General features: G+C 46.5%; 3 protein-coding genes, 1 long non-coding RNA gene and 1 pseudogene across 17 annotated transcripts in view; 4 read left to right on the forward strand and 1 right to left on the reverse strand.

Annotated features, from left to right (window-relative positions):
- The first annotated feature begins 434 nt into the window (after positions 1–434).
- On the forward strand, positions 435–16,409 carry LOC148143847 (uncharacterized). Of its 5 annotated transcripts, none has more exons than XM_087974487.1 (2): positions 435–783; positions 14,529–16,409. In XM_087974487.1, exon 2 carries the CDS (start codon positions 14,937–14,939, stop codon positions 15,960–15,962), a length of 1,026 nt encoding a protein of 341 aa, XP_087830613.1. In that variant the 5' UTR covers positions 435–783; positions 14,529–14,936; the 3' UTR covers positions 15,963–16,409. The 5 variants fall into 5 exon arrangements, with proteins under 5 accessions (XP_087830613.1, XP_087830614.1, XP_087830615.1 ...); XM_087974488.1 differs by lacking the exon at positions 435–783 and adding an exon at positions 6,890–7,020; XM_087974489.1 differs by lacking the exon at positions 435–783 and adding an exon at positions 10,181–10,500.
- Positions 8,559–12,416, forward strand: LOC148143848 (uncharacterized). The gene is made up of 2 exons (XM_087974490.1): positions 8,559–10,079; positions 12,225–12,416. The coding sequence occupies exon 1, from the start codon at positions 8,595–8,597 to the stop codon at positions 9,492–9,494; it is 900 nt and encodes a 299-aa protein (XP_087830616.1). The 5' UTR covers positions 8,559–8,594; the 3' UTR covers positions 9,495–10,079; positions 12,225–12,416.
- Positions 16,410–18,253: 1,844 nt separating the features above from the next.
- Positions 18,254–42,214, reverse strand: LOC148143849 (uncharacterized). 6 transcript variants are annotated; one of them, XR_015751332.1, is made up of 4 exons: positions 41,976–42,214; positions 41,076–41,203; positions 31,959–32,163; positions 18,254–18,869 (listed from the first exon to the last, which is right to left on the reverse strand). It is a non-coding gene; the product is annotated as an uncharacterized LOC148143849 (long non-coding RNA). The 6 variants fall into 6 exon arrangements; XR_015751335.1 differs by lacking the exons at positions 41,076–41,203; positions 41,976–42,214 and adding exons at positions 35,915–36,039; positions 39,110–40,049; XR_015751337.1 differs by lacking the exons at positions 41,076–41,203; positions 41,976–42,214 and adding exons at positions 35,614–35,707; positions 39,110–40,048.
- Positions 42,215–42,410: 196 nt separating this feature from the next.
- On the forward strand, positions 42,411–44,595 carry LOC148143850 (uncharacterized; annotated as a pseudogene). The gene is made up of 2 exons (XR_015751339.1): positions 42,411–42,515; positions 43,127–44,595. The product of XR_015751339.1 is annotated as an uncharacterized LOC148143850 (transcript).
- Positions 44,596–64,121: 19,526 nt separating this feature from the next.
- Positions 64,122–71,314, forward strand: part of LOC148143851 (uncharacterized) — a 25,044-nt gene continuing 17,851 nt past the window's right edge. For 2 of the 4 annotated variants that reach the window (XM_087974491.1, XM_087974496.1), the window contains exons 1-2: positions 64,244–64,378; positions 69,058–69,241. The gene's annotated coding sequence lies outside the window, so the exon portion shown is untranslated. The other 2 variants (XM_087974492.1, XM_087974494.1) reach the window with 2 other exon arrangements.

Below are 71,314 nucleotides of genomic sequence, written 5' to 3' on the forward strand. Positions count from 1 at the left end.
CTGGAAAAGCGCAGCAGGTCAGGCAGCATCCAGGGAACAGGAGAATCGACGTTTCGGGCATAAGCCCTTCTTCATTCCTGAAGAAGGGCTTATGCCCGAAACGTCGATTCTCCTGTTCCCTGGATGCTGCCTGACCTGCTGCGCTTTTCCAGCAACACATTTTCAGCTCAGTATTAATATACCCATCCAGATTCCTATTAAACATTGTAAATGCACCACCCTCCACCACTTCGTCTGGCAGTTCATTCCGTACACACACCACCCTCTGCGAAAAAGTTGCCTCTTCGGACCATTTTAAATCTTTCTCCCCTCATCTTAAACCGATGCCCTCCAGTTTACAACTTCATCTGCCCTGGTGAAAAGGCTTACAAAAGTTGAGCAGCCAGACAAAATGCAAAAAGAATACAACGTCGAGCTACAGGGAAAAATAAAATTGTGGCTCCAGCCGTTTTTTCTCCTTTTGGCCTTTCGATCCTTTACATCTGTCAGTAACAGTAGTCACCAAAGCGCACACTGCGCATGCTCCGAGGTGTCAGCGAGGAAGGCGCATGCTCACCGGTGTCAGCAAAGTAGTACGCATGCTCCTCGAAGTCCGAAGAACGGCACGCGACTTCCTTTTGATGGACCAATGGTAAAGCCTGGAGGACCGGATGGAGATTGGTCCTCCTGCCAGTTAGAGCACCCCTATTGTCTGAATGCAGAAGGAGGACCATAAGCTTCTGTAGCTGCTGTGAAGATTGAGCTTCAGCCCAGACTGTAACTTGCTTCTTCTGTCCAACATCTGTGAGTACAGCACTTTCTTTTCTCACCCCCTTTTCCATTTAGTTTTCATTTTGGTGTTCAATTATAGTCATAGAGATGGACAGTACGGAAACAGACCCTTCGGTCCAACTCGTTCATGTCGGCCAGATATTGCAACCTAATCTAGTCCCGCTTGCCAGCACCCAGCCGATATCCCTGTTCATATAGTGTTGATTTGCAGCAGCTGAAAGGAAAGGGAGTGATTCTCTGGGGTGGAGACAGACTCAGGAAATGTTGGACCAGGTCTGTGTCTCAGTTGGCAAACACATGGCAAATGCAGTACCTCAATGTGAAGCTATAGCCTTTGCCGTGGCAAGAAAAACAGAAAGGTGGTGCGTTTTTAAATGTGATACATTGGGATGTGGAGAAAGTGAGGATTGCAGATGCTGAGGATCAGAGTTGCATCCATATTCCCAATTTCTTCATCTCCACTGCATCTGCTCCCAGGAGGACCAGTTCCAATACCGTACAACCCAGATGGCCTCCTTCTTCAAAGACAGCAATTTCCCCCCAGACATGATCGACAATGCTCTCCACCGCATCTCCTCCACTTCCCGCTCCTCTGCCCTTGAGCCCCGTCCCTCCAATCGCCACCAGGCCAGAACCCCACTGGTCCTCACCTACCACCCCACCAACCTCCATATACATCGTATCATCCGTCGTCATTTCTGCCACCTCCAAACGGACCCCATCACCAGGAATATGTTTCCCTCCCCTCCCCTATCAGCGTTCCGAAAAGACCACTCCCTCCGTGACTCCCTCGTCAGGTCCACAGCCCCCACCAACCCAACCTCCACTCCCGGCACCTTCCCCTGCAACCGCAAGAAATGCAAAACTTGCGCCCACACCTTCAGATTCCTGAAGAAAAGCTCATGCCCGAAACGACGATTCTCCTGCTCCTTGGATGCTGCCTGACCTGCTGTGCTTTTCCAGCAACACATTTTCAGCCCACACCTTCCCCCCCCTTAGTTCCCTCCAAGGCCCCAAGGGATCCTTCCATATCCACCACAAATTCACCAGCACCTCCACACACATCATTTACTGCATCCGCTGCACCCGATGTGGCCTCCTCTACATTGGGGAGACAGGCCGCCGACTTGCAGAACGTTTCAGAGAACACCTCTAGGACACCCGGACCAACCAACCCAACCACCCCGTGGCTCAACACTTCAACTCCCCCTCCCACTCCACCAAGGACATGCAGGTCCTTGGACTCCTCCATCGCCAGACCATGGCAACATGACAGCTGGAGGAAGAGCGCCTCATCTTCCGCCTAGGAACCCTCCAACCACAAGGGATGACCTCCGATTTCTCCAGTTTCCTCATTTCCCCTCCCCCCACCTTGACTCAGTCCCAACCCTCAAACCCAGCATCACCTTCCTAACCTGCAATCTTCTTCCTGACCTCTCCGCCCCCACCCCCACTCCAGCCTATCACCCTCACCTTAACCTCCTTCTACCTATCGCATTTCCAACGCCCCTCCTCCAAGTCCCTCCTCCCCACCTTTTATCTTAGCCTGCTTGCCACACTTTCCTCATTCCTGAAGAAGGGCTCATGTCCGAAACGTCGATTCTCATGCTCCTTGGATGCTGCCTGACTTGCTGCACTTTTCCACCAACATATTTTCTGCTCTGATCTCCAGCATCTGCGGTCCTCACTTTCTCCTAAAAGTACAGCTAATCAGGCAGCATGAGAGTTGATGTTTTGGGCACAAGCCCTTCGTCAACAATGATGTGTAGATGTACAATGGGACCTCAGTGTCCTTCTGCACCAGTCACTGCCAGTTGTCGGACAGGTGCAGCAAGCTATCAGCAAGGCAAGTGGTATATTAGCAAGAGGAATTGAGTTCAGAAGTGGGGATGTCTTCCTTCTGTTAGGGGGGTCATTGAACGTATTCACTGCTGAGTTCATCTGATATTTTGAACAACAATGAAATGGATGTTTATGGGGGATATTAAGAAAATGGTTTCAAGACCAGCATAGAACAGTTACAGTGTCAGACAGCACAGAAACAGCCCCTTCAGTCCAACTAGTCCATGCTGACTATGTTCTCTAACTAAACTAGTCCCACCTACCAGTATTTGGTCCATATCCTCTGAATCTTTCCTATTCAGATACTTATCCAAATGTCCTTTAAATGCTATAACTGCACCACTTCCTCTGGACATTCATTCCACACGCGAACCACTCTGTGTAAAATGAAAAATAATGTCCCTCATGTTTTTCAAATCTTTCTCCTCTCTCCTTCAAAATTTGCTCCCTAATCTTGAAACCCCCACCCAAGGGAAAGGACATCTGCCATTCACGTTAGCTAGATCTGTCATGATTTAATCACCCTCAGTAAGGTCACCTCTCAACCTCCTATGCTCCAATGAAAAATGTCCCAGCCTGTCCACCAAAATGTAGGTATATTCATATCCAGTTATGATCTGTGCAATACTGGTCCAGGCACGAAAGACCAAATGTCCTAGTCCTGCTCCCAATTCTCACCCTCTGTGTCCAGGACAGCAAGAGACCATAACACATTGGAGCTGAGATTAAGCCATTCAGCCCATCAGGTCTGCTGATAGCACACAATCGCAGCTGATAAGTTTCTCAGGCCCATTCTCTTGCTTTCTCCCCGTAACCCTTGATCCCCTTGATACTCAAGAACCTGTCTACCTCGGTCTTAAATATTCTCAATGACCTGTCCTTTACAGCCTTCTGTGGCAATGAATTCCAAAGATTCACCACTCTCTGGTTGAAGGAGTTTCTCCTTATCACAGTTCCAAAAGGCCTTCCCTTTACTCAAAGGCTGTGCCTTCAGGTTCTTGTCTCTCCTACCAATGGAAACATCTTCCCAACATCCAGTCTGTCCATGCCATTCAGTATTCTGTATGTTTCAATTAGAGTGTGGGCCTGTGTATCAGCATGAACCAGACCCTTCAGGATGAGATGCAGCAGGAATTAGGTGGGATTAAGATTTTCAGCTTCTAGGGAATAAGAGAGTTTGCTATAAATGGGAATTGAGCAGATGGGTCATTGGGCCGAGGAGTGGGAGATGGAGTTTAATTTAGACAAATGTGAGGAGTTGTATTTTGGTCAAGCAATCCAGGCAGAACTGACACAGTTAAGGGGAGTGTTGCTGAACAAAGACCTTGGAGTGCAGGTTCATAATTCCTTGAAAGTGGAGTCTCAGGTAGCTACGATAGTAAAGAAGGCATTCAGTATGCTTTCCTTTCTTGGTCAGAGCATTGAGTATGGGAGTTGGGAGGTCATGTGGCCGTTGTCCACGAAATTGGTTGGGCCACTTTTGGAACACTGCATTCAATTCTAGTCTCCTTGATATAGAAAAGATGTTGTGAAACTTTGAAAGAGGTTGGAAAAGATTTACAAGGTTGTTGCCAGACGTGGAGGGTTTAAACTACTGGGAGAGGGAGAATAGGCCAGGGATATTTTCCCTGGAGCATCAGAGACTGAGGGCATTGACGTTGTAACGGGCATGGATAGGGTGAATACCCAAGATCTTTTCCCCGGGATGGTGCAGTCCAAAACTAGACGGTGCATATTTGAGGTGAGAGGAGAATGATTCATAAGTGTGGTTGTGAAGATTGGACTTTCAGAGCAGCTGTCAAAGATGTTTTGCCCTGACTGGGAGCAGAAGTTGTAACAGTGAAATCTTTCATTTATGAGCAAACAACTGAGTGAGTGAGTCCGTCCGGGATTTTGGGGGTAAGTGGGAATTCATTGCACTTTGGGGATGCAGCCCTTCCCTATCCAGTCATTTCTGCTGTTGGGTGAGACTAGACCTCAAGATTAGGGGGAGTAGCTTTCAAACACCCATTAGGAGAGAATCTATGGAATTCTCTGCCCAATGAAGCAGTAAAGGCCACTTCAGTATATTGAAGACACAGTTGGATGGGTTTTTGCATGGTTGGTGAATTAAGGGTAGCTTTGACAATGCAGGGAGGAGGAGCTGCGATGATCTTAATGAATGGCAGAGTAGGCCTGACAGGACAAATGGCCTACTCCTGCTTTTCCCATGGCTAACCCAGCTTCAGGATGACAAGGATTGGATCCTGAATATTGAGGGGGTAGTCAAATGGGAAGCGAGGTCAAGGTAGAGGGTTGGCACTGCTAATCAAAGCATTGATCACAGGGTAGTCTGGTGTCAGCTCAGATTTCAAGTCCTGATTTCTCTCTCCTCTGTTGATCTCCCTGTTCGCTTAGAGTAAGATGTTGGCCTGTCAGCTCTGCTGGATTTCTGCTGAAGCTTTGACACCCATTTTTACACCATTTGGAACAATAAAACATTGGGTCAATTGAGACCCAACCCACCATCTCTCAGCCTGTTAACCATTCAGATACAGTGTTGTCATAGCAGGGAATCAAACAAGAAAAACGAATCAAAATTAAAAATAAATAGATCCTCGTGCTTAATGTTTGTTCACTAGTAAGTAAACTAGAATAGGGTTCTCCCAGGATTCTTATAGTGCCCTATTTTGAGGAATTCTGTCCCTTACATCTAACTATTAGTCCCCAGCTATAATTTACAACAACATTTACAACCACAGAAATAAAGCATGTTATCTCAATGTCTGTGTGATATGCAGCACAGAAATAGACTTTTTATTTCTCTCATGCGTGTGTGTGTGTACACACAAGTCCATTGCAGTGAATTTATATTTGCAGCATTATATTTGCCGATACATTCTATTTTGCTCCTAAAATGAACAATCTCCAGGCAGTCAATACATGTAGTATTATGTAAATTCAACTTTTGAAAATAGAACCAGCCTGACTCAAGGTTAGGATACAGACAGACTCTGATCTCACACCTTTCATGCATTGTCTGAGCTGAAATAGTCGTAGAGATGTACAGCACAGAAATAGACCCTGCGATCCAACTTGTCCATGCTGACTAGATATCCCAACCCATCTAGTCCTACCTTCTCACACCCACCCCATATCCCTCCAAACCCTTGCTATTCATATATTCCATCCAGATCCCTTTCAAATGTTGCAATTGTACTAGCCTCCACCTCTTCCTCTTGCAGCTCATTCCGTACATGTACCACCCTCTTTGTGTAAAGGTTGCCCCTTAGGTCTCTTTTATATCTTTCCCCTCTCACCCTAAACATATGCCCTCTAGTTCTGCCATTCCCCCCTCCCTCCCCAACCCCCCACTCTCCTCCCCCCCAACCCCCCACTCTCCTCCCCCCCAACCCCCCACTCTCCTCCCCCCCAACCCCCCACTCTCTCCCCCCCCAACCCCCCACTCTCCTCCCCCCCAACCCCCCACTCTCCTCCCCCCCAACCCCCCACTCTCCTCCCCCCATCCCCCCAGACTGAAAGATGTCATCTTTTGTTATAAAACCATTGTTATCTCGAAGGTGCCTTGCAGGAAATTGTGGGATTTACATATTTGTGATACCTGCAACACATTCTAAAAGATGAAAGATTACACAATCCAGCTTTGTTCAATAGATCATTTCAGTGGCAGGGCACTGTCATGTTTTTTCATAAATTCTATGCGTTATGATCTTATTCTCCACAACCACATGAAGGAGCAGCGCTCCAAATGCTGCTACTTTCAAATAAACCTGTTGGATGATAACCTGGCGTTGTGTGATTTTTAACTTTGCCAATCCACCTTTACCTGGACAATGCTAAATTACCCATAGTGCCAGGGTTGTGCAGGCTCGGGTGGATTAGTCAGGGGGTGAATGTAGAGGAATGGGTGTGGGTGGGTTACCCTTTGGAGGGTCGGTGTGGACTCGTTGGGCCGAATTGCCTGCTTCCACACTATGGGGATTTGTTGAAGGGAAGGGATTTTCCCAACTGTGCAGGGCAGCGCCGGCCGTCCGGAGCGGACGTAATGCGGGTCAGTCTGACACCGACCGCAGCAGGCGCAGTGAGGGTCAGCTGGACGCCGGCCATCCGCAGCAGGCGCAGTGAGGGCCAGCCGGACGCCGTCCGTCCGGAGCAGGAGCAGTGAGGGTCAGCCGGACGCCGTCCGTCCGGAGCAGGCGCAGTGAGGGCCAGCCGGACGCCGTCCGTCCGGAGCAGGCGCAGTGAGGGCCAGCCAGACGCCGTCCGTCCGGAGCAGGCGCAGTGAGGGCCAGCCGGACGCCATCCAATCCGAGCAGGCGCAGTAAGGGTCAGCCGGACGCTTTCCGTCCGGAGCGGGCGCAGCGAGGGCCAGCCGGATCCAGGCCCTCCGGAGCACGTGTAATGCAGGTCAGTGGGACGCCGGCCATCTGGAGCAGGCGTAATGCGGGTCAATCGCACGCCGGAGTCCGGAGCCGGCGCAGTGCGGGGGCTGGGTGTTGGCCTCGGTCCGCCCTTGTGAATCATTATTGATGTCACAACGCGGAAGTGGCCCTGTCAGTTTCAGAGTGAAACTCTTTCCGTCTGGGCAACTCTTCATCCTGGGGGCGAGAGAGAGAAGGGAGGGACATTTGTTCACTTTAGCAACTGGAGTGAACAAACTCCGCTATGAATCTTAATTACCCGTGTGAGTGAAGATGGTATTATAGATTGTTTTCCCTAGCGCGGCAGTGTCTGAGGGGTGACCTTATAGACTTGTATAAAATCATCAGTGGTGTGGATCGCGTAAATAGACAAGGTCTTTTACCTGGGATAGGGGAGTCCAGGACGAGGTAGTAACAAGGTTTAGGGTGAGAGTGGGTGGGGTGGACATTTAAAAGCATCAGAAGGGGCAAATTTTTCATGCAGAGCCTGGTGCATGTTTGGAATGAGCTGCCAGAGGAAGTGATGGAGGTTGGTACAATTACAGTATGTAAAAGACATTTGGATTGGTGTATGAATAGAAAGGGTTAAGAAGCATATGGGCCAAGTGCTGGCAAATGCAACTAGATTAATTTAGGATATCTGGAAGACTTTGGCTGAAGGGTCATTTTCTGTGCTGTATATCTCTATGACTCTGGCTTTCCACTAATGTTTGCCACATCTGTGTGTTCAGTTTCTCTCTGGTGTCAGTGTTAACGCCTTGATGTCTCATTTTGTTCCCCTCTTCCTGGGGGCGTTAACCATTTTGTATCTGGTTGTTCCTCAAGAAGCTGCATGGCAGGTTCACCCTGAATTAACATTTTTGTTTGCTTCCCAAAATTAGACCTGTTCACTCTCAGCAGCATCCCAATGTCGTGGAAGATATTAACTTTCAGGTGGAGTTATCCAAACTTCAGAGAGATGTCAGTCTTGATATTTTTGCTTTTCTGCCCCAGTAAGATCCTGAATCAGAACCTTCAGGAGAATTAGTTAAAAGGGAGTGAGAACAGAGAGAGAGAGAGTGGGATGGTGCTTTCAATTTTGTGGAAAATTCTGCAGAAAGTAGAATTGCTTATTCTGAGTTTCTATTCTGGACTGACAGTGATGACATTTGTAATCTCTTTTTACAGAGTATTTGAAGATAGAAGTTTCAAATCAACAGATGAAGGGCTTATGCCCAAAACATCAACTCTCCTGCTCCTCAGGTGCTGCCTGACCTGATGTGCTTTTCCAGCACACTTCTCGACTCGCAGTACGGCATCTGCAATCCTCGCTTTGACATCAATATCTGACAGTCACTCAATCCATTAGGACCTCAGCAATTTTCAACTTAGATTCTGTGAGAAGGAGCAAAGCTTTTTGGTTCCTGTTTCAGTACATTTTCAGCATCAGTGGGACTGGATGAGAGACCCACTGTTGAACCGCACTGAATGTGGAGCCTGGAAGAGTGATACGGCCTGGAACGAGGAATTCACGGTGGGGAGAGGCTATACAAGTGTTTGTGTGCAGCTGAAGCTTTGGCCATGGAGAATCCTGAGGAATCTCACCCTGTGGAGAAACCGTGGAAGTGTGGCGACTGTGGAAAAGGCTTCCGTGTCCCGTCTGCCCTAGAGATTCATCAGCGCAGTCACACCAGGGAAAGGCCATTCTCCTGCACCGAGTGCAGGAAGGGTTTTACCCAGGCCTCCACCCTGCTGAGGCACCAGCTGGTCCACACGGGGGAGAGGCCATTCTCCTGCCCTGAGTGCAGGAAGGGCTTTACCCAGGCCGCCTCCATGCTGAGGCACCAGCGGCGCCACACAGGGGAGAGGCCCTTCAGGTGTCCCGAGTGTGGGAAGGGCTTTACCCGGGCCTCCATCCTGCTGACCCACCAGCGGGTCCACACAGGAGAGAGGCCATTCCCCTGCCCCGAATGCGGGAAGGCCTTCAGCAATTCCTCCCACCTTCTGACCCACCGGCGTGTCCACACGCGGGAAAGGCCCTTCAGCTGTCCCGAGTGTGGGAAGGGATTCAGTCAAGTGGGCACCTTGAGGAAGCACCAGCTGCTCCACACCGGGGAGAGGCCGTTCAGCTGCCCCAAGTGCTGGAAAGCTTTCAGTGATTCCTCTGCCCTGCTGAGACATCAGCTGGTCCACACGGGGGAGTGGCCTTTCGGGTGCCCCGACTGCGGGAAGGGCTTTAGCGATTCCTCCAATCTCCAGACCCACCGGCGGGTCCACACGGGGGAGCGCCCCTTCAGTTGTCCTGAGTGCGGGAAGGCCTTCAGCGATTCCTCTAATCTCCAGACCCACCGGCGGGTCCACACAGGGGAGAGGCCCTTCAGTTGCCTCGAGTGCGGGAAGGCCTTCACCTGCTCCTCCCTCCTGCGGAGGCACCAGCGAGTTCATTTGCCATCGCAGGGGGTTGAAGGAATGACAGCCTAGTGCCATTATCAACTGGACTAACAACCCAGTTCCGGCGAATCCTGCCGCGGGAGATGACGGAATTGGAATTCGGTCAGAAACCTGGAGTTCAGTATTTAACGATGAAACCATTTTTCGGGGCAAAGAAAACCCCCATCTGACTGACTCATGTCCTTTTTAGGGAAGGAAACTGTTGTTAGGGGAAAGGATTCACTCAGCCGTCCCAGCTGCATTGTTTCCCTGGTCTGGCTTACGCATGACTGACTCCAGACCTACAGCAGTGTGGCTCTATCTTTTTTTTCTCCCATTGGCCTTTGGATAGTTAGAAACTGTCAGTAACTCCATCTCCACAGAGTCTACTACGCATGCTCCTCAGTGTCAGCAAAAACACCGCGCATGCTTGTAGCTGTCCGCAAAAACGGCGCTATGTTGTTTTGATGGACCAATGAGGAGTACTGGAGGACCGGTAGGAGTCTAGTGTTCTTGTTAAACACAGCCTCTCTATTGTCTGAAGGTGGACCATTAGCTTCTCAAGCTGCTGCTGCTTCTCTCTATGAATGAAGATTGAGATTCACCACAGACTGGAACTTCCTCTGTCCAACATCTGTGAGCACAGCGATCTCTCTTCTCTCCCCCTCTTCTACTCTTTTTTTTCATGTTGGGGTTCAATTTGTGACTTGAAGCAACTAAAAGCAAAGGGAGGGAATCCAGGGAGGGGACAGACTGGAAAAGTTGGTCCAAGTCTGTGTCTCAATTGGCAAACACATGGCAAATGTATTACCTCAGTGTGAAGTTATAGCCGGTGTTGTGGAAAAAGAAAACAGCACAAAACATTGTTTAAATGATCATATATTGGGATGGCAGAAGCTGGAGATCAGAGTCAAAAAATGTGGCACTGGAAGCACAGCAGGTCAGACAGCATCCGAGGAGCAGGAGAGTTGATGTTTCAGGCACAAGCCCTTCATCAGGAATGTTGTGTGGATGGACAAAGAGGTCTCAGCGTTTTTTCACACCAGGAGAAATTGAGGTCTGCAGATGCTGGAGATCAGAGTTGAGAGTGTTGCTGGAAAAGCACAGCTGTTCAGGCAGCATCAGAGGAGCAGGAGAATCGACGTTTTGGGCTGATTCTCCTGCTTCTTGGATGCTGCCTGACCTGCTGTGCTTTTCCAGCAACATGTTCTTCTACACCAATCAATGCCAGTTGTCAGACAGGTGCAGCAAGCAATGCGCAAGGCAAGTGGTATATTAGCAAGAGGAACTGAGTTCAGAAGTGGGGATGTCTTCCTGCAGGTATGGGGTCACTGAATACATTCAAGGCTGAGTTCATCTGATATTTTAAACAACAATGAATTGGATGGGCATTGGGGAAGGCAAGAAAATGGTTGTGATGACCAGTAAAAGAAGAGTTAAAGTCAGACAACACAGAAACAGACCCTTATCCGAGGATGGATGTGGTGTTCCCTACATTGGACAAACAGGCAGAAAACTAGCCACTAGGATATATGAACATCAACTAGCCACAAAAAGACATCACCCACTATCCCTAGTATCCTTACAGATGCATGAGGAAGGACACCACTTCGACTGGCACAACACATCCACCCCAGGATAAGCCAAACAGAGACACGCATGAGAATTCCTAGAAGCATAGCATTCCAACCAGAATTCTATCAACAAATACATTGACTTGGATCCCATTTACACCCACCCCCCCCCCCCCCCGAAAAAGAACAGGAAATGACATTGCCATACGAAATGATGCCACCACAGGAAATGACATCACCAACCCAAACATCTAAATAGAAAGTGGGCTACACCACTGGTGCTTCATCTGGAGGCTCACTGCAGATGTTACCGAGTATAGTGATGGAAAATGAACCTTTCAGCTCAGTGAGCAAACCTACATCCAGAACCTCACCCTGAGCTACAAACCTTCTCAAAACTCACCAGTTTCATGTTCCAATCTGGTTGCTGAAATTCTTCATATTGATGGATCCACTCCAATTAAACACTGGGAAGAATGAAGCCACTGGTTTCCAGTTTTTGCATCCATCTTCATTCCTCAGCCTCCATTCTCTCCCTTATAACTCTCAGATTCAGCCAGGCTGTTCATAACTTGCTGCATTGGATTCTGAGAGGAGCTTCTGACCTGTGCCAGCACAAAGCCTCCTGTATCCACCTCTGTCATCTCATTCGAGCCTGTCCCATTCCCAAAGTAGCTGCTGCTGCCGGAATCATCTTTGGTCCCTTCCTTACATCCAGGCTTGACTACTTCACTGCTGCAATCAATAATTTTACGCATTTGCCCTTCTGTAAACTTGAAATCATCTAAGACTTTGCTCTTGTATCATGGCAACAATTCTCATTCCTCTGTGGCTCATGTGTCCACTGACCTGTGCTGGTGCCCATTCAAGCAACAACCAAATTTTAAAATTCTCATTTTAGTCTTCAAATCTCTCCAATGGTTTCTCCCATCTTTATCTTTGTAATCTCTGTATGTTGAGATGAGTGTGCTGCTCCAATAGTGAGTGTCTTTGAACAGAACTTGCAGGTAATGGTCTCCCATGTAACTGCTGCTCTTGACCTTCTTAACGGTAGTAGTTTGAAAGGAGCTATCTAAAGAGTTTTGACTTTCCAAACATCCTGATATTGCTTCCTTGATAATTGATTCTAACAACTTCCCATTAACAGCTGTTGAACTAACTGGTCTGCAATTTCTCACGTATTGCTTCTCTCCCTTTTTGAATACAGGTGTTACATTAGTATTTTTCCACTCCAGTGGATTCATAAGATATCAGAGGCCATTCAGCCCAGCAAGTCTGCTCCGTCACCCAATCATGGCTGAAGTCAACTCCTTTCTGGCGCTTTCTCTTCGTAACCTTTGATCACCTTGACAATCAAGAATCTACCTATCTCAGTCTTAAATAAACTCAATAAATCTTTCTTGTGTCCAAGGAATTTTGGAATATTGTAACTAATGTATCCACTGCCTTTAGTACATTAGAATGTGGGCCATTAGGCCCAGGGGACCTGTCCGCCCTCAATCCCGATAGTGTACCTATCGACGTTGATTGTTTAAGTTCTACCCTTTCTACAGCCTCTGACTTGCCTGTTCCAATAGGGATAGTATTGCTGTCCTCCAATGTGAAAGCTGAGGAAAGTTTTGATTTAGCAGCTTTGCTATTTCAGTGTTCCCCCATTAACTCAGCGGTTTCACCTTCCAAGGGACCAACATTTACTTCAGCGATTCTGTTCCCTTCAGCATTCCAATACAAGCTCTTGCTATTCTTTTTGATATTTTGTGTTGGGTTTATTTCGCAATTTACCTTACCTATTTTTATGAAATTTATTCATATCCGTTTGTTTATGTCTGAAAGTTTCTCAATGCTTCAGCCTTCCAGAGGTCTGGAATAACATTTCTGAAAATTGAAAGAAAATACGTTCAAACTTAAAAGAAACTCACCTTGCAAGTGGCTGTGGGCGGGGAAAGCGATCGCCCCGCCCCCATTGTCACCGAATTCTTGGAGGACTCCTCCGACCGCGCCACTTCGGCGGTGATGACGTCACCAGGAGGGACCCGCCCCCTGAGCTGGCGCATGTGCAATGGGACAAAGACAGTGTGACTGAGTGTGGGAGAGGAATGGCGCCGGCGGCTGAAGGAACAAGAACAGGAGCCGCTGGAAAAGCTGAGCAGGTCCGGCAGCACGTGTCGGGAGGAATGTGAGGAGGTGTTTCGGGTCCGGGGATCCTCCTTCAGAACAGGACCAGGTTTCAGGAACATCCCGGGGAAGTCGCCAGGCCCGAGCGCCAAGACCTGGCTCCTGCTCCCGGGGAGAGGAGACAGTGAGACAGGGTAGGATTGGGAACCGCGGGAGGAGGGAGACTGGGGAGTTTATAAACTCCTAGGGGGAGGCTCAGGCCTCCAATAGAAGCCCCGCAGGCCCAGTGTTTACTTCACCGGCGAAGAAGCTCTCGGGTTGCCCGGGCAACCGGCCGCCAGCTTTGTGAGGGTCAGGCGCATGTTGTCTTGGGACGGGGTTGTTGGATTGTTGTATAATATTGATCTCCTCTGTACTTTTAATCTTGAATATTTTTAAAATGTACACTGGCTTCAATTTCTGAATTCTAAGTACAGAAGCAAAATATAAACATCTCCTTACATGTATCCCAACACGTGCATAGGAGCTAAGACTGCCTCAAGATTTACTGAGGTGCTGAATCAATAGCTCTTTCCCTTTTGATTAATGAAGATGGTGCCCAGCAGACTCCTGCACACAGCCTGTTCTGTCAGCGTTTATGGGAGAGATATGATAGCAAAACCCGTGAAGCCAAGTAATTTGAAGTCACACTTTAGTGCTTTAATCCCCTCAAATTCAGCATTACGTCAAGGCTGTAGGTGTACCAGACTCCCGAGGACAGCCAGGATGGATAACAAAGAGGAGAGCTGAGGTGTTATCCTCGTCAAGCCTGTAACTTCTGCAAAAAACACCATCAAGTTAATTAAATGCAATGTCCCCTTCAGCAATCCCACGCTGGCTCTTCTTAATCCACCTTTCTCCATGTGACTACAAATTTTGACCAGAATAACTATTTCTGCTTTTCCACCAAATTTAAACTGGCTGCCCTCTAATTGCTGAGTATATCTTTACAACCTTTCTTAAACAAGGCTAAAGTGTTTGCAGTTTTCCAGTCACTTCCTCCAATTCCATGGAAGACTGTTGAATTATGTTGAATGCTCCCACAATTTCTGTCGTCCCTTTCTTCAAGATCCTTGGATATATTTCATCAAGTCCCAGTGCCTTGTCAACTTCTAAGTGCCAACAGCTTATCGAAGACTTCTTTCATATTAATTTTGAACTTATACAGTGACAAAGTCACCTTGTTGGTTGCCCCGTAAGAATTGATTAGAGCAGAGTGAGAACAGAGGGGGAGAGAGTGGGATGGTGTTTTCAATTTTGTGAAATAAGAAAAGAATATTCTGCAGAAAGTAGAATTGCTTGTTCTGAATTTCTACCCTGCACTGACAGTGATGAATTTTATAATTTCTTTTTGCAGCGTATTTGAAGATCTGAAGACAGAAGTTTCAAAATGAACAGGTACAGGCGTTATGCCGGAAACATTGACTCTCCTGCACCTCGGATGCTGCCTGACCTGCTGTGCTTTTCCAGTGCTGCGCTTTTTGTCTCTGACTCTCCAGCGACTGCAGTCCTCACTTTGACATCAATGTCTGACAGTCACCCAATTCATCAGGACCGCAACAATTTTCAACCATGATTCTGTGAGAAGGAAACAAACTTTTTGGTTCTTGTTTGAGTACTTTTTCAGCATCAATGGGACTAGATGAGAGACCCTACTGTTGCAGCGCACTGAGCGTGGAGCGTGTAACAGCTATACGGCCTGAAAACATGAATTCACAGTGGGGAGGGGCTGTACAAGTGTTTGCGTACAGCTGAAGCTTCAGCCATGGAGAAACTGGAGGAATCCCGCCCTGTGGAGAAACCATGGAAGTGTGGTAACTGTGGGAAAGGCTTTCATGCCCCGTCTGCCCCAGAGACTTATCAGCGCAGCCACACCGGGGAAAGGCCATTCTCCTGCCCAGTCTGTAGGAAGGCCTTCAGCAAATCCTCTGACCTGCTAAAGCACCACCAGATCCACAGAGGGGAGAGGCCATTCAGCTGCCCTGAGTGCGGCAAGGCATTCAGCAGTTCCACCACCCTGCTGACCCACAAGCGGGTCCAGGCGGGGGAAAGGCCCTTCAGCAATTCCTCCGACCTCCTGAAGCACCAGCGGGTCCACACAGGGGAGAGGCCATTCTCCTGCCCTGACTGCGGACAGGCCTTCGGTGATTCCTCTGCCCTGCTGACCCACCGGCGGGTCCACACAGGGGAAAGGCCCTTCAGCTGTCCCAACTGCGGGAAGGCCTTCAGCAATTCCTCTGACCTGCTGAAGCACCAGCGGGTCCACACGGGGGAGAGGCCGTTCTCCTGTCCCGAGTGTGGGAAGGCCTTCAGCTATTCCTCTGCCTTGCTGGCCCACCGGCGGGTCCACACCGGGGAAAGGCCCTTCAGCTGCCCCGAGTGTGGGAAGGCCTTCAGCAGTTCCTCCTACAGGCTGAACCACCAACGGGTCCACACGGGTGAAAGGCCTTTCAGCTGCTTAGAGTGCGGGAAAGCCTTCAGCAATTCCTCCAACCTACTGACCCACCGGCGTGTCCACACAGGGGAGAGACCCTTCAGCTGTCCAGAGTGCGGGAAGGCCTTCAACAGTTCCTCCCACCTGCTGACCCATCAGCGGGTCCACACGGGGGAGAGGCCGTTCCCCTGCACCGTGTGCGGGAAGGCTTTTAGCAATTCCTCCAACCTGCTGAACCACCAGCGGGTCCACACGGGCGAGAAGCCCTTCACCTGCTCTCAGTGTGGGAAGGGTTTCACACGCTTCTTCAACCTGCGGAGCCACCAGCGAGTTCACGCGCCATTGCAGGAGGATTGAAGGAGCAACGGGTTGGTGGTGGTGTTGGGTGTGGAGAGTGTGTGCGCTTTGACCTTGAGCTGTTTTTTTAAAAAGAACTACTTTTTCTATGCCTTTTTGCTGGGGGGAATCTGAAGCTGTAACAAAGTTGGTCACAGTAAAGTTTACCTGAACTTAACGTCGGGTTCAGGCTCTCATTGAAAGCTTTGAGCTCCAAATGGTTTTTGTTTTAAAGCTGCTCATTTCTTTCAGCCTCCTGCACTAAGTTTCCAATGTCGTGTATCAGATGGAGTAGTGAATGAGTAGCTACTATCGTTAGAAATTGTAAATTTTTCAGGAGTGCAGGTACTGCACCATTTCATCAGCATTGTAAAGTTTACTGGCAGCAGTAAAGGGTGTGGGCCGAGTTCACTAGAAACGATGTGGAGGGGCCGGTGTTGAACTGGGGTGGGTAAAGTTAAAAAGCACCAGGTTATAGTCCAACAGGTGTATTTGGATGCACTAGCTTTCAGAGTACTGCTCCTTCATTAGGTAGCTGTGGAGCAGGATCATAAGACACAGAATTTAAAGCAAAAGATCACAGTGTCATGCAACAGAAATGATATATTGAAAAAAACCTGGATTGCTGTTAAGTCTTTCATCTTTTAGAATAGGTTGCAGGTTTTGCTTCATTAATGTATAAATCCCAGAATATTTTTTAAGTCAGTCTCGAGATGACTTAAGGTTTTATAAAAATAGGTGACATCTCAGCTCTCACAATGTATGAAAGGTGTGAAGTTTGAGTGTGTCTGTATCCAAATCTTGAATCAGAATGGTTCTATTATCAAAGTAGGAATTTATAAAATAATACATGGATTGACTACCTGCCGATTTCTGCTCAAAGCGCACATCGAATGTATCTGCAAATGCAAATTCACCACATAGACCCATGTGTATGTGTTTGCAAGTGTGCATGCTTGGTAACGTTTGTGTGATGGAGTATAAGCCTCTGAGAAGGCGTGTGTGGGGTGTGTTTGTATGTGTGTGTCTGAGAGACCATGTGTATGTAAGAGAGCGTGTGAGTGTATAATGTAGTGGAGTGACCCAAGGTCCCTGTTGAGACCATCCTCATGGGTTCCGAACTTGGCTATCAGCCTCTGCTTGGCCACTAAAAACAATTGAGCAGTTATACAACATGCATTGGAGCGTACTGGGTGGAACTTATCTTTTGCTTTGCAGAAGGTGGGAGGCTCTGGATGAGAGCAAACACATGCTGGAAGACCTTCAGCTCAGAGTTGGAGCTGGAAGCCAGGCTGCATACACATCAGGGGAAAACTTAACCAGTTTTTTATTCCGGGTAATGGTCATTCATCTCCAGACAGAGCCTTCTCATTGGGTCAGTGGACAGGATCAGGTGGGTATGAGTGTGAATCACGCAGGTAAAGAGGATCTGAGAGAGGGCTGCAGGGGGGAGGAGCTAACTGGCTGGGTGGTGGGAGGAAGAACAAAGTTTGGGGGGGGGGGGGGGGGGGGAGGAGGTGGTGGTGGTAAGGGACAATAGTGACAGAGATCGTCTCTGTTCTCTGCAGTTGGCAGCAGGATTCAGGAACCAATGTGCTCAGGGCTGGAGAAGTGGGAAAGGGAGGCTGCAGGGGGTGTGGTCCAACAATGTCAGGAGACGACAGCCAGTCAGAAACTACAAAGACAAAGCAGAACCCCAAAGCTATGGGCAGCACAGTGACTCTGTGGCTAGTGCTGCTGCCTCACATTGCCAGGGATCTGGGTTTGATTCCAGCCTCTGAGGACTGTCTGTGTGGACTTTGTGCATGGTTTACCTCTGGGTGCTGCGGTTTCTACCCACAGTCCAACAATCTGCAGTTTAGGGTAATAAGCCAGGGGAAGCTGCAGAGCTATATGGTAGGTGAGTTGGTCTGGTGGGAAGCTGTTTGGAAGTTTGGTGTGAATTAAATGGGCCAAATAGCCTGCAGGGATTATATGATTCTGCTGCCATGACCACATGTATATTGAGAAGTGACTGCTGTAGTCCTGGGAAAGGTGGGATTTGTGGTGTCGCTGCCCGCTGTCCATTCTCTCCCTGTCCCCCCAACCCCTGTCCATTTTCTCTCTCTCGACCCCCAGCCATTCTCTTTCCCTTTTTCCCCCCAGCACCTGATATTTCTTGTGCCTCAAGACTTCTTTAATTGCTGTATCAAGACTTTCTCAGAAAAGAGAGAGAATGGATGTGGATGAGTCTATATGAGAGATGGGGGTGTATGAGAAATGGCTGATCTTTAAAATGAAGAATAGCTAAAATTATATATTCAGAAACATCATTAAAGCATCTTCAATTTTATTAAAAAGCTGCAGACACCTTTCTGAACCTGCATTGAAATATGCGCAGTTAGGCCACAGTTGAATACAGGCTGTAATGGGTGAATGGCATATTCCTAGTCTTGTGATATAGGTTCCAACTATGTAGAACAAGAGTCACAGAGTCAGCAAAGGACTGCTTATGCTCTTCGGTGTCAGCAAAAATCTGCGCATTCTCCTAGATTTACGCACAAACGGTTTGTGACCTTCTTTTGATGGTCCAATAGAGAGCCCTGGAGAATCGGAAAGAGACTGGACCTCCTGCCATTCAGAGCTCCCCATTCTCTGAATGCGGAAGTTGGACAATGAGCTTTGGAAGCTGCTAATCTCTCCCTGAATGATGGTTGAGCTTCACCCCAGACTGCAACTTCATTCCTCTGTCCAACATCTGTGAGGTACAGCACTCTTTTTTCCGTTTCTGGTTTTGCATTCTGGGCTTCAATTGTTGACTTACAGCAAGTGAAAGGAAAGGGAGTGAATCCAGGGAGGGGACGGACTACGGAAATGTTGGTCCAGATCTGTTCTCAGTTGGCAAACACATGGCAATTGCATTACCACAATGTGGTAATATAGCCTTTACTGTGGAATAAAAAGCAGAAAGGAGTTGCATTGTTAAAAGTGACACATTGGGATGTGAAGGAAGTGAGGACTGCAGATGCTAGAGGTTAAGAGTCAAAGTGTGGCGCTGGAAAAGCACAGCAGGTCAGACAGTATCCGAGGAACAGGAGAGTCAACATTTCCAACATGAGCCCTTCATCAGGAATGATGTGTGGATGTACAAAGGGCCTTCTACAGGCCGCCAACTTACGGAACGTTTCAGAGAACACCTCTGGGACACCCGGACCAACCAACCCAACCACCCTGTGACTCAACACTTCAACTCCCCCTCCCACTCCACCAGGGACATGCAGGTCCTTGGACTCCTCCATCGCCAAACCATTGCAACACGACAGCTGGAGGAAGAGCGCCTCATCTTCCACCTAGGAACCCTCCAACCACAAGGGATGAATTCAGATTTCTCCAGTTTCCTCATTTCCCCTCCCTCCACCTTGTCTCAGTCCCAACCCTCGAACTCCGCACCACCTTCCTAACCTGCAATCTTCTTCCTGACCTCTCCACCCCCACCCCGGCCTATCACCCTCACCTTAACCTCCTTCCACCTATCGCATTTCCAATGCCCCTCCTCCAAGTCCCTCCTCCCTACCTTTTATCTTAGCCTGCTTGGCACACTCTCCTCATTCCTGAAGAAGGGCTCATGCCCGAAACAGCGATACTCCTGTTCCTAGGATGCTACCTGACCTGCTGCGCTTTTCCAGCAACACATTTTCAGCTCAGCGTCCTTCTACACTAGTCAATGCCAATTGTCAGACAGGTGAAACAAGCAATCAGCAAGGCAAGTGATATATTAGCAAGAGGAATTGAGTTCAGAAGTGAGGATGTCTTCCTGCAGTTGTGAAGGGTCATTGAATATATTCAAGGCTGAATTCATCTGATTTTTGAACAAAGTGGATGGTGATGGGGAAATTTAAAAAAATGTTTTTAAGACCAGTACAGAATAGTTACAAAGTAATACAGCACAGAAACAGACCCTTCAGTCCAACTAGTCCATGCTGACTATATTCACAAACTAAACTAGTCCCATCTAGTTTGACCTATATCCCTCCAAACCTTTCCTATTAATGTACTTATCCAAATGTCTTAAATGTTGACAGTTCCTGCATCCACCATTTCCTCAGGACATTGAAAGTGATTCCACACTTAAACCAAAAGAAAAAGGTGCTCTTCATGTCTTTTTTTTTTAATCTTTCTCCTCTCACCTTAAAAATGTACTCCCTAATCTTGAAACCCCCACCCGAAGGAAACAGCATCTGCCATGCACATCAATATCCCTTCTTGACTTTATAAACTAAGGTCACCTCTCAACCTCTTGTGCTGCAGTGAAAAGTGTCCCAGCATATCCACCTCGATGTAGGTATATTCATATCCAGTTATGATCTGTTCAATGCTGGTGCAGGCCGGAAAGACCAAATGGCCTACTCCTGCTCCCAATTCTCACCCTCACGAGTCTAAGGACAGCAAGAGACCATAAAACATTGGAGCACAAAATTAGGCTATTCAGCCCATCAGGTATCTTCATACCATTCAATCGTGGCGGATAAGTTTCTCAATCCCATTCTCCCGCTTTCTCCCCGTAACTCTCGATCCCCTTGATACTCAAGAGCCTATCTATCTCAGTCTTAAATATCCTCAGCGACCTGGCCTGCACAGCCTTCTGTGGCAATGAATTCAATAGATTCGCCACTCTCTGGTTGAAAGGTTCCTCCTTATCTCGGTTCTAAAAGGTCTTCCCTTTACTCAAAGGCTGTGGCCTCGGTTTCTAGCCTCTTCTGTCAGTGGAAACATCTTCCCAACATCCACTCTGCCCAGGCCGTTCAGTGTTCGGTATGTTTCAATTAGATCTCCCCTGTGTGGGGGCCTGTGTTATGGACTAAACCAGACCATGCAAAACATTCTTAAGCAGGCAGCCCCACACTATAACTTTGCAATTTGTTTCAGTAAGTGTACAGTAAAAATTACCTGGAGTAAGTTAGCTTGGTTGATTACTAGATTTTAAAACAGACAACAATTATTCACAAAATTACACAATTAAAACACAAAGATCAGAATAAAGAACCCCTACAGAACTTAGCCTATCCAACTAGACTTAATTATGCTGTTCGAATATATACAACAGTCCCAATAAGCAAACTCAATTTGAAAACCAGTATAAATAGAACACATACTTACAGATTGAAGTTGAGAGGCAGAAAAGAGAGACAGAGTTTCCACACAGCTCCCTGAACTTCCAACCAGTTCGAGAGCTGACTACGTCCCTTTTTTTATACAGGTCACTTCTAAAATGACCACGTTGGCCTGAAATCTCATCAGTTTACATAAACAAAAGGCCTCTTAAAATCCTTTTCATCTCTGTACCAAACCAGACTGCTCGGAGATTGACCCAGTTTATTACCCCTCTGGGAAAAAAAGTCAAAGACACAGTCTCCTTGAGCCAAGGAACATCTTTTAGGAAAAAAAGGTACTAGCTTTGTGACACCTGTTAATCAGTAAGAACCAGACACTTCAGGATGAGGTACAGCAGGGATTAGGTTCAACAAAGTGAGAATGGAGGGAGTGAGAGAGGATATGGGGCCTCTGGAAGGTAGGATAAAATGGCTGAAGGAGCTGCACAAGATGGCTTCTGCATTGCTACGTGATGAGCTGCTGCTTGTGTCTATAGCTGTATAAACAACTAACTACTAAAACCACTAGAATGCAGAAGTAGACCAATGAGAAAGTACTAACCACACTCTGCAAGCTGCAAGTCCTTTGTATCTCAAGATAAAGATGACCTAACCTTTATGACTTAACTCGTTGACCAATTATCATAAGAGTCATAGAGATGTACAGCATGGAAACAGACCCTTCAGTCCAACCCGTCCAGATATCTCAACACAATAGAGTCCCACCTACCAGCACCCAGCCCATATCCCTCCAAACCCTTCCTATTCATCCAAATGCCTTTTAAATGTTACAATTATATCAGCCTCCACCGCATTCTCTGGCAGTTCATTTCATACACGTACCACCCTCTGTGTGAAAAAGTTGCCCCTTAGGTCTCTTTTATATCTTTCCCCTCTCACCCTAAACATATGCCCTCTAGTTCTGGACTCCCCGACCCCAGGGAAAAGACTTAGTCTATTTACCCTATCCATGCCCCTCATAATTTTGTAAACCTCTGTAAGGTCACCCCTCAATCTCTGACGCTGCAGGGAAAACAGCCCCAACCTGTTCAGCCTCTCCCATAGCTCAAATCCTCCAACTTTGGCAACATGCTTGTAAATCTTTTCTGAACCCTTTCAAGTTTCACAACATCTTCCCGATAGGAAGGAGACCAGAATTGCACGCAATATACCAACAATGGCCTAACCAATGTCCTATACAGCCGCAACATGACCTTGGAGTTTGGAACCTGAAACAGCCTGGAAAGAGGAATTCACGGCATGAAGTTGCTATACAGTCACTCACTTGTAGCTGAAGCTTTGGCCATGGAGAAACCTGAGGAATCCTGCCCCATGAAGAAACCATGGAAGTGTGGCAACTGCGGGAAAGGCTGTTCCTCTGCACAGAGTGCAGGAAGGCCTATACAAGTTATTCATTCTGCTGAGGCACCAGTGGGTCCATGCCAGGGAGAGGCCTTCAGCTGCCCAGAGTGCAGTAAGAGCTTTACCCATGCCTGTGCCCTGCCGACCCACAGCAATATGGTTGACTCAACACTGCCCCAGCCGGGCAAATGTGTGGGGAGAAACTGACTTGGATGCAGTGTATGGGATGAAATTGCTGGGTGAGGCAATACCTCCTCCGGGTTACGGCTGTACCAAGGATGCAATTACAAAGGGACAACTCGGTGGTGACCAATAGGAAAGAAAGTGGAGTGGGGAGTGTGTGAGCTTTGACCTTGAGCTATCTTTTATGTGTCTTTTTGTTGAGGAGATCTGAAGCTGTAACAAAGTTGGGTCGCATTGAAGGTGACCTGAACTTATCGCCGGGCTCAGACTCTCATTGAAAGCTTTGAACTCCAAGAGGTTTTGTTTTAAAGCTGATCCTTTCTTTCAGCCTCCTGCACTGAATTTCCAATGTCATGTATCAGCAGGAGCAGTGAATGAGTATCTAGTTTTGTTTGAAATTGTAAGTTTTTCAGGAGTGCAGAGTGCTTCGCTTCATCAGCATTGTAATGTTTCCTGGCAGCACCAGGAGGTGTGGGCTGTGTTCACTAGAATTGTGGTGGAGGTGCCGGTATTGGACTGCGGTGGGTAAAGTTAAAAATCACACAACACCAGGTTACAGTCCAACAGGTTTATTTGGAAGCACTAGCTTTTGGAGCGCTGCTCCTTCATCGGGGAGTTGTGGTGCATGATCATAAGACTGAGATTTTATAGAAAAAAAATCAGTGTCATGCAACTGATAGGATATATTGAACAACCCTAGGTTGCTATTCAGTCTTTCCTCTTTTAGAACGGGTTGCAGGTTTCAGTTCATTAATATGTAAATCCCAGAACACAGAGTCACAGAGATGTACAGCATGAAAACAGACCCTTCGGTCCAACTTGTCCATGCCAACCAGATATCCTAACCCAATCTGGTCCCACTTGCCAGCACCTGGCCCATATCCCACCAAACCCTTCCTATTCATATACCCATCCAAATGCCTCTTAAATGCCCTACCAATGTCCTGTACAGCCACAACATGACCCCCCAACTCCTGTACTGAATACTCTGACCAATAAAAGAAAGCATACCAAACACCCTCTTCACTATCCTATCTACCTGCAACTCCACTTTCAAGGAGCTATGAACCTGCACTCCGAGGTCTCTTTGTTTAACAACACTCCCTAGGACCTTACCATTAAGTGTTTAAATCAGAGTGGCACTGGAAAAGCACAGCAGGTCAGGTAGCATCCGAGGAACAGGTAAATCAACATTTCGGGCAAAATCCCTTCATCAGGAATAGAGCTTTATTCCTGACGAAGGGCTTTTGTCTGAAACATCAATTTTCCTGCACCTCGGATGCAGCCTGACTTGCTGTGCTTTTCCAGCACCACTCTGATCGAAACTCTGGTTTCCAGCATCTGCAGTCCTCATTTTGCCTCATTGATCCTTACCATGAAGTGAAAAAATCCTGCTAAGATTTGCTTTCCCAAAATGCAGCACCTCACTTTTATCTGAATTAAACTACATCTGCCACTTCTCAGCCCATTGGCCCATGTGGTCAAGATCCTGTTGTAATCTGAGGTAACTCTCTTCGCTGTTCACTACCCCTCCAACTTTGGTGTCATCTGCAAACTTACTAACTGTTCCTCTTATGCTTACATCCAAAATCATTTAGGTAAATGACAAAAAGTAGAGGACCCAGCACTGATCCTTGTGACACTCCACTGGTCACAGGCCTCCAGCCTGAAAAACAATCCTCCACCACCACCCTCCGTCTTCTACCTTTGGAGCCAGTTCTGTATCCAAATGGCTAGTTCTACCTGTATTCCGTGAGATCTAACCTTGCTAATCAGTCTCCCATGGGCAACCTTGTCGAACGCCTTACTGAAGTCCATATACATCACATCTACCACTCTTCCCTCATCAATCCTCTTTGTTACTTCCTCAAAAAACTCAATCTGACTATCCCTAATCAGTCGATGCCTTTCCAAATACATGTACATACTGTCCCTCAGGATTCCCTCCAACAACTTCGGCTCACTGGTCTCTAGTTTGCTGGCTTGTCCTTACCACCCTTCTTAAACAGTGGCAACACGTTACCCAACCTCCAGTCTTCCGGCACCTCACCTGTTGACGATCAATGATACAAATATCTCAGCAAGAGGCCCAACAATCACTTCTCTAGCTTCTCAGAGTTCTAGGGTACACCTGATCAGGTCCTGGGAATTTATCCACTTTTAGGTGGTTTCAAGACATGCAGCATTTCCTCCTCTAATATGGACATTTTGCAAGATGTCACCATCTATTTCCCTACAATCTATATCTTCCATATCCTTTTCCACAGTAAATACTGATGCAAAATACTAATTTAGTATCTCCCCCATTTTCTGCGGCTCCACACAAAGACCGCCATGCTGATCTTTGAGGGGCCCTATTCTCTCCCTAGTTACCCTTTTGTCCTTAATATATATATATGTAAAAACTCTTTGGATTCTCCTTAATTTTACTTGCCAAAGCTATCTCATGTCCACTTTTTGCCCTCCTGATTTCCCTCTTAAGTATACTTCTACTTCTTTTATACTCTAAGGATTCACTATACATAACATATGCTTCCTTTTTCTTAACCAAACCCTCAATTTCTTTCGTCATCCAGCATTCCTTATACCTACCAGCCTTTCCTTTTACCCTAACAGGAATATACTCTCTCTGGATTCTCATTATCTCATTTCTGAAGGCTTCCCATTTTCCAGCCGTCCCTTTACCTGCGAACATCTGTCCCCAATCAGCTTTCAAAAGTTCTTGCCGAATACCGTCACAATTGGCCTTTCTCCAATTTACAATCTGGTCAATCCTTTTCCATCATTATTTTAAATCTAATAGAATTATGGTCGCTGGCTCCAAAGTGCTCCCCCACTGACACCCCAGTCACCTGCCATGCCTTATTTCCCAAGAGTAAGTTAAGGTTTGCACCTTCTCTAGTTGGTACATCCGCATACCGAATCAGAAAATTGTCTTGTACACACTTGACAAATTCCTCTCCATCTAAACATTTAACACTATGGCAGTCCCAGTCTATGTTTGGAAAGTTAAAATCCCCTATCATTACCACCCTATTTTTCTTCCAGATAGCAGAAATCTCCTTACAAGTTTGTTTCTCAATTTCCCTCTGACTATTAGGGGGTCTATGATACAATCCCAATAAGGTTATCATCCCTTTCTTATTTCTCAGTTCCACCCAAATAACTTCCCTAGATGTATTTCCGGTAATATCCTCCCTCAGCACAGCTGTAATGCTATCCCTTATCAAAAATGCCACCCCACCCCCTCCTCTCTTGCCTCCCTTTCTATTCTTCCTGTAGCACTTGTACCCTGGAACATGAAGCTGCTGGTCCTGCCCATCCCTGAGCCACGTTTCTGTAATTGCTATGATATTCCAGTCCCATGTTCCTAACCATGCCCTGAGTTCATCTGCGTTCCCTGTTAGGCCCCTTGAATTGAAATAAATGCAGTTTAACTTATTAGTCCTACCTTGTCCCTGCCTGCCGACTGTTTGACTCGCTTCTCTTTTAAGTCACGTTCTCGAGATGACTTAAGGTTTTATTTTAAAAAAAAGGGTGGCATCTCAGCTCAAACAATGCATGAAAAGTGTGATGTTCGAGTCTGTCAGTATCCCAATCTTGAATCAGACTGGTTCTTTTTCCAAAATAGGAATTTATAAAATGTTACATGGATTGACTGCCTGCAAATTGTGTGCTGTTTGAGCCAAATTGAATGAATCTGCAAATATAACTCTGCCAATACAAAGTAATCTCATAGAGTTAAGTGTGTGTGTCCATGCATGCATGAGAGAGTCTGATTGTGTGCATGTGGGTTTGTGTGGAGAGTGCATGTAAGCATGTGCGCATGCTTGGTAAAGTGTGTGTGGTGGAGTGTTAGGGTGTGTGTGTGTGTGTGTGTGTGCTATGAATAAAAGCGAGGGATTGTGTTTTGCTAAAACAAGGGCAGGCAGGACTTGTACAGTTAATGGTAGGGTTTTGGGTCATGTTGTAAAACAGAGAGACATGGGGGAGTAGGAGTTCAGGTACACAATTCTTTGAAAGTTGCATCACTGGTAGGTAGGGTGGTTAAGAAGGCATTTAGCACAAATGCCTTCATTGTTCATGCTGTTGAGTTTCTGAGTTGAGACATCATGTTGAGGTTATACAGAATGTTGGTGAGGCCATTTTAGAGTACTGAGTACAGTTCTGGTGACCCTGTAATAGGAAGAACTCTATTAGAGGGGGTTTGGTAAAGATTTACCAGAACGTCACCAGGACTGGAGGGTTTGAGTTATAAGGAGAGGGTGGAGCACAGGAGGTTGAGGGGTGACCTCATTGAGATTTATAAAATCTGAGGAGTGGAGGTAAGGATTATAGCAAAGGGCTGTTCCTTAGCATCGGGGTGCTCAAAACGGTGGGGTGGGGGCTCATATTGTTCTAATGAGAGAGGGAGAGAGATTTAAAAGGAACCTGAAGGGCAACGTTTTGACTGAGTGTTGTTTGCATGTGGAATGAACTTGCTGAGGATGTGGTAGATGCAGGTACAGCTACAACATTTAAACAACATTTAGATGGGTACATGAAGAGAAAGGTTGAGAGGGATATGGGCAAATGCAGGCAAATGGGACTAGTTTAATTTGGGAATCCTGGTCGGTATGAAGGGGTTGGACCGTGCTGTATACCTCTATGAACCAGAAGTGATCTTATTCAAACCAGTAGAATTCTGAAAGGGGCTTGACAGGATAGATGCAGATAAAATTCTCCTTTGTTGGGGGCGTCATAGAATCCTGACAACGTGGAAGCAGGTCATTCGGCCCATCTATTCCATTCTGGCCCTCTATATTGCATCCCACCCATACCTACCCCCTTACTCCGTATTTCCCATGGCTAATCCATCCTAACTTGCACATCCCTGGCAATACGACTCAGCTGGAGAGGTTCTCACACAATGTCGAAGGCATTGAAACCCATCATTCAGGGAACCCCTAGCTTTTGTCACGACACTACAGATTTCTTACAGAAACTCAGCACCCATGGACCAGTACTCTCATAATGTCGGCATCACGGCAACAGCCTCATTACTCAATGCCAATCTCTGACCACCGTCCTACAACTCATCCACTTTATCCTCGATCACAACATCTTCACCTTTGACAACCAGTTCTTCAGACACATGGAACAGCCATGGGACCAAATTTGCACCCCAATATGCCAACATTTTTACGCACAGGTTCGAACAAGACGACTTCTCTACGCAGGACCTCCAACCAACACTATACACCAGGTACATTGACGACACTTTCTTCTTCTGGACGCATGGAGAGGAGTCACGGAAAAAGCTATACAGTGATATCAACATGTTCCATCCCACCATCAAACTCATTTTGGACTATTCTCTACTATCTGTCTCATTCTTGGACACCTGCATCTCCATCAAGGATGGGCAGCAACACAGCACCACACACACCTCAAACCCACACATAACCTCACGATGCTACACTTCTCCAGCTTCCACCCAAAACAGCCATCCCCTTATGGACAAGCCCTACGCATACACAGGATCTGTTCAGATGAGGAGGAACGTGACGGGCACTTAGAAGTATTCAGGGATGCTCAACTCATTGACCGCCGGTTCCAACATGCCATGGTGAACCATGGGAAATGCAGGGTTATAGTTTCATAGTAATAGAAGCAAGAGTAGGCCATTTGGCTCGCCCAGTCCGCTCCGCCATTTATTAAGATCATGGCTGATTTATCCATCATCTCAGCTCCTCCTCCCTGCATTGTACCAACTACCCTTAAGTCCCTGACCATGCAAAACCCATCCAACCGTGTCTTCAATATACTTAATGAAGCTGCCTCTACTGCTTCCACAGGCAAAGAATTCCATAGATTCATGACTCTCTGGGAATAGTGGTTCCTCTTAATGTCTGTCCTAAATCTACTCCCCCTAATCTTGAGACCTGGTCTCATCCACCAGCAGAAATGTGTGGATAGGGTAGGGCTGCATTCCACAGTGCAATGAATTCCCATCTCCCACCAAAATCCCGGGTGTACTCAGTTGCAGTCTCACAATTGAAAGATTTTACTGTAACTTCTTCTGCTCCCACTAAGGGCAAAAAAGTCCATTCTTCATAACCACATTTCTGCTTTCACCGAAGACGATTAGAATCATATAGCATGGAAACAGACCCTTCCGTCCAACCCGTCCGTACCGACCAGATATCCTAATTAATCTCGTCTCATTTGCTAGCATTTAGGCCACATCCCTCTAAACCCTTCCTATTCATGTACTCAGCCAGATGCCTTTTAAAATGTTGTAATTGTACCAGCCTCCTCCACTTCCTCTGTTAGTTTGTTCCATACATACACCACCCTCTGCATGAAAAAAATGCCTCTCAGGTCCCTTTCCTCACCCACCTTAAACCTATGCCACTCTTGTTCTGGACTCCCCTACCCTGGGAACAAACCCTATTCACCCTATCCATGCCCCTTAGAAACTTCTAAGGTCACCTCAGCCTTGAATACTCCAGGGAAAACATTGCTGGCCTACTCAGCCTCTCCCTGTAGCTCAAACTCACCAACTCTGGCAACAGCCTTGTAACTCTTTTCAAAACCCTTTCAAAGTTTCACAACATCTTTCCTATAGTGGAGAGACCAGAACTGTATACAGTATTCCAGATCTCCTGTACTGCCTCAACATAACCTCCCAACTCCTATACTCAATCCAATGACCAATAAAGGAAAGCATACCAAACACTTTCTTCACTACCATCCCTACTTGTGACTCCACTTTCAAGGAAAGGAACCTACACTCCCTGTCTCTTGGTTCAGGAACACTCCCCAGGACCTGACCATTTAGTGTATAAGTCCTGTCCCAATTTGCCTTTCCAAAATGCAACACCTCACATTTCTCTAAATTAAACTCCATCTACCATTCCTCGGCCCATTGGCCTATCTGATAAATTATAATTCATAATGAACTCTCTTTCCTCTCTTATTCCTGAGAAGCTGAAAATCTCCATCCCACACACTCTCCCTCCATTTTTACTTTGCTGAACCTCATCCTGAAGGGTCTGGATCATTCCGATGAACAGGTCCACACTCAGGGGGATCTAACTGAAACATACAGAATACTGAACAGCCTGGCCAAAGTGGACATTGGGAAGATGTTTCCCCTGTTAGGAGAGACTAGGACTCGATGGCACAGCCTTCGAGTAAAGGGAAAACCTTTCAGAATAGAGGCAAGGAGAAACTTCATCAGCCAGGGAGCAGTGAATCTATGGAATTCATTGCCACAGAAGGCTGTGGAGGACAAGTCACTGAGAAAATTTAAGACGGAGACAGATCGGTTCTTGAGTATCAAGGGGATTGAGCGTTACAGGGAGAAAGTGGAAGAATGGGTTTGACAAAACTCATCAGCCATGATAAAATGATGGAGCAGAGCTGATGGGCAGAATAGCATTATTTCTGCTCCTATGTCTTGTGGTCTGTTGATGTCCTGGACACAGTGTCAGAATTGGGAGCAGGAGTAGGCCATTTGGTCTTTCGAGCTTGGACCAGCATTGAACATATCATAACTGGATATGAATCTACTTCCATTTCGGTGGATAGGCTGAGACGTTTTCACTGGAAGTAAGTGAGGGCTGCAGATGCTGGAGATCAGAGTCCAGAGTGCGGTGCTAGAAAGTTACAGGTCAGGCAGCATCTGAAAAGCAGGAAAATCGACGGTTCAGGCATATGTCCTTCATCAGAGCTTATGCCCAAAACGTAGATTTTCCTGCTGCTCGGATGTTGCCTGACCAGCTGTATTTTTCCAGCACCACACTCGTTTTCACTGGACCACAGGAGATTGAGAAGTGACCTTATAGAGGTTTACAAAATCATGAAGGGGATAGATGAGATGAAAGGCAGGGGCCCTTTCCCTGGGTGGGGGTTTCAAGATTAGAGAGCAATTTTGAAGGAGAGAGGACAAAGGTTTAAAAAGTCATGAGGGGCATGATTTTTTTTTTTTTTAAACAGAGTGGTTTGTGTGGAATGAATGTCCAGAGGAAGTGGTGGATGCAGGTACAGTTACAATGTTTAAAAGGCATTTGGATAAGTACATGAATAGGAAAGGTTCTGAGGGATATGGGCCAATCTAGGTGAGACTAGTTTAGTTTCAGTACATAGTCAGCATGGAGTAGTTGGACTGAAGGGTCTGTTTCTGTGTTGTATGACTAACTGTTCTGTACTGATCTTAAAACCATTTTCTGCTTTCCCCCCATAAACATCCACTTCTTTGTTGTTCAAAGATCAAGTGAACCTAGCCTTGAATATATTCAATGAGCCCCTCACTGCAGGAAGACATCCCCAATTCTGAACTCAGTTCCTCTTGCTAATGTACCACTTGCTTTGCTCATTGCTTGCTGCACCTGTCTGACAACTGGCGTTCGCTTGACACTGAACCCCCTTTGTACATCCATACATCATTCCTGATGAAGGGCTCATGCCCAAAACGTGGATTGTCCTACTCCTCGGATTCTGCCTAACCTGCTGTGCTTTTCCAGCACCACACTTTTCAACTCTGATCTCCAGTATCTGCAGACCTCATCTTCTCCACATCCCAATATATCACCATTTAAACAATGCACCTCCTTTCTGTTTTTTTTTCACAGCAAAGGCAATAACTTCAAATTGCGGTACTGTATTTGCCATGTGTTTGCCAAATGTGGTCTTCTCGACATCGGGGAGACCAAACGTAAACTTGGGGAATGGTCCACAGCTGAAGCCGCAGAGTCCGAATGGACCTCCCAGTCACCACCCATTTTAATTCCCCTTCCCGACATAATCACTTTAGGCCTCCTGCATTTCCACAACGAACCAAACTGTAAATTAAAGGAACACCTCATCTTCCGCCTGGGCAGCCAACAGCCCGGAGGCCTCAACACCACGTTTTCCAATTTCAAATAACCTCCCTTTCCATCACCGACTCCCTTCCCAGTCCTTCCCATTCCACTCTTCCTTACCACCAACCAGATTCCTTCCACCCACTTATCAACCAGGTTGTACCCTCTACCTCTCTCCAGCTATCTCCACTTCACCACCCTGTCCCCAGCACACCCTTGTTCTGCATCCTCCCCTACACCCATCCCCAGTCTGGAACAAGGGTTACACCCGAAACGTCAACTTCTCCACTTCCTGATGCTACCTGGCTTGCTGCATTCTCCCAGCCTCCTGCCGGTCTATTTTGCCAATTGAGACACAGACCTGGACCAACATTTCCCGAGTCTGCCCCCTCCCTGGATTTGTTCCCTCTCCTTTCAGTTGCTGCATCTCAACAATTAAACCCCAGAATGAAAAATAAATAGAAAAAGGGGTGAGACAAGAGTGTTGTACTCACAGATGTTAGACAGAGGAAGGAAGGTGCAGTCTGGGCTGAAGCTCAATCTTCATTCTGAGAGAGTGGAGCAGCAGCAGCTTCAGAAGGTCATGGTCCAGCTTCTGCTTTCAGACAGTAGGGGAGCTCTAATTGGCAAGAGGACAAGTCACCTTCAGGTTCTCCAGTGTTCCTTATCGGTCCATCAAAAGAAGATCTTGCGCCTTTTCTGCCGACAGCAAGGAACATGCCAAATATTTTGGTGACACCACTGAACACGCGCCCTGCAATATGCTCTTGTGGTGATACTAGTGTTCCTGACAGATATTAAGTGTCCAAATACCAAGAGGAGAAAAAAGGGTAGAGCCACAATTTTTCTTTCCCACATGGCTTGACATTTTATTGTTTTGGCATTTTGTCTGGCTGCTCAATCTCTTTGTGTTTTCCCCAGTGTAGCGGTAAAGTTCAGAACTAGAGGGCATAGGTTTAGGTTGAGAGCGGAAAGATATAAAAGGTACCTAAGGGGCAACGTTTCCATGCAGAGTGTGGTGCGTGTATGGAAGGAGCTGCCGGAGGAAGTTGTAGAGGCTGGTTCAATTACAACATTTAAAAAGGTATCTGGATGGGTATATGAATAGGAAGAGTTTAGAGGGATATGAGCCAAGTGCTGGCAAATGGGACTAGATTAATTTAGGATATCTCGGAGAAAGTGAGGACTGCAGATGCTGGAGATCAGAGTTGAGAGTGTTGGAAAAGCACAGCAGGTCAGGCAGCATCAGAGGAGCAGGAGAATTGACATTTTGGGCATAAGCCCTTCAACAGGAATCTTTTCTGAGGATGTAGAATCTGGGTTGCAGTTCTGGGAAAAGTGAGGCTCTGAGCTTGGGCAGGACTGACTGCAGGTAAAGTAGATGGCTGATAGTGTGCAGTGGAGGATCCAAAAAGAGAATCGTTGGTGAAGGTTTTGGATTTGTAGTGTGTACTGGGGTATCCTGTTCAGGTCCAAATTGGGTTGGTCTGAAGTCCATGTGGGATCAGATGGTTCCATAGCTAAGCAATGAGAAAGGAGATATGGCTGTGGTAGTCAAATTGTTTGAGGACATGGCTGAAGAAATTCTGGGCAGAGGAGAGGACTTGGGGGGGGGGGGGGGGGTTACAGTGAGAGAGGGACTCTCAGATCTTTATAGACAGAGGAGTAGAACCTCTTCCAGGGAGGCATCCATGGAAGAGACTTCGCAGTAATGTTGAAATCAACTAGGAGAAAGTGAGGACTGCAGATGCTGGAGATCAGAGGAGAGAGAGTGTAGTGCTGTAAAAGCACAGCAGGTCAGGCAGCACCTGAGGAGCAGGAGAATTGACGTTTCGGGCATAAGCACTTCATTATGATGAAGGGCTTATGCCCGAAACATCGATTCTCCTGCTCCTTGGATGCTGCCTGAGCTGCTGTGTTTATCCAGCACTATACTGTCAACACTAATTTTGGATATCTGGTCAGCATGGACAGGTTGGACCAAAGGGTCTGTACAACTCTATGAGAAGCATACCTTGACAAATTACAAACTAGCGTATGTCCTTGTTAACAAGGCTTAGTACACCACATGCTTTACTAACCATTCTCAACAGGATCCTACCCCTTCAATGACTGAGGAACATATACATGCTGGGGAATTGCACAGGTAATAGCAAGGAGTAAACAGCGCAGGGATTTTGAAAAAGAGAGGATAAACAGCACAAGGATTAAAAGAGTGAGGGTAAAAATCACAAGCCCCAGTAAAAGCAGATGGAACGAGAGTGTCGGGACGGGACGGGACGGACATTCCTTCCCCTCCCACAAACAGTGAGGGTAAACAGCACAAGCCCCAGTAAAAGCTGATGGAAAGTGAGTGTAAAATGTCACTATGACGGACAGGCCCCACATTCCTTCCCCTCCGTCCCCCCCCCAACCTGCCTCACCTTTCACCTCCCGGGCCCAGTACCTTCCAGGTGGCCCCATAGTTGACACAGGGGCCGCCCCACGACCAGTAGAACTCCACCACCCAGGCGGCCGACGAGTTCCCAAGGAGGCCCTTAACCCCATCCGCCTCCAGAATGCTCACCGGCTCCTGTCTGCTGGACAGCCGGCCGGTGTGGCCGTGACACAGCAGCTGCGCCAGGAAGGCGGCGGTGCCCAGTGACGGGTGTCTGCCCCGGGCCGCACGGCGCCATTTTCCTAACGGCCGCCCTCCCGCCGCTTACCCGCTCGAGCGACTTCTCCTCCCAACCGCCTCCGCGTGACGTCTGCACGGGGGGATGGGCGGGGCCGGGGGAGCCTCTCCGTCACCAAGCAACAGCCACCTCGCGCTACAACTGCTCATTCACAAAAACAAACTCTCCTGTCTCGCTCTGCAGCTGCAGGGGCGACACTGCCACGTTTCCAGGAGCCCTGTCTACATTGGGAAAGCTCACGGCTCAATTTAGACAGATATTCCGACATCTAACGGAACGGCGTCATATCTAAAGGGGGCAATCTGCATTTTAAAGGGACGTGAACATTTTCAAGGGCTATTTCTGCAAATAAAGAGATTTAATGGACAAGAGCTCGTGGGTCCACAGTTAAAATGCTTTAAACAACCGTTTTTTATTTCACTGCCTTCCCAGGATACAGAATTTCTCTCATCTGAAATTGTTTGCCCAGAAAAAAAATCCAGCAGGAATATGATTGTGGAGCTATCACTAAAAATGTCTAATTTGGGTCACCCAACGTTATTAATGGAAGAACATTATCTCTTCAAGGTTCGATTTGCCCATCAAAATTCCTTGAATTTAAGGTGTTCCATTGTTGTTTCAATTATGATCCATTAAAAAGCAATATCCAGTCTCATCTGAGTGCAGAACCAACTCAACTGGCTGAACAACCGAAACAACTATTCTGTATGAACTTTAGATGTGACATCCTCTCCCTCTCTCTCTCTGTTGACCCAATGGGATTAACCAGGGCTGGAAGTACCACTCTCAGAATACGATTGTTGATCTACAGTTTGCTTCTGCTGCTGAACATAAGGATTTAAAAGCTGCTAGCCTGATCCCGCACAATGCACAAAAACAGACTGTTCACCCATGTCTGCGCAGAGGATAATTTTCACTTGGAATGGATCACAAAATAACAACTGTTACCACGCAAACTGCAGGCAGTCAATCCATGTAATATTTTATAAATTCCTACTTTGGAAATAGGACCAGTCTGATTCAAGATTGGGATACTGATAGACTCGAACCTCACACCTTTAAAGCATTGTCTGAACTGAGATGTCACCTATTTTTTATAAAACCTTAAGTCATCTCGAGAATGTGATTTAAAAGATTTATATTAATGAACCAAAACCTGCAACCCATTCTAAAAGATGAAAGAGGTAACAGCAATCTAGGCTTGTTCAATATATCCTATCAGTTGCATGACACTGTGATCTTTTGCTATAAAATCTCTGTCTTATTACCCTGCTCCACAGCTACCCGATGAAGGAGCAGCACTCCAAAAGCGAGTGCTTCCAAATAAACCTGTTGGACTATAACCTGGTGTTGTGAGATATTTAACTCTATCCACCCCACTCCAATACCAGCCCCTCCATATCGTATCTCATGAACACAGCCCACACCTCCCGGTGCTGCTATTATACTTTACAATGCCAATGAAATGACTTACTCTGCACGTCTGAAAAATTCCCAATTTCTCAAGATACTAGCTTCTCATTCACTGCTCCATTTGATATGCGACATTGGAAACTTAGTGCAGCAGGCTGAAAGAAATGAGCAGCTTTAAAAATTAAAACTCTTGGAGCTCAAAGCTTTCAATGAGAATCTGAGCCCGGCAGTAAGTTCGGGTAACCTTTATTGTGACCCAGCTTTGTTACAGCTTCAGAAGCCCCCTGGCAAAAAAACATAGAAAAATGAACTGCTTTTTAAACAGTTCAAAGCACACACACTCTCCACCCATCCCACCTCACCTTCTTTACTGTTTGTCACCACCAAGCTGTCCCTTTGTAACTGGATCCTTGGTACAGCGTAACTCGAAGGAAGTATTGCCTCACTCAGCAAAAAAAAATTGTCAATTCAGGGTGCAATGCAGCTTCTTGATGAACAACCAGATACGAAATGGTTAACGTCCCCAGGAAGGTGGGAGCAAAATGGAACATCAAGACATTAACACCAACACACTTCAGTCAAACATCTCTGCTCCCAGTAAGGGCAAAACATCCTGAAACTCCAGTCTTCACCATCAGATTTCTGCTTTCACAGAAGACGATTAAAGTCATACAGCACGGAAACAGACCCTTCGGTCCAACTTGTCTGTGCCAAACAGGTATCCTAAATTAATCTAGTCCAATTTGCCTGCATGTGGTCCATATCCCTCTAAATCCTTTCTATTCATGTACGCAATCAGAAGAATTTTAAAATTCCCCTCTCACCTCAAACATATGTCCCTCTAGTTTTGGACTCCCCTACCCTGGGGTAAAGACTTGGGTATTCACCCTAGCCATGCCGCGTATGAATGTCAACATGGTCACCCCTCAGCCTCCGATGCTCCAGGGAAAATATCCCCAGTGTATTCAGGCTCTCCCTGTAGTTTAAACCCTCCAACTCTGGCAACAGCCTTGTCAATATTTTCTCACCCCTTTCAAAGTTACACAATATCTTTCCAATAACAGGGAGACCAGAAACAAATGCAGTCTTCCAAACATGGCCTGTACAGCTGCAACGTGACCTCCCAACTCCTATACTCAATGCTCTGACCAATAAAGGAAAGCATACCAAATGCTTTCTTCACTATCCTGTCTACAGCGACTCCACCTTCAACGAACTATGAACCTGCACTCCAAGGTCTCTTTGTTCTACAACACCCCTCTGAAGTGTGTCAGTCCTGCCTGCATTGCTTGACCAAAATGCAAACCACGCATTTTCATCTGCCACTCCTTGGCTCTTCAGCCCATCCAATCAATTCTAATTTATAGTGAACTCTTTTTTCCTCTCTCATTCCCTAGAATTTGAAAATCTCCATCCCACATAATCTCCCTCCATTCTCAGTTTGCTCAACCTAATCCCTGCTGTACCACAACCTGCAGGGTCTGGTTCATGCTGGTTAACAGGCCCACACTTGGGGGGAGGGGGGTTCTAATTGAAACATAAACAATACTGAATCCTGAACGGCCTGAATAGAGTGGACATTGGGAAGATGTTTCCATTGGTTGGAGAGACTAGAACCAGTGGGTACAGCCTTCAAGTGGTATGGTGGTGAGTGGTGAATCTATGGAATTCACTACCACAGAAGGCTGTGGAGGCCTGTCATTGTGGATATTTAGGACTGAGATGGAGACTTTGAATATTCAGGGGATAGAGGGTTACGGGGACAAAGTGAGAGAATGGGGTTGAGAAACCCATCAGCCATTATTAAATGGCGGAGCAGACCCGATGGGCTGAATGGCCTAATTTCTGCTCCTATGTCCTATGGTCTCTTGCTGTCCTGGACACAGTGTGAGAACTGGAATCAGGAGTAAGCTATTTGGTCTTTCAAGCCTGCACCAGCATTCAACAGATCATAACTGGATATGAATCTGCCAACATCTACGTGGATAGGCTGGGACATTTTCACTGGAGCATAGGAGGCTAAGAGGTGACCTTACCGAAGTTTATAAAATCATGAGGGACATAGATGAGGTGACCGCCGTGTATCCTTTCCCTCGGGTGGGGGTTTCAAGATTAGGCAGCAAATTTGAAGGGGTGAGGAGAAAGACTTTAAAAAGGCATGATGGGTAACTTTTTTTGGCATACAGTGGTTTGTGTGTGTAATGAATGTCCAGAAGAAGTGGTGGGTGCAGGTACAGTAATAACATTGAAAAGACATTTGAATAAATACATGAATAGGAAAGGTTGGGAGGGGCATGGGCCAAACGCAGGCAGGTGGGACTAGTTTCGTTTGTGAATATAGTCAGCACGGACTAGTTGGACTGAAGGGTCTGTTTCTGTGATGTATGACTCTAAATGTAACTCTGTAAAATCATTTTCTTGCGTTCACTTATTTGATGTTCAAAAATCAGATGAATGCAGCCTTGGATATATTCAACGACCACCTAACTGGAGGAAAGCATCTGCACTTTACAACAGAATTCCTCTTGGCAAAATACCAATTGCCATGCTGATTGCTTGCTGCGCCTGTCTGACAACTGGCATTGACTGGTGTCGAAGGACGCTGAGGCCCCTTTGTACATCCATACAGCATTCACGATGAAGGGGTCGGGTCCGAAACATCGACTCCCCTGCTCCTTGGATGCTGCCTGACCTACTGTGTTTTCCCAGTGCCACATTTTGACTCGAATCTCCGGCATCTGCAGTTCTCCTTTTCTCCACAACCCAATACATTAACGTTTAAACAATACACCTCCTCTCTGCTTTTTTTTCACAACAAAGGCTATAACTTCACATTACGGTATCCATTTGCAAATTGTGGTATTCTCTACATCGGGGAGACCGAGCGTAAACTTGGGAATGGTTCACCGAGCATTGCAGCCGGGTCCGCAGAGGCTGACCAGACCTCCCCGTCACCACCCATTTTAATTCCCCTTCCCACTCCCTTTCTGACATGAACATCTTTGGCCTCCTCCATTGCCACAACAAACTAAACCACAACTTGGAGGAACAACACCCCATCTTCCACCTGGGCAGCCTACAGCCCAGAGGACTCAACACAGAGTTCCCCAATTTCAAATAACTTCACTTCCCATCTCCCGATTACTTTCTCAGCCTCGACCCCTCCTTTGCACTCCTCTCTGCCACCAACCAGATTCCTTCCTCCCATTGACCAATCAGGTCGCACCCTCCACCTGTCTTCACCTATCCCCACTTCACCATCGTGTCCCAAGCACCCCTTTTCTCTGTATCACTCCCTGTACCCAATTCCAGTCCTGAACAAAGGTTACACCAAGATATCGACTCCTCCACCTCCTGATGTTGCCTGGCTTGCTGTGGTCTTGCAGCCTGCTGCCTGTCTATTTTGCCCATTACGACACAGACCTGGACCAACGTTTCCAGAGTCTGTCCCCTCCCGGATTCACTCCCTTTCCTTTCAGTTGTTGCAAGTCAACAATTGAACCCCAGAACGAAAAAGAAATGGAAAAGCGGGTGCAAAAAGAGAGTACCGCACTCACAGATATTGGACAGAGGAAAGAATTTGCAGTCTGGTTAAAGCTCAATCTTCATGCAGAGAGAGAGAGGAAGAACAGCAGCTTCAGCACCTCATGGTCCAATTTCCGCATTCAGTCAATGGGATGGCTCTGATTGGCAGGAAGACCAGTCTCTTTCTGGTCCTCCTGGGCGTCCTATTGGTCCATCAAGAGAAGGTCGCGCGCCGTTTTTTCCAGACAGCGATGACAATGCCCAGTGTTTTGCTGACACTGGCAGGCATGCGTAATACGTTTTTTGGAGATGGTGTTATTTATACATTTAAATGTCCAAGTGCCAAAAGGGAAAAAAAGGGTACAGCCACAATTGTTTTATTGCTTTTGCATTTTGTCTCGCTGCTCAACTTTTGTACATCTTTTCCCCTTGTTGAGAGAGAGAGAGAGAAAGACAGACAGACAGACAGTGTCCCCCAGTGAGCTGACTGTGGGAAGGAGCTTTAACCAGTTACACAGACTGAAGAACTATTACACTATTCGCAGGAGGGAGTGACTGTACACGTTTCCTGAGTGTGATCACAGTTTCACTTGTTCATCAGAAACAGAGAGCCAAAAGGACACCAGAACTGCGGAGAAGTCGTGGGAATGTGGGGATTGGGGGAAGGGATACCATTCCCTGTCAGCACTGGAGATTCATCAGCTCAGTCGCATTGGGAAGAGGCAGTTCTTCAAAACATTACTACAACATTATTTCCCATTGACAAAAATACATTCACGCTGCCTGATTACCTTGAACTTATACAAGTGCCTTGTCATAACATCTTTAATTATACCTTTCGACATTTTCCCTATGACATATGTTAAGGTAAATGGTCTGCAGTTTCCCATTCTCTGTCTCCCTCCTCGAAGAAAAAAAGAGTTTACCAATTTAAAGAAACCTTCCCTGAAACTAATGGCGTTTGGAAAATTAAAACCAATGTTTTAACTATTTCACTGGTTAGTGTTTCTTTAAGAGTCTTGGATGAAATCCTTCAGGTACCCGGAACTTGTCAACTTATAGTTCCAACAGTTTAGTCAGTTTCCCTGGTAATTGTAATTTTCTTCAGTTCCTCCCTCCTTTTCAATTCCTGATTTACAGCTAGTTCCAGGGTGTTACTTGTATCCTCTCTAGTGAAGACAGATTCAAGCTCTTTTCAATTCATCTACCATCTCTTTATACTCCGTTATTGAATCTCCAGACTCATTTTCTATAGAACCAACACTTATTTTGTTAACTTTTTTTAAAGAAAGCTGAAGAAACTTTCCAACCTGTTTTTATATTTTTGGCTAACTTTCGAACCCTAATTGCTGTGCTACTGCCTGCATTATTTCAGCTGTTTTGCCCGAGCTGTCAACTCGAGCATCAACCTGTCTGCTTCTTCTATTGAACTGACCTTGATTAAGTGTTGCAAAACACACAAGGACAAGTCTTTCCTCTCCAGAACGTCTTGGTACTTAACATGATAAAATTCACTTTGAAATATTGTTCATTCAAACGTTACCAAGCACATCCTACAGATTCAAAATTCAACAATGAGATGCAGTTTTGTTACAATCATTCAGTTTGAAGAGAAAAATTATTCATTTTGAAGAGAAGTTTGAAAACCCAGTCATTAACTGGAAGAACAACTTTTTTTTTGTTTAAAAATGTGAAAACCTAATCAACAGGAGTAACTTTGCAGAATAGTATGTATGGCATTAAATTGTAAATCTAGTTTTCTTTCCTTCCCTGCCATAGTTCCCACAAATCTTTATATGAATCTTGATAGTTCATTCACTTACTGGGAATAGTCCAAGACAATCCTTTCTAGGATTCACTTGAATTCTTCTCAGGATTCCAAGTATATCTGGTAATTTTATGAGGATGCCTCCATTAGCTTTTGGCGAAGTGAACTTTTAGATTTCGTTTGAGACTTCAAGGTTTAGATTGATCAGTTTGAATGTTGGTTGGAAATACCTCTGGTTCCTCATGGCTGTCCGTACTTTTAATCTCACAGCACCTAGTGCGTGAATGACTAAGCTGCTGCTGAACACAAACTGCTTTCTGTCAGCAATGCAAACTGCACGGTGGGTTGTTCTCACCATCTGGAAAAATGAAGGGGCAATCTCAGTCAGGATAGCACAACAACACTTCTTCCTCAGGAGGCTTATGCAATTCAGTGTGTCAATAATGACCCTCACTAACTTTTACAGATGCACTATAGAAAGTGTTCTATCTGGATGCGTAACAACCTAGTCCGGCTACTGCTTTGTCCAGAATGATAAGATACCCAGAAGGTTTTATGCGCATCGCAGACCATCATGGAAGTCAACCTACCATCCATGGTCTCCACCTACACTTCTCTTTGCCGCAGAAATGCTGCCAACCCCCTAATGCTCTCTCACAACTTCAGAAGATACAGAATCTGGAAACACATGCACCAACAGATTCAGAAAGAGCTTCTTCCCTGCCATTGTTAGACTGATGAATGGACTCTCTTTGTACAAATGGAATGATCTGCAGAGAAAGTGGTGGAGGCTTGCACAATTACAATATTTAAAAGGCATCTGGATGGGTGGGTGAATGAATTAAGAAAGGCTCACAGGGATATGGGCCAAGTGTTGGTAAATGGGACTAGATTTATCCAGATTAACTGGTCAGCATGAACGAGTTAGACTGAGGGGTCTGTTCCCACGCTGGACATCTCTATGACTCTGTCCAATGCTCACTTACCGTCCCCTTCATAACAGCATAATTGGAAGTATATGACATAGCTACAACACATAATTACAACAATTAATTATAATCGAATGTGAGAAAACCACGAAGAGCACGTTGAATGTTTAACAACTCAATAACACTAGACAAATCTCTGACCCTTTTCACGTTCCAGTTCTGATAAATGCCATGAGGATCAGAAAGCCTTAAGAGAGGGCGAATCTGAAACCTCTTCGCTTGCATTCACACTATCCGCCGCCAGTTGGTACAAGTGTACAGTGCCTTCCCTCTTCTCTCTCCCTCCCAGAATGAGGAATAGAAAGGGGGAGATATTGCTTTGCTCCCAGATATTGCCCAGAGTTGGGGAGGTCTCAGTCTGAAACTGATCGCACTACTTCCGCGTTGTGACGTCCTCATACGGGGCGGGACGTCCGGAGGGAGCCGGCCGATGACGATCCCGTGTTCCAAGATGGTTCTCTTGTATTGACCACGCGTTATGACATCACACAGGTAAACCGTGAGCCAATTGGAATCCCTGGATGACCGGAAGGAGACTGGTCCGCAGGCCAATCAGAACCGCCGTATTGACTGAATGCGGAAGTTTGACAATGAGCTTCTGAAGCTGATGCTGCTCCTCTCTCCCTGAATGAAGATTGAGCTTCACCTCAGACTGCAACTTCCTTTCTCTGTTCACTATCTGTGAGTACGGCACTTTCTTTTCTCACCCACCTTTCTATTCTGGGGTTAAACTGCTCAGTTTCTGACTCTTTATTCCATCCAGTCCATGCTGAACATGATTCTAAACTAGCTAGTTTCCACCTGCCTGGAAGTGGTCTCCCATTTCAGGGAGAAATGAGGAATTTATTCTTTTCTTGTTAGTTTATGGAATGTTCCCCCACAGAAGGTAATGGAGACTGGCTCATGGAATGTATTCAAGACTTAATTGAAGAGAATTTTAAATGACAGGGATATGAAAGGTTATGGAGAACAGCAGGAAATGGAGTGACGGCCAAAGCAGCACAGATATGATTTTATGGAACAGCAGAGCAAACCCCAGAAGCTGAATGGCTCACTCCTGGTTCAATCTGTGACAACCTATGTCCAGGGCAGGAAGAGGTGAGCATAGATCCATCAGTCAACATTTTTCAGCATTTTTAGGAGAATGTGGAGCATGGGGCAATAATACCAAGTGAGAATGGAGGGACACTGTGGCATTGAGAAGAAAGAATGTTCCACAGGAACCAGAATTGTCTGTTTGGAATTTCTATCCTTTGTAAATAGTGATGTCTTCTGTATTCTCTATTTTACAGGATATGAGAATGGATGGAATTGCAGCCATAAATCTCAAAACAAGATCTGATCGAGACAATTGATTCACTGGCATAGGAATGTTATCAGTCTTTTGAATCTCACTGGAAATTTTATTTCTCTTCTGTCCTGTCTGCTTTGAAATGTTTCAAACTTCAGTGAGGCTGAAGTACACAGGCCTCAGTGAGCGTGTACCAGTGAACTGACTGTGGGAAGAGCTTTAAGCGGGTACAAAGTCTGCAATAGCAACATCCCGTTCGCAGCAGCAAGACATAGAACACCTTACATTTGTGAATGGTCCTTCAACTGATTGTCAACACTAGAAGGCGGTGGGGATTCCCACGTGATGGAGAAACCGTGGAAATGTGGAGACTGCGGGAAGGAATTCAAATTCCCATGCTTGCTTGAAAGCCATCGCCGCCGTCACACTGGGGAGAGGCCGTTCACCTGCTCTGTGTGTGGGAAGGGGTTTACCCATTCATCCGCCCTAGTGACCCACCAGCGGGTCCATACGGGGGAGAGGCCTTTCACATGCAATTTGTGTGGGAAGGCGTTCGTTCAGTTATGCACCCTGCATAGTCACCAGCGGGTCCACTCTAGGGAGAAGCCTGCTCTGTGTGTGGGAAGGCGTTCAACCAGTCTTCCAACCTCCAGAGTCACCAGCGGGTCCACACCGGGGAGAGGCCGTACACCTGCTCTGTCTGCGGGAAGGCGTTTGTTCAGTTATCCACCCTGGTGACCCACCGGCGGATTCACACTGGGGAGAGGCTGTTCACCTGCTCCATGCGCGGGAAGGCGTTCACCCAGTCTTCTGCCTTGCTGACCCACCAGCGAGTCCACACCGGGGAGAGGCCTTTCTCCTGCTCAGTGTGCGGGCAGGTATTCACACGGTCCTCTGCCTTGATGAACCACCAGCGGGTCCACACCGGGGAGAGGCCGTTCACCTGCTCTGTGTGCGGTAAGCACTTCAGCGATTCATCCACCCTGCGGCGACACCGGTGGGTCCACACCAGGGAGTGACCATTCACCTGCTCCATATGCGGGGGAGGGCTTCATTGATTCGTCTTCTCTGCGGAGACACCAGCGGGTCCACACTGGGGAGAGACCGTTCACGTGTTCCATCTGTGAGAAGGCATTCATTCAGTCCTCTAACCTGCAGAGTCACCAATGGGTCCACACCGGGGAGGGGCCGTTCACCTGCTCAGTGTGTGGGAAGGGGTTCATTGATTGGTCTTCCCTGCGGAGACACCAGCCTATCCACACTGGGGAGAGACCGTTCACCTGCCCCGAGTGCGGGAAGGGATTCAGTCAGTCATGCCATCTGCTCAGACACCAATCCAGTCACACTGAGTAGTGAACATTTGGATGCTTTGTGGGTGTTACTTGTCTTAATATTCAAGAGCTGAAAATGTGTTGCTGGAAAAGCGCAGCAGGTCAGGCAGCATCCAAGGAGCAGGAGAATAGACATTTCGGGCATGAGCCCTTCTTCAGGAATCCTGAAGGGCTCATGCCCGAAATGTCGATTCTCCTGCTCCTTGGATGCTGCCTGACCTGCTGTGCTTCTCCAGCAACACATTTTCAGCTCTGATCTCCAGCATCTGCAGTCCTCACTGTTTCCCTTAATATTCAAGAGGGCATATATTCCCTGGTGAGATGAGCACCTATTAAGACACACTTACTGATTTGGAGCATGTACTGAAGTCAGGAGGTGTGTATCTGTCATGTTTGACTCCGAAGAAATCTGGCTCCAGTTTCTCCAACCCCGCCAGGATGATAACATGGTGTGACATATTGTGTTATAGGTCTCTTTACTAACCCACTCTCAAACGCTTTCTATTTAGTCATTCATAACTCTTTTCTAAGCTGCTCACAGGAGCCCTATATCTAATAATACTGCATTCCCATTTCATTCACTCATAACTCTTTCCTATAACATAGCTTTATTCGTTCATTCATAAAATTGCAGTTTTGTAGTATATTTTACTATTACAAAATAGAATAAGTTAAAACACCTCTTTTGACTCATTCCTGCTTTTTCACACCTTCATCCCTTACCAGCCCTTGCTACTAGCAGTGTTTTAGGCCTATTTCTGCATCAAAGGCTACCTCTGAATAACTGTCAACATAGTAATGTTTTCAGAACAATGCCTCCCTGCCATCTTATCACCATGAAAGAATAGAATATTAATCAGCACTTGCCAACTGTCTATCGGGACCTGAATAAATACATCAATACATAAATACATCAAGTAGTTTTCCTGACTCGCAGCCACTGTCCCCTTTAAGAAGCTGACTATCGAGACTGTGCTTCTATGAAATTGCAGGAATGAATGAAACTCATGCTGGCAAATACTAAACATATCTCACAATCCAGCAGTGATAAACCGTTTAATATCCTTTATTATTTTATTCAGTGCAGGTACAATGTCTAACTTATTTAGAGCATATAGGCTGAGTAGTTTTACCAACATTTGCTGACTTAAAAGACGAAAGGACTAACACCTCTTAATTCTGCAAGCAGACCACACAGATAATCTCAATCCTATCAGGAGTAGCAGCCAGCGTTTATGTACAATAGATAAAACAATGGAACACCATAGTGACGGGGTGTTAATCTCTGTAAGAACTGTGTGTAAAGAGGCTGCTGTAAGGACGGTATTTTGGGATTCCATCTCCACCTCAAGCTTGTGCAACTTGCGGTTGCTGAATAAAGAGGCTATTTGAACACGATCCCACAACAGGAACAGAGAATGCTCGCCCAGTGCTGAAGGTTGGACAAAAAGGAAAACTAAAGTTTCTGACTGGCTGACAATCCGAGTGGCGTTTGTGAGAAATGCCCGGAGCAATGTGGAAATTGTCAGGGTCTGGGTGACCCAACGATGTTCCCGAGCCACACAACAAGTGGCAGGGTAGAGGAGGGAATGTGGACATGGGTTACGTCCCCACCATAGCGCTGGACAGCATGGAAACTGACCTTTCCATCCAACTTGGCCATGCTGACCAGATATCTGAAGTTAATCTTATCCCATTTGCCAACATTTGACCCATATCTCTCTCAATTCAATTCATCTATCCATTCAGATGACTTTGAAATGTTGTAATTGTACCAATCCCACCACTCCCTCTGGTAGCTCATTCCATACATGCATCACCTTCTGTGTGAAAAGGTTGCCCCTTAGATCCCTTTCCCCATCTACCTTAAACCTATGCCCTCTAGTTATGGACACCAAAGGGTCTGATTCCATGCTGTACAGCTCTATGAATCTAGTGTAAGTGATAACATATTGGTGGTACACATTTGATGGGCCAAAGGGCCTTTTCTGTACTGTATGATTCTGTGATCAGAAAACTCCTGTAGAGTTCCACAAAAAGGAATGCTCTCTGAATCGGACACCATTTATAACAGATTAATGCAATAATAACTTTAATGTGGAATTTAAGAACAGACATCATTCCATTAGAGCACGTTCTTTCTGCACTGAAACCATTCTGTTGTTGGTGGGAGATCAGGCTGAGGAGCTTTAACTATTTAGGTTTACATGTTATGCATATAAGTCTGGAATAACAGTGGATTAGGAATCGTGTTTAGAGAGAATGGTACTCCAAGCATCTCTAATCCTGTTATGTTAACGAGAGAGAGAGGATGTCACATCTACAGATCCGACAGAAGAGTTGTGCAGCTTGTTCGGTCAGTTGAGTTGGTTCTGCTCTCAGACAAGACTGGATGTTGATTTTGATGGATCCCTATTAAACGCTACATCAGAACACTCCAAATCCAAGGAATGTGTCATGAGTAGATCAAACATGACATTTGGAGAAATAGGTGCTGACATTTCTATCCTTGTGGGGGCTGGGGGAAGTCTTCAGATCAGGGAACGTATGTGGAGAGAGAATTGGTTAATGTCTCGTGTCTGATCTCACTCTCATTCAGAACTGAAAGGGGCTGGAAAATGCTCGTTTTTATGGCATAGACAGAGGGGAGAGTAAGACCGAGGGGAACATCTGGTGAGAAATACCCCGAGCCAAAGAGATAGATTGCTAATGATGGTGAAGGTGAGATTGAGGTATCATATGGGTGTTAATGGAAGTGTGAAAGGGAGAAAGCATCCACACTGCTCAGAACAAAGTCAACAAGACATGCCTGTGTGAGCAAATGGAACAAAATTGGAGAGGACTAAGCAGGGTAGACTGATACAGTGAATGGTAGACCCCTGGGGATTGTTGCTGAATGAATAGCTCCAGGAGTGCAGACGTTAATCCTTGAAAGTGGAGTTGCGGGTAGACAGAGTGATGAAGAAAGTGCTTGCTTTCATGGGTCACAGCATTGATTAAATGAGTTGGGACGTCATGTGGTTGTACAGGACATTGGTGAGACCACTTTTATAACACGGCATAGAAGTCTGGTCGCCATTCATTTGGAAGGACCCTGTTAAACTTGTGAGGCTGCAGACAAGATTTACAGGGATGTTACTGGGACTGGAGGTTTTGAGTTATAGGGAGAGGCTGGGGCCTTTTTTTACCCTGGAGCATTAGAGCCTGAGGGGTGACCTTATACTGATTTATAAAATCATGAGAGGCATGGAGAGAGTGAATAGCCAAGCTCTTTTTTTCTCGGGGAGGGGAGGGGGTGGGGGGGAAGGTTCAAAACTAGAGGGCATAGGTTTAAGGTGAGAGGGGGAAATATTTACAAAGGACCTAATGGGAAACATTTTCATGCAGAAGGTGATGTTTGGATGGAATGAGCTGTCAGAGGAAGTGGGTACAATTGCACATTTTAAAAACGTATCTGGATGAAGGGTTCAGGTTTAGAGAGATATGGGCTAAATGTGGAACTTGGGTCTGGGCCAGATTGAGACATCTGGTCGGCATGGATGAGTTGAACCGAAGGGTCTGTTTCCGTGTAGTGTGACTCTATATCTATCCTCTATGACCAAAACCAGACCTCTTCACTGATAATCTTCCTGCTGGATTTTTTTTTTAGAGCACCCAATTTCAGGAGATTTCTGGTGGGTAAAATTGGCATCTGTCCTGTATCATGGAAATTCTGGAAAATAAAAATAAATAGTTCTCCCTGTGAATGGTACAATCCTCCCCACTGCTACCTCTCCAATGAACAATTACAATCCTTTCCGCCCCCACACCCATTCAGGGTACAGTCCTCCCTTACCCACATCTGACATGAATGGTATGACACTTGCTGTCTGAATTGTATAATTGTCCCCTTCCCATGTGAATGGTACAATCCTTCCACCCCCCCCACCACAACCCATGAATAGTAGGATCCTTCTCAGTTACCCATTTCCCCCCAGAATGGTACAATTCTCCCCTGAGAATCCTGAGCTGGAACTCCTAAGTCTCTTTGTGTTTCCAGCATGGACCCTTTCTGGAACTCCACTTGCCCCCTCCTGAAAAATGTCCCTTTATACCACCACTTTGCCTTCTGCCAGCCAATCCTCAATCCATGGCGGCACGGTGGCACAGTGGTTAGCACTGCTGCCTCACAGCGCCAGAGACCCGGGTTCAATTCCCGCCTCAGGCGACTGACTGTGTGGTGTTCTCCCCGTGTCTGCGTGGATTTCCTCCGGGTGCTCCGGTTTCCTCCCACAGTCCAAAGATGTGCAGGGCCAGGTGAGTTGGCCATACTAAATTGCCCGTAGTGTTAGGTAAGGGGTAAATGTAGGGGTATGGGTGGGTTTCGCTTCGGCGGGTCGGTGTGGACTTGTTGGGCCGAAGGGCCTGTTTCCACACTGTAATCTAATCTAATCTAACCTTGCCCCTAACACCTGGGACTCATCTTATTTCACAGCCTCCTGCGCTGCACCTTGTCAAAGGCCTTCTGGAAATCCAAATCACTCACATCCACTGGCTCTCCCTTTGTCTAACTTACTCATTCGCTGCTCAAAGCATCCTAATACATTTGTCAGACATGACCTCCTCTTGTCAAAGCCATGCCGATTCAGTTCTGTTTTACCACGCACCTCGAAATATTCCACACTCTCACCCTTCAAAATGCGTGTTCAGTTTACCCATTTTACAATAAATAAGCTCTTCTGTTAATTAAAATGTAACCAAGTTTAAAGACATCATATTATGTATGTACACTGTCTTTGCCCCTTGTAATATATTATCCTTCTGAAGAAGTCCTTCAAAAAATATTAGCACAAGGTATGAAATGGACATTGGAGTGAAAAAGGATGAGAGATGTCTTAATAGAGGTATACAAGATGTTGAGAGGCATAGATAGAGTGGATAGCATTGGAAGAAATGATTGTTACAAGTCGGCATAATTTTAAGGTAATTGGAGGAAGGTTTGGGGGAGATGTCAGAGTAGGTTCTTCACGCAGAGTGGTGGGTGCATGGAATCCACTGCCAGCAGTGGTAGTAGAGTCCGATATATTAGCAACATTTAAGCGATAGGCACATGGAAGTTAGTACAATGAAGGGTATGCCTCATCTGAGAGTAGGATAAAGTGCCTGTACTGTTCTGTGTTCTATGTCAAAAGTTTCGGATTTGTGAGCAGTACAGTCAGATCCGAGCAAACAAGGACATGCAGGTCATACGGCGCTTAGACCGAGCGAGGCGTGCAGGGTTACGGCTGCACAAGGGGTGCACAAAAGCAAGGTCAACATTTAGATTTCAAATTGGACCATTTGGATGGTGTTGGACAGAGGAAGGAAGTTGCCGTCTGAGTTAAAGCTCAACCTTCATTCAGAGAGAGGAGCAAGAGCAGCAGCAGCTTTAGAAGCTCATGGTCCACCTTCCGCATTCAGACAATACGGGGCGCTCTGATTGGCCGGATGACTCCTTCCGGTCCTCCAGGGTTTCCCAAAGATTGGTCAGCCATCGACCAGAACGATGAGGGGCGGTGCCCCATGCCTATCTGACGCATGCGCAACAGCACCTCCCTCTCAGCGCACGTGCACCGTCCGCCATCAGAAGAGGGGTTTCTCCATCGCATGGGTGATATAGCTGCCATTAAAGAGATTAAATCAAGTGTCTCATATGCTTCCTTAACTGCCCTACTCGTGTGTTGTTGTAGTACATCTCAGGAACCAACCTTTAATCGATTTCAAATGTATACACTGAATGAAAGACTACAGGTGTTTACCTCTAAACTCTATTTCCAGTTCAGTGTCAGTATGTTGCTCTGTATCTGTCCTCAAATAAGGACCGAGTCAATACCCTCCACCTGTCACTCCTGAACGTTGATTTTGCTTTTTGTTTGCACATTCCAACACTCTGTTTCAATCATTTGTTAAAAGTTATTCGTGGTACATGAGAGTTGCTGGCTGGCCAGCATTTTGTTCCCCTTGAGAAGGTGGTGATGGGCTGCCGTTTTGAACTGCTGTGGTCCACATGCTTCACGATGACCCACAATGTCCTTAGGGAGGGAATTCCAGGATTTAGACCCAGCAACACTGAAGGAACAGCAATATATTTCCAAGTCAATATGATGAGTGGCTTGGAGGGGTACTTGCAAGAGATTGTGTTCCCAAGTAGCTTTTGTCCTGGTCCTTCTAGCTGGAAGTGGTTGTTAGTTTGGAAGGTATTTTCTCAGGTTCTTTGCTGAATTTCTGTGGTGCGTCTTGTAGATAGTACACACTACTGGTTCTGAACAGTGGAGCAGAGGGAGTGCATGTATGTGGATATGGTGCCAATCTATCAGGTTACTTTGTCCTGGATGGTATCAAGTTTTTTTCAGTGATGTTGAAGCTGCACTCATCTAAGCTGGTGGGAGAGTATTCCACTTCACTGCTAAATTGTGCCTTGTAGAAGATGGACAGATGAAAGTATTTGACAAATGCACTGCTTCCACAAGATCTAGTGGATTTGTGCCACTTTTACCCACCAAAAAGCTCCGGACAGTGAGTGCATTATAACAAATCCAGTGGGAAGATTATCACTAAAAAGGTCAAGTTTCGCTCATAAAAGGTTTACAAAATTATGAGGGGCATGGATAGGGTAAATAGGCAAAGTCTTTTCCCTGGGGTCAGGGAGTCCAGAACTAGAAGGCATAGGTTTTGGGTGAGAGGGGAAAGATATAAAAGAGACTTATGGGGCAACTTTTTCACACAGAGGGTGGTACGGGTACGGAATGAGCTGCCAGAGGAAGTGGTGGAGGCTGGTACAATTGCAACATTTACGAGGCACTTAAATGGGTATATGAATAGGAAGGGTTTGGAGGGATATGGGCCGGGTGCTGGCAGGTGGGACTAGTTTGGGTTGGGATATCTGGTCAGCGTGGACGGGTTGGACCGAGGGGTCTGTTTCCATGCTGTACATCTCTATGACTCTAAGTGTTATTGACTTATAGAGTCACACTGCACTGAAACAAACTTCAGTTCAACACATCCATGCTGACGAATTGTCCGAGACTGACCCAATCCTAATTTCCAGCATTTGGCCCATATCCCTCTAAACCCAAATGATTCATCCAGACACCTTTTAAATGATGTAATCGTACTCAACTGTACAACTTCCTTTAGCAGCTTGTTCCACACACACACAACCATCAGCATAAAAAGATGGTCCCTTGCATCCCTCGATCTAACCCCCCATCACCCACAGCACCCCTTGTCCATTCCCCTGCCACACATATCGCCCCCATTCATTCACCCCCGTCACCCACAGTGCCCCCTGTATGTACCCCTACCACCCACAACGCCCCCTGTTCATTCTGCCCGCCCCACCATCCACAGTGCCCTATCCATTTCCCCCGCCACCCACAGCACCCCCGTCCATTCCCCTCCCACCCTAAGCACCCCCTGTCCATTCCACTACCCCGCAATTCATAGTACCCTCTGTCCATTCACCCATGGCTCCCATCACCCTCACTGTCCATTCCCCCTACCACCCATAGCACCCCTGTCCATTTAGCCGGCACACACAGCGCCCCCTGTCAATTTCTCCCCCCCCGCCCCACATAGCGCCCCCTGTCCATTCTCCCTCTCTACTTCTAACACCCTGTCCGTTGTCTCTCACGCCACCCTCTGCACCACTGTTATTTCTCTTCGCACTCTCTCCCCTCCATCCATTCTCTCTCCCTCACCCTCTGTCGCCATTCATTTTCCATCACTTCCCCCACCCTCTGCCACACAGCCCATTCCCTCTTCCCCCCACCTTCCATCCCCATCCATTCTCTACCCACCCAGTGCCCCTGTGCATTCTCTCTGTTTCTTTCTCTCCCAACACTCTGCATATCCAATTCGCTCTCTCCTCACCCCATTCTGTATGACTTCTCCCCAGCACTCTGCATCCCCTCCCCCATTTTCTCTCTCTCTTGCCCCTCTCTCATTCTCTGTCACCCCCAGTCTTTCTCTCCGCTCTACCCTCTGCCCCCCGTCCATTTTCTCTCTCTCTCTCTCTCAATTCCCCCCCCCCCGAATCTGTCTCTCTTCTCCCCAGCTTCCCCCTCACTCCAGTCTTTCTCGTGTCTTGAGCCCTCTTTGATCGTTGTATCAAGCCCTTCTAAGGAGAGAGACAGAGAGAATGGGTGGTGATGAAGGGAAAGATGAGAAATGGCTGATCTTTACAATTGACAATAGCTAAAATGATATATTCAGAAACATCGTTAAAGTCTGAAAGTGCATACATTCTTTTTTTTTAAATACCTGCTGAAATCTTTCTGAAACTTGCATTTAGGCTACAGCTCAGGACTGGCTGTAAGGGGTGAATGGACAATTTCTAGTCTTGTGTAATTGGTTCCAACTATGTAGAAATAGAGTTGTAGAGCACGGACACAAAGCCTTTCAGGCAAGGCTGACCAGATATCCCAATTTAATCTAATTACCCATTTGCCAGCATTTGGCCCATCTCCTTCTAAACTCTTCATATTCATATACCAATCCAGATGTCTTTTAAATGTTGTAATCGTAGCAGTCATCACCAATTCCTCTCGCAGCTCATTCCAAACGCACAACATAATCTGTGTGAAAAATTTGCCCCTTAGTTCCCTCCATAAATCTATACCCTGTAGTCCTAGACTCGCTCCGACTACCCTGGGGAGAAGGCATACAAAAGTTGAGCAGCCAGACAGAATGCAAAAGGAACTAAAAGTTGAACCACAGGAGAAGAAAAAAATGGCTCCACCCTTTTTTTTCTCCTATCGGCATTTGAACACTTAAAAACTGTCAGTAACAGCGACATCTCCACAGATCATACTGCGTGTGCTCCTCGATGTCAGTAAGGCACTACTCATGTTTGGCAGTGTCAGCAAATCACTGAGCATGCTCCTCGCTGAAGAGGCGTGCGACTAACTTTTGACGAATCAATAGAAAGTCAAGGAGGACCGGAAGAAGAATGGTGCTCCTGCCACTCAGAGCTACCCTATTGTCTGAATGCGGAAGGTGGACCATGAGCTTCTGAACCTACTACTGCTCCACGATCTGAAAGATGATCGAGCTCCAGCCCAGACTGCAACTTCCTTCCTCTGTCCAACATCTGTGAGTATGGTACTCTTTTTTTTCTCACCCCCTTTTTCATTCTGGGATCAAAGGGCGTGGGTTTTGACCATGCTAAATTGCCTATAGTCATCAGGGATGTGTAGGTTAGGTGCATTATTGAGTAGTAAATGTAGAGTAATACGGTAGGAGAATGGGTCTGGGTGAGTTGCTCTTCGGTGGGTCAGTGTGGATGTGTTGGACTGCAGGGATTCTATAAACTATTGACTTGTAGCAACTGAAAGGAAAGGGAGTGAATCCAAAGGGAGGACAACTCAGGAAATATTGGTCCAGGTCTGTGTCTCAATTGGTAAATAGACAGGCAGGAGGCTGGAAGAACGTAGCAAGCCAGGCAGCATCAGGAGGTGGAGAAGTTGAAGTTTCAGGTGCAACTCTTCTTCAGGACTTGGGGTGAGTACAGGGAGAGCTGCAGAACAAGGGTGTGCTGGGGTCAGCGTGGTGAAGTGCGAATAGGTGAAGACAGGGAGAGGGTACAACCAGGTTGGTTAATTTGTGGAAGGAATCTGGTTGGTGGCATGGAGGAGTGGAAGGGAGTTGGGGAATGGTAAGGGAGGATATCTGAAATTGGAGAACTCAGTGTTGAGTTCTGGGAGCTGTAGGCTGCCCAGGCAGAAGATGAGGTGTTGTTCCTCCAATTTGCAGTTAGGTTCATTGTGGCAATGGAGGAGGCCAAAGATAGTCATGTCAGAAAGGGAGTGGAAGGGGAATTGAAATGGCCAGTGACTGGGAGGTCCGGTTGGCCTCCGCGGACCCGGCTGCGATGCTTGGCAAACCATTCCCCAAGTTTACACTCAGTCTTCCCGATGTAGTGAAGACCACAATTGGCAAACATGTGGCAAATTCAAGACCTCAAAGTGAAGTTGGAGCCTTTGCTGTGAAAAAATGCAGAAAGGAGGTTTATTGTTTCAATGATGATATATTGAGACGTGGAGAAAGTGAGAACTGCAGATGCTGGAGATCAGAGTTGAAAAGTGTGGGCTGGAAAAGCACAGCAAGTCAAGCAGTATCCGAGGAGCAACACAGCTGACGTTTTGGGCATGAGCCCTTCATCAGAATGATGTGTGGATGTACAAAGGGACCGCAGCATGCTTCTACACCAGTCAATGCCAGTTGTCAGACAGGTGCAGCAAGCAATCAGCAAGGCAAGTGGTATGTTAGCAAGAGAAATTGAGTTCAAAAATCCGAATGTCTTCCTGCAGTTAGGGAGTCATTGAATATATTCAAGGCTGAGTTCAATGATTTTTGAACAGCAAAGAAGTGTATGTTTATGGGGAAAGGCAAGAAAATGGTTGAAAGACCAGTACAGAACAGTTAGTCATACAGCTTAGAAACAGACCCTTCAGTTCAACTTGTTCATGCTAATTATATTCACAAACTAAACTAGTCACACCTGCCTGTGTTTCGCCCAAATCCCTCCAACTTTTCATATTCATGTACTTATCCAAATGTCTTTTAAACATTGTTACAGTACCTGCATCCACCACTTCATCTGGACATTCATTCCACATACAAATCACTCTCTGTGGGGAAAGAAAAGGTGCCCCACATGTCTTTTTAAAATGTTTCTCCTCTCACCTTCATTATTTGCTCGTGAATCTTGAAAACCCCCACCCGACAGAAAGGACACCTGCCGTTCACCTCATCTACTCCCCCTTATGATTTTATAAACCTCTATAAGGTTAACTCTCAACCTACTGTGCTCCAGCGGAAAATGTCCCAGCCTATTCACTTAGATGTTGGTGGATCCATATCCAGTTATGATTTGTTGAATGCTGGTGCAAGCTTGTAAGACCGAATGGCTTACTCCTGCTCCCAATTTTCTCGCACTGTGTCCAGGATAGCAAGACACCATAAGACATGGGAGTTGAAATTAGGCCATTCAGCCCATCTGGTCTGCTCAATCATTCAAACATGGCTGATAAGTTTCTCAACCCTATTCTCCCGCTTTCTCCCTATAACACTCGATCCCTTTGATACTTAAGAACCTATCTATCTCAGTCTTGAATATCCTAAGTGACCTCACCTCCACAGCCTTCTGTGGCAATGAATTCCATAGATTCACCATTCTCCGGCTGAAGACGTTTCTCCTTATCTCTGTTCTGAAAGGTTTTCCCTTCACTTTAAGGCTGGGCCCTCAGATCCTAATCTCTCCATCCAATGGAAACATCTTCCCAACGTCCACTCTGTCCAGGCCATTAAGTATTCTGTATGTTTCAATAAGATACCCCCGAGTATGGGCCAGTTAATCAGCATGAAACAGACCTTTCAGGATGAGGTACAGCAGGGATTAGGATAGGCAAAGTGAGAGTGGAGGGAGAGTGTGTGGGATGGAGATTTTCAGTTACTTGGTAATAAAAGAGGAAAGAGAGTTCGCTACGAATTAGAATTGATCGGATGGGCCAATAGGCTAAGGAGTAGCAGAGGGACTTTAATTCAGAGAAATGTGATGTTTTGCATTTTGCCATAAGGGGAAAAGACATGCAAAAGCAATAAAATGTCGAGCCACAGGGAAAAAAAACTTGTGGCTCCAACCTTTTTTTCTCCTATTGGCATTTGGAACTCAAAATCTGTCAAGGAACACGAGCATTCCCATTGAGCATTCTATGTATGTTTGCCGGTGTCAGCAACGCAGTGCGCATGTCTGCCGTGTCAGCAAAACACTGGGCATGCTCATCGCTGTCCGCAAAAAAGGCGCGAGACCTTCTTTTGACGAACCAATAGAGAACCCTGGAGGACCGGAAGGAGATTGGCCCTCCTGCCAATCAGAGCCACCCCATTGTCTGAATGCGGAGGTTTTAGCATGAGCTTCTGAAGCTGCTGCTCCTCTCTCTCTGAATGAAGATTGTGCTTCACCCAGACTGCAAATTCCTTCCTCTGTCTAAGATCTGTGAGTACGGCAGTCTATTTTCTCGCCCCCTGTTCCATTTCTTTTTAATTCTGGAGTTCAATTGTTGACTTGCAGAAACTGAGAGGAAAGGGAGTGAATTCTGGAGGGGACAGACTCTGGAAACGTTGGTCCAGGTCTGTGACGCAATGAGCAAAATAGACAGACAGGTGGCTGGAAGAAGAACACAGCAAGCCAGATAGCATCAGGAGAAGGAGAAGTGGACGTTTCAGTTTCTTCATGATGGGGGTGGGGCTGGGGGTAGAGGTGCAGATAAAGGGTGTGCTGGGGGCAGGGTGGTGAAGTGGGGATAGGTGAAGACAGGTAGAGGGTACGTCCTGGTTGGTCAATGGGAGGAATGAATCTGGGAGGGAGGGAGGAATGGAATCAAGGGATGGGAAGGGAAGGGCAGGGCGATTTTGTTTTGAAATTGGAGCACTCAATGTTGAGTTCTCCGGACTGTAGGCTGTCCAGGTGGAAGATGAGATGTTGTTCCTCAATTTGCGGTTTGGTTTGTTGTGGCAATGGAAAGTCTATGATGGTCATGTCAGAAAGGGAGTGGAAAGGGGAATTAAAATGGATGGTGACTGGGAGGTCTGGTTGGCCTCTGTGGACTCAGCTGCGATGTTCAGCGAACCATTCCCTAAGTTTACGCTCTGTCTCCCTGATGTAGAGAAGACCACAATTTGCAAACAGGTGGCAAATGCAGTACCACAATGTGAAGTTATAGCTTTTGATGTGACGAAAAAGCAGAATGGAGGTGTATTGTTTAAATGGTGATATAATGGGATGTGCAGATGCTGGAGATCAGAGTCAAAAGTGTGGTACTGGAATAGCACAGCAGGTTAGACAGCATCCAAGAAGTAGGAGAGTCGATGTTTCGGGCACGAGCCCTTCATCAGGACTGATGTGTGGATGTACAAAGAGGCCTTAGCGTCCTTTGGAACCAGTCAATACCAGTTGTCAGATGGGTGCAGCAAGCAATCAGCAAGGCAAGTGGTATCTTAGCAAGAGAAATTGAGTTCAGAAGTGGGGATGTCTTCTTGCAGTTATGGGGACATTTAATATATTCAAGGCTGACTTCATCTAATGTTTGAACAACAAAGAAGTGGATGTTTATGGGAAAAGGCAAGAAAATGGTTTTAAGACCGGTACAGAACAGTTACAGAGTCATACAGCACAGAAACAGACCCTACAGTCGGACTAGTCCATGCTGACTATATTCACACAAACTAGTCCCACCTGCCAGTGTTTGGCCCATATCCCTCCAAATCTTTCCAATATATGTACTTACCCAAATGTCTTTTAAATGTTGTTACTGTACCTGTATCCACCACTTCCTCTGGATCTTCATTCCACACACAAACCATTCTGTGTAAACAAAAAAAAGTGCCCCATATGCCTTTTTAAAATCTTTCTCCTCTCACCTTCAAATTTGCCGTGTAATCTTGAAACCCCACCCTCGGGAAAGGATACCCAGCAGTCATCTCATCTATGCCAATCATGATTTTATAAACCTCTGTAAGATCACCTCTCAAACTATGCTTCAATGAAAACTTCCCAGCCTATTCACCTAGATGTTAGTAGATTCATGTCGAGTTAGCATCTGTTGAATGCTGGTGCAGGCTTCAAAGGCCCAATGGCTGACTCTTGCTCCCAATTCTCACAGTCTGTGTCCAGGACGGCAAGAGACCATAAGACATAGGAGCACATTTAGGTCATTCAGCCCATCGGGTCTGCTCTGCCATTCAATCATGGCTGATAGGTTTCTCAGCTCCATTCTCCTACTTTGTCTCCGTAATCCTCGATCTCCTTGATACTCTAGAACCTATCTATCTCAGTCTTCAATATCCTCAATGACCTGTCCACCACAGCCTTCTGTGGCAGTGAATTCCATAGATTCACGTCTGTCTGGCTGAAGAAGTTTCTTCTTATCTCCATTCTTAAAGGTCTTCCCTTTACTCTGAGGCTGTGCCCACTGGTTGGAGAGACTAGAACCAATGGAAACATCTTCCCAACGTCCACTCTGTCCAAGCTGGTCAGGATTTTGAATGTTTCAATTGGAACCCCCCTGAGTGTGGCCCTGTTAATCAGCATGAACCACACCCTTCAGGGATGAGGTTCAACAAAGTGAGAATGGAGGGAGTGTGTGTGGGATAGAGATTTTCAGCTTCAAAGGAATAAGAGAGGAAAGAGAGTTCACTATAAATTAGATTTGATCAGATGGGCTGATGGGCCAAGGAGTGGCAGATGGTGTTTAATTTAATGAAGTGTGTGGTTTGCATTTTGGTCAAGTAATCCAGGCAGGACTGACGCAGTTAAGGGGAGTGTTGCAGAACAAAGAGACCTCGAGTGCGGGTTCATAGTTCCTTGAAAGTGGAGTCTCAGATAGACAGGACAGTGAAGAAGGAATTTGGTATGTTTTCCTTTATTGGCTAGAGCATTGAGTATAGGAGTTGGGAGGTCATGTTGTGACTGTACAGGACATTGGTTAGGCCACATTTGGAAGACTGCGTTCATTTCTGGTTTCCCTGTTATAGGAAAGATATTGTGAAACTTTGAATAGGATCGGAAAAGATTTACAAGGCTGTTGCCAGAGTTGGAGGGTTTGAGATACAAGAAGAAGCTGAATAGGCTGGGGATATTTTCCCTGGAGCATCGGAGGCTGAGGGGTGACCTGAAGACGTTCATAAGGGGCATGGATAGGGTGAATACCCAAGGCCTTTTGCCCAGGGTAGGGGAGTCCAAAACTAGAAGACATAAGTTTGAGGTGAGAGGGGAATTTTAAAAGGCATCTAGATGGGTACATGAATATGAAGGGTTTAGAGGGATATGGACCACATGCAGGCAAATTGGACAAGATTAATTTAGGATATCTGTTTGGCACAGACTAGTTGAATCGAAGGGTCTGTTTCCGTGCTATATGAGTTTAATCGTCGGCGGTGAAAGCAAAAGGGTCGTTGTGAAGACTGGACTTTCAAAGCAGCTTTCGAGGATGTTTTGCTCTTACTGGGAACAGAAGAATTTGACTGAAGTGTGTCGGTGTTAATGCCTTGATGTCTCATTTTGTTCCCACCTTTCTGGGGATGTTAACCATTTCATGTCTGGTTGTTCATCAAGAAGCTGAATTGCAGGTTCACCCTGAATTGACAAACTTTTGTTTTGCTTTCCAAAGTCAGACTTGCTCACTGTCAGCAGGAGCCCAATGTTGTGAAAGATATTAACTTTCAGGTGGAGTTACCCAAAATTCAGAGAGGTGTCAGTCTTGATGTTTTCGCTTTTCTGCCCCTGTAAGATCCTGAATCAGCAGCTTCAGGAGGATTAGTTAGAGCAGAGGGGGAGAGAGAGAGTGGGATGGTGTTTTCCTTTTTGTGGAACAACAAAAGAAAAGAATATTCTGCAGAAAGTAGAATTGCTTGTTCTGAATTTCAACCCTGCAATGGTAATAATGACTTTTGTAATCTCTTTTTGCAGAGTATTTGAAGATCTGAAGACAGAAGTTTCAAAATCAACAGAGAAGGCCGCCTGCCCAAAACATTGACTCTCCTGCTCCTCGGATGCTGCCTGACTTGCTGTGCTTTTCCAGTGCCGCACTTTTCAACACTGACTCTCCAGCGTCTGCAGTCCTCACTTTGACGTCAATGTCTGACAGTCACTCAATCCATCGGGACCGCAACAATTTTCAACTATAATTCTGTGAGAAGGAGCAAAGCTTTTTGGTTCCTGTTTCGGTACATTTTCAGCGTCAGTGGGACTGGATGAGAAATCCTGTTGGTGCAGCGCACTGAATGTGGATCATGAAACAGCGATACGGTCTGGAAAGAGGAATTCACGACAGAGAGGGACTGTACACGCATTTGTGTGCAGCGCAAGCTTCGGCCATGGAGAAGCCAGAGGAATCCTGCCCTTTGGAGAAACCATGGAAGTGTGGCAACCGTGGAAAAGGCTTTCATGTCCCATCTGTCCTGGAGTCTCATTGGCGCAGCCACACTGGGGAGAAGCCGTTCTCCTGCCCTGTCAGTGGGAAAGTCTTCAGCGATTCCTCCACCCTGCTGAAGCACTGGCGGGCCCTGACAGGACAGCTGAAAGGCCTCTCCCTCGTGGACCCGCCAGTGCTTCAGCAGGGTAGAGGAATTGCTGAAGACTTTCCCGCAGTTGGGGCAGCAGAAAGGCATCTCCCCCAAGTGCAGGAAGGCCTTCAGCAATTCCTCTTCCCTGCTGAAGCACCGGCGGGTCCACACTGGGAAGAGGCCCTTCAGCTGCCTGAGTGCTGGAAGGCCGTCAACAATTCCTCCAACCTGCTGACCCACTGATGGGTCCACACGAGGGAGGGGCCGTTCTCCTGCACCGAGTGCTGGAAGGCCTTCAGCGATTCCTCCGCCCTGCTGAAGCACCAGCGGTTGCACACAGGGAGAGGCCTTTCAGTTGCCACGAATGCGGGAAGGCCTTCAGCAATTCTTCCAACCTGCTGAGGCATTGGCAGGTCCACATTGGGGAGAGTCCATTCTCCTGCCCCGAGTGCTGGAAGGCCTTCAGCAATTCCTCTGCCCTGTTGAAGCACCAGTGGGTCCACACTGGGGAGAGGCCGTTCTCGTGCCCCAAGTGTGGGAACGCGTTCAGCAATTCTTCCACCCTGCAAAAGCACCAGCAGATTCACAATGGGGAGAGGCCAATCACCCACTCTGTGCGGGAAGGGCATCACCCGGACCTCCCACCGACAGAGCCACCAGCGAGTTCATGTGCCATCGCAAGGGTAGTGAAGGAACAATGGCCGAGTGCCATTATTGACTGGACCAATAGTAAAAGAAGTGAGGTGGCGTGGGGGGGGAGCGGAGGGGAGTGTGCGCGTTTTGACCTCGAGCTGTTTAAAAAGTAGCTACTTTTTCTACACCTTTTTTGCTGGGGAGATCTGAAGCTGTAACAAAGTTGGGTCACAATAAAGGTTACCTGAACTTACGGCCAGGCTCAGACTCTCAATGAAAGCTTTGAGCTCCAAGAGGTTTTGTTTTAAAGCTGCTCATTTCTTTCCAATGTCGTGTATCAGGTGGAGCAGTGAATGAGTAGCTGGTATCATTAGAAATTGTAAATTTTTCAGGAGCGCAGAGTGCATCGTTTCATCGTCATTGTACAATTTACTGGCAGCACCAAGGTGTGGGCTGCGTTCACTAGAAATGATATGGAGGAGCCAGTGTTCGACTGGGAAGGACAAAGTTAAAAATCACACAACACCAGGTTATAATCCAACAGGTTTATGTGGAAGCACTAACTTTTGGAGCAGTGCTCCTTCATCGGGTAGCTGTGAAGCAGGATCAAAAGGCACAGATTTTGTAGCCAAAGTTCAGTGTCATGCAACTGATAGGATATATTGAACAAACCTAGATTGCTGTTAAGTCATTCACCTTTTAGAATGGGTTGCAGGTTTCAGTTCATTAATATGTAAATCCCAGAACATCCTTTCTGTCACGTTCTTAAGATGACTTAAGATTTCATTAAAAAAAAAAGTGACAGCTCAGAAAATGCGTGAACGGTGTGGGGTTTGAGTCTGTCAGTATCCCAATCTTGAATTAGACTGGTTCTATTTCCAAAGTAGGAACTTTATAAAATATTACATGAATTGGCTGCCTGCAGACTGTGCACATTTTGAGCAAAATTGAAAGTATCTGCAAATGTAATTCTGCCAATACAAATTCACCCCATAGAGTTATATGTGTGTGTGTGCGTGCATGAGAGAGTGTGATTGTGTGCATGAGAGTTTGTGCGTGAGAGTGTGTGTAAGAGTGTTTGCATGCTTGGTAAATTGTGAGTGTGATGGAACATAAGCCTGTGAGAGTGTTGGGGGGTTGTATGTGTGTATGTGTATGAGAGAGGTGTGAATAAAAGCGAGGGATTGCATTTTGCTAAAACAAGGAAGTGCAAGACTTGTACAATTAATGGTAGGACCTTGGGTTGTATTGCAAAACAGTGAGAAGTTCAGCTACATAGTTCTTTGAAAGTTGCATCACTGGAAGACATGGCAGTTAAGAAGTCATTTAGCACCATTCCCTTCACTGTTTCACCATTGAGGATAGGAGATGGGACATCATGTTGAGGTTGTGCAGGATGTTGGTGAGGACACTTTCCAGTTACGGAGAGCATTTCTGGTGGCTCTGTAACAGGAAGAATTCTATTAAGAGGGTTCGGTAAAGATCTACCAGGATGTTCCCAGGACTGGAGGGTTTGAGCTGTAAGGAGAGGCTGGGACTTTTTTCATTGGAGCACAGGAGGATGAGGGGTGACCTTATTGAGATTTATAAAATCATGAGGAGTGGAGGTAAGGTGAACAGCAAAGAGGGAGCTCAAAACTAGGGGCATTTTTTTCAAGATGAGAGGAGAGAGATTTAAAAGGAACCTGAGGGGCAATGTTTTGACAGAGGGTGGTTTGCATGTGGAATGAACTTGCTGAGGAAGTGGTAGATGTAGGGGCAGTTACAACGTTTAAATGATATTTGGATGGGTACATGAATAGAAAGGTTGAAGAGGGATGAAAGCAAATTACTGCAGATGCTGGAATCTGAAATCAAAAGAGAAAATGCTGGAAAATCTCAGCAGGTCTGGCAGCATCTGTAAGGAGAGAAAAGAACTGACGTTTCGAGTCTAACTGACCCTTTGTCAAAGGTTTAAGAGGGATATGGGTCAATTGCAGGCAAGTGGGACTAGTTTAGTTTGGGAATCCTGGTCGGCATGGATGAGTTGGATGAAGGGTCTGTTTTTGTGCTATATGTCTCTGAACCAAAGAAGTGATCTTATTGAAACCAATAGAATTCTGAAAGGGGCTTGACAGGATAGATGCAGATAAAATGCTCCATTGTGGAAGGAGTCATAGAATCCCGACAATGTGGAAGCAGGCCATTCAGCCCATCTATTCCACACTGGCCCTCCGAAAAGCATCCCACCCATACCCATCCCGTTCCTCCATATTTCCCATGGCCAGTCCACCCTAACTGGCACATCCCTGGACACTATGGGCAATATAGTACAACCAATCCACCCTAACCTACACCCTTATCTATAAATTACCTTCTCGAGAATGTAATTTAAATGCAGAACTTTTCTAAGAAAAATGTCAGTCTGACAACATTGGGACTCAGACAGAATTCACACCTATTGTCTCTTAAAGGGATATTTCTGCTTATAAATAGGGCAACGTCTCCTCGAAATGTAGATTCATTTAGATATGACTGCGTCACTTTACATATTAAGATATTCCTTTTAATGTGCACGCATCCGTTTGAAATATAATCTTGTCCATTTAAATCTCTTTATTTGCAGAAATAGCCCGTTAAAATGTCCATGCCTTTTAAAATGCAGATTTCCCCCTTTAGATATGACGCCGTTCCGTTAGATGTAGGAATATCTGTTTAAATTGAGCCGTGAGCTTTCCCAATGTAGATAGGGCTCCTGGAAACGTGGCAGTGTCCCCCCCCCTGCAGCTGCAGAGCGAGACAGGAGAGTTTGTTTTTGTGAATGAGCAGTTGTAGCGCGAGGTGGCTGTTGCTTGGCGACGGTGAGGCTCCCCGGCCCCGCCCATCCCCCCGTGCAGACGTCACGCGGGGGTGAAGGCGGTTGGGAGGAGAAGTCGCTCGAGCGGGGAAGCGGCGGGAGGGCGGTCGTTAGGAAAATGGCGCCGTGCGGCCCGGGGCAGACACCCGTCACTGGGCACCGCCGCCTTCCTGGTGCAGCTGCTGTGTCACGGCCACACCGGCCGGCTGTACAGCAGGCAGGAGCCGGTGAGCATTCTGGAGGCGGATGGGGTTAAGGGCCTGCTTGGGAACTCGTCGGCCGCCTGGGTGGTGGAGTTCTACTGGTCGTGGGGCGGCCCCTGTGTCAACTATGGGGCCACCTGGAAGGTACTGGGCCCGGGAGGTGAAAGGTGAGGCAGGTTGTGGGGGGAAGGAATGTGGGGCCTGTCCTGTCATAGTGACATTTTACACTCACTTTCCATCTGCTTTTACTGGCGCTTGTGCTGTTTACCCTCACTGTTACTTGTGCAATTCCTTAGACTAGTGTGTAAATACTAGTGAAGGAGATTATGCACCAGCATATGTTCCTCAGTCATTGAAGGGGCAGGACCTGTGGAGAATGGTTAGTAAAGCATGTGGTGTGCTAAGCCTGGTTAACATGGATATAGTTTGTTATTTGTCAAATTATACTTTGTATTATTTAGAGTCGTCAGAGTTGTACAGCACGGAAACAGACACCTTTGGTCCAACCCCTCCATGCCGACCAGATATCCTAAATTAATCTCGTCCCATTAGCCAGCACTTGGCTCATATCCCTCTCAACCCTTCCCATTTATATACCCATCCAGATGCCTCTTAAGTGCTGTAATTGTACCAGCCACCACCACTTCCTCTGGCAGCTCATTCCATACACACACCACCCCACCCTCTGCATGGAAAAGTTGCCCCTTATGTATACCTTTTATATATTTCCGCGCTCACCCTAAACCTATGCCCTCTCGTTCTGAACTTCACCTCGACACTGGGGAAAAGTCAAAAACGTTGAGCAGCCAGACAAGATGGAAAAGCAATAAAATGTTGTGCCGTATGGGGAAAACAATTATGGCTCTACCCTTTTTTTTTCTCCTATTGGCATTTGACACTTAAAATCTGTCAATAATACCAGCAGCGCCACTGAGCATATTGTGTGCGTTCCTGTGTTAACAAGCACGGCCATGTTCACCGGTGTCACCAAAACATTGCACATGTTCCTCACTGTCGGCAGAAAGGTGTGAGACCTTCTTTTGATTGACCAAGAGTACGACACACTCATTTCTCATCCCCTTTTCCATTTATTTTCCATTGTGATGTTCAATTGTTGACTTGCTGCAACTGAAAGGAAAGGGAGTGAATCCAGGGAGGGGACAGACTTGGGAAAAGTTGAGCCAGGTCTGTGACTTAATTGGCAAAATAGACATGCAGGAGGCTGGAAGAACGTAGCAAGCCAGGCAGCATCAGGAGGCCAAGTCAATGTTTTGGGTGTCACCCTTGTTGAGGACTGGGGATGGGTGTAGGGAGAGCTGCAGAACGATGTGCTGGGGGCAGGGTGGTGAATTGGGGATAGGCGGGGACAGGGAGAGGGTACAACCTGGTAGGTCAGTGGTAGGAAGGAATCTGGTTGGTGGCGGCAGGGAGGGGCTAGGAAGGAATTCAAGGGGTGGCGAGGGAGGTAAATAAATTGGTGAACTCCATGTTGAGTCCACCAGGCTGTAGGCTGCCCAGGTGGAAGATGTGTTGTTCCTCCAATTTGCGGTTTGGTTCGTTGTGGCAATGGAGGAGGCCAAAGATGGTCATATCAGAAATGGAGTGGGAAGGGGAATTAAAATGGGTGGCGACTGGGAGGTCTGGTCAGCCTCTGCGGACTGGTCCCCAAGTTTATGCTCAGTTTCCCCAGTGTAGAGAAGACCACAATTGGCAAACACGTGGCCAATGTGAAGTTAGAGCTTTTGCTGTGTAAAAAAAAAGCAGAAAGGAGATGCTTTGTTTAAATGTTGATATAATGTTTTGGGATATGGAGAAAGTGAGGACAGCAGTTGCTGGAGATCAGAGTCGAAACGTGTGGTGCTGGAAAAGCACAGCAGATCAAACAGCATTCCAGGAGCAGGAGAATTGACATTTTGGGCATGAACCCTTTATCAGGAATGACGTGTGGATGTACAAAGGGACCTCGGCATCCTTTAGGAGAAAGTGAGGACTGCAGATGCTGGAGATCAGAGCTGAAAATGTGTTGCTGGAAAAGCGCAGCAAGTCAGGCAGCATCCAAGGAGTAGGAGAATCGACGTTTCGGGCATGAGTTTCCTGAAGAAGGGCTCATGCCCGAAACGTCGATTCTCCTACTCCTTGGATGCTGCCTGACCTGCTGCGCTTTTCCAGCAACACATTTTCAGACCTCAGCGTCCTTCCTCACCAGACAATGCCAGTTGTCAGGTGCAGCGAGCAATGAGTAGTGCAAGTGGTACATTAGCAAGAGGAATTGAGTTCAGAAGTGGGGATTTCTTCCTGCAGTTAAGGGGTCATTGAATATATTCAAGGCTGAGTTCATGTGATTTTTGAACAACAAAGAAGTGGATGTTTATGGGGCGGGGGGAAGGTGAGAAAATGTCTGGACATTCATTCCACACACAAACCACACACTTTTTTAAAAAAAATGCTGCCCCTCAAGTCTTTTTAAAATCTTTGTTCTCTCACCTTCAAAATTTGCTGCCTATCCTCAGTGACCTGGCCTCCATAGCTGTCTATGGCAATGAATTCCATAGGTTCACCACTGTCTGGCTGAAGACGTTTCTCCTTCTCTCTTTCTAAAACGTCTTCCCTTTATCTAAGGCTGTGCCCTCCGCTCCTTGTCTCTCCTACCCATGGAAGCATCTTCCCAACGTCCACTCTGTCCCGGCTGGTCAGTATTTTGACCCTTCAGAGTAGGGATTCGGTTCAGCAAAGTGAAAACAGAGGGGGCCTGTGTGGTATGGAGACTTTCAGCTTCTAGGGTATAAGAGAGCAAAGAGAGTTTGCTATAAGTTAGAATTTCTGGGGTGGGCAACAGGCTGAGGAGTGTCAGATGGAGTTTAATTCAGAGAAATGAGGTATTGCATTTTGGTTGAGCAATCCAGGCAGGACTGACAGTTAAGGGGAGTGTTGTTAAACAAAGAGATCTTTGAGTTGCAGGTCGATAGGCTAGTGAAGAAGGTGTTTGGTATGATTTCCTTTATTGGTCAGAGCATTGAATAAAGGAGTTGTGAGGTCATATTGTGGCTGTACATTGGTGAGGGCATTTTTGGAAACTACGTTAATTTCTGCTCCCCCTGATATAGGAAAGAACTTATGAAAATTTGAAAGGGGTCGTGAGAATGTTTGTAAGGAAAACTTGTCCTTCAGCATTTAGACTAAAATGTAATGTTGAATTATAGAACACATTTGCTCCACACTAGAAAATAGACAGGCAGGGAGGGTAAGGCATATAAGAACATTTGCCTTAACATCAGTGAATTTGTATAAACAGGATATTGAGTGATCACATTCACGGCAGTTCCTTTGTGAAATGAATAAGTGTTTGATTCTGACCTCGAAATGAAACTCGGTATCAATTACTTCTCTCCCGAATTATTGCCTTTCACTCCTCCCACCCTGCCCCCTGTAAAAACGCCAACCCATTCTCCCAATTCCTTAGTCTCCGCCGCATCTGCTCCCAGGAGGACCACTTCCAAAAACGTACAACCCAGATGGCCTCCTTCTTCAAGGACTGCAATCTCCCCCCCGACGTGGTCGACGATGCCCTCCACCGCATCTCTTCCACTTCCCGCCCCTCCAACCGCCACCAGGACAGAACCCCACTGGTCCTCACCTACCACCCCACCAATCTCCATGTACAGCACATCATCCGCCGTCATTTCCGCCACCTTCAAACGGACCCCACCACCAAGGATATATTTCCCTCCCCTCCCCTATCAGCATTCCATAAAGACCACTCCCTCCGTGACTCCCTCGTCAGATCCACACCCCCCACCAACCCAACCTCCACTCCCGGCACCTTCCCCTGCGACCGCAGGAGGTGCAAGACTTGCGCCCACACCTCCCCCCTCACCTCCCTCCAAGGCCCCAAAGGAAACTTCCATATCCGCCACAAATTCACCTGCACCTCCACACACATCATCTATTGCATCCTCTGCACCTGATGTGGCCTCCTCTATATTGGGGAGACAGGCCGCCTACTTGCGGAGCGTTTCAGAGAACACCTCTGGGACACCTGGACCAACCAACCCAACCACCCTGTGGCTCAACACTTCAACTCCCCCTCCCACTCCACCATGGATATGCAGGTCTTTGGACTCCTCCATCGCCAGACCACAACAACACGACGGTTGGAGGAAGAGCGCCTCATCTTCCGCCTAGGAACCCTCCAACCACAAGGGATGAACTCGGATTTCACCAGTTTCCTCATTCCTCCCCCCCCACCCCCCACCTTGTCTCAGTCAAATCCATCGAACTCAGCACCGCCTTCCTAATCTTCTTCTGCAATCTTCTTCCTGACCTCTCTGCCCCCACCCCAGTCTGACCTATCACCCTCACCTTGACCTCTTTCCACCTATCGCATTTCTGACGCCCCTCCCCCAAGTCCCTCCTCCCTACCTTTTATCTTAGCCTGCTGGACACACTTTCCTCATTCCTGAAGAAGGGCTTATGCCCGAAACGTCGATTCTCCTGTTCCCTGGATGCTGCCTGACCTGCTGCGCTTTTCCAGCAACACATTTTCAGCCCTTTCACTGTTATCTGTCTAGTTCAGAACATGCAGTGCTTTTGTAAAAAAAAAATTCATATAAAGAAAGCGTGTTTGTCACAGCACCGCCTTTGTAAAAAAACTTGTGTATAAAGATAGTATACAGAGTAGCCCGCCAGGGCTCTTGGAAGAAGAGTGATTGCTACTCTTCTGGGTTAATAGAATCCAGTTAGCTTGTCTTATAGGTATCAGTGTTATGCTGTAACGGTGATGGTATTAATGAAGGGGATAATTTAAAATTAAACTAAACTGTCTGTAAGAGTTTTATTTTTATTCCAGACTTCCAAAGAGTACGATCTCCGGGATGAACCAAGATAGGCTGACAGGTCTGAGTCCACAAGGGACTCCCTGGGCTGTCTCAATTTGGCGCTGCAAGCAGGGTTCCAACAAGGGCTACATTTGAGTGAAACTGGAAAAGAGGAGTTCCATCGAAGGGTTGGACTCAAGACCAATGGGCCCAAAGGTAAAATTGTACCTTGATTACTCTCTGTCTACATCTGTGTGGTGTTTCCCCCATTTCACTCTCTCGGTACCCTGACGGAACCCTAAATGAGATCGTTTAAATAGGACTAAAAACAGAAACTGTCAGGATTTTACAATGTTGAGAATGTTTTGCAGAAATCATTAGTCTTGTTGTTCATTGTCGGGTTGTTGATTAGTGAAAGTTTTAAGTCGAGATTATCTTCTCTGTTGTATCTATTCATCTTGGCTTGTCTTGCTTTGCTGTTTGTGTTGTTTGTTAGTTATAGTTTTGTTCTGTTGGGTGTTCTTCATTTATGAAATAGAGGGTGGCTGCTGCTTTTGTCATTTATATCAAAAAAAAGCTGGCCAGTGATACAATTCTTGCATACTTGGTTAAGCAACTATGTGCCACATCCAGGATTTATGAGAAATCTGGAATGTGAGTGCCTCATTTCTCTTAAAATGTTCATGTGTATGTACGAGAGAGTGCGCATGTGAGACAGACAGAGACTCAGCACTGATTCCCTGCAGCTTGCAGAAAGTTTAATCCTGTGAGATTTGGTTTGGATGCACATTTGCTTGTTGATGAATGAATGTTTGCGTTTGTACTTTGTGGGGTTGGAGCCCTTGTTGATCAGTAGTTTTGTGAAGATTTAAAGTAGGTCGGATAACTATGAGTGTGCCCCTAGATAAGATGGAAGACAAATGTCCCCTAACAGAAATAACAAGTCTGTATTATTAATTATGAGAAACAATTAAGGAGAATATCAGCTGCAGCTGCTCAACAGAATAAGGATTGGTCTCTAGGAGGCACACATGATTTAACTCTATTCACTAAAATTGAACAAGGGATTTGGGGAAAAAAGAAAGGGAAGTAAGCAGAAAGAAGTCTTATCAGAGTGGGAAAGGGTAGCTCGGGGAAAAATGGGAAAAATCCATGCAATCATCATGGAGACAAAACTGTATTAAAAGGGGAGATAGTCCATTAACTGAGGAAGGATGTGAACTAAATTGGACAGAACTAAAACATAAATGTGAAGCACATGATTTAGAAGCAGAATTGGGATAGGCAAGGGAGAAAATTTAAAAAACGCGAAGATTCAGAATCTACGTTGAAACGTCAAGGGCACCAAAGAAAAAGGAAACTGATGAACAAACAACAGACTGCAATTGCAGCTGCGCAGGACGAAGCTGACAAGGACTGTTCCTTATACCCCACCCTCCCCTCTTCCATAGACCCATTACAAAGGAATCCTGATCCGTTTGTAGATGGTGGGGGAGATATTGATTCGGAGGAGGAAATATTTTATGCTTCTAATCCTGTCAGCTGACCACCTCCGGTTCCCTGCCTGAACCCTCCCCCCTTACTCTGATGACGAACGTGCCAAGGCTCATGACCTCCCCCCAGCTGTCCTGCCGAATAAGAATTCGGCTTACCACAAACCCGGTGCCTACTGTACTAGGAGTCAATTAAAATTAAAACCTGGAAGAAACACTGAAGAGACTCCTTTTGATTTCCACTGCCCCTAAACTAATAAGTCCCGAAGACACTGATGATTTGCAATCAAAGTCTCAGGACCTTAATATCAGACCTTACACTCACCCTGATGTGGAAGGGCCAAAAAGAAATTTCCCGAATAGAAGAGGTCCCTAACCCACAGGCTCTGAATCCGGGACAAGCCCAATTTATGGATCTTTATCAACCATGGAAACCTCATGACTCTCAAGCATTATCAATAAGGCTGCAGATTATTGAAGGAATCCTGAGGGATCTGTTAATTACATTAATAGGACTAAGACCATTTATAATGCTGCCTCCCAAGACCTAATTCACCTCCGAATGCAGCTTTTTGCCTGAAAAATGGGCGAGTTCTGAGAAATTTTACAAGGTAATAATCATACCCAGCTTGTAGTCTGGCACCCGGCGGAAACTATCAGATTGGATTATTACCTGTCTCCATCAAGCAGTGCATCGTGTAGTTGATGTGGGTAAAGTCTTAACATGTAAACCCAGCTCAGGCGAAGAGGCTGAGGAGTTCCTTACCTGTTTTAAGGAATGCTATGGCGCTTCCTC

The sequence above is a fragment of the Chiloscyllium plagiosum genome, unplaced genomic scaffold (assembly GCF_037043375.1).
Source record: "Chiloscyllium plagiosum isolate Xiang-an unplaced genomic scaffold, Cpla_swu_hap1 HiC_scaffold_27, whole genome shotgun sequence".
Classification (NCBI taxonomy): domain Eukaryota; kingdom Metazoa; phylum Chordata; class Chondrichthyes; order Orectolobiformes; family Hemiscylliidae; genus Chiloscyllium; species Chiloscyllium plagiosum.

Excerpts from the sequence above, each read along its gene's own strand:
- LOC148143848 (XM_087974490.1), top strand. The coding sequence starts at position 8,595 with ATGGAGAATCCTGAGGAATCTCACCCTGTGGAGAAACCGTGGAAGTGT.
- LOC148143847 (XM_087974487.1), top strand. The coding sequence starts at position 14,937 with ATGGAGAAACTGGAGGAATCCCGCCCTGTGGAGAAACCATGGAAGTGT.